Source organism: Eleutherodactylus coqui, chromosome 6, assembly GCF_035609145.1.
Source record: "Eleutherodactylus coqui strain aEleCoq1 chromosome 6, aEleCoq1.hap1, whole genome shotgun sequence".
Lineage (NCBI taxonomy): Eukaryota > Metazoa > Chordata > Amphibia > Anura > Eleutherodactylidae > Eleutherodactylus > Eleutherodactylus coqui.
The window spans coordinates 152976295-153048383 of record NC_089842.1 but is presented as its reverse complement, the minus strand read 5'-3'; the positions used below and the strand labels follow the sequence as shown (position 1 = coordinate 153048383).

General features: G+C 45.3%; 1 protein-coding gene across 1 annotated transcript; it reads left to right on the top strand.

Moving 5' to 3' along the window:
* Positions 1-24715: 24715 nt before the first annotated feature.
* LOC136631525 (prostaglandin D2 receptor-like) lies at positions 24716-70673 on the top strand. Its single transcript, XM_066605809.1, has 2 exons — positions 24716-25606; positions 69948-70673. Exons 1-2 carry the CDS (start codon positions 24809-24811, stop codon positions 70167-70169), a joined length of 1020 nt encoding a protein of 339 aa, XP_066461906.1. The 5' UTR covers positions 24716-24808; the 3' UTR covers positions 70170-70673.
* The last annotated feature ends 1416 nt before the right edge of the window (positions 70674-72089 follow it).

Below are 72089 nucleotides of genomic sequence, written 5' to 3'. Positions count from 1 at the left end.
GTTTGTTAAAAGATTGTTTCAAAACTAACATAGCAAAAACCAGCCTGATAAATGCAGGCACTGGGCCCGGTTTCATGTAAATATTAGTAATGTAACTATGGGGTCTCCAAAAACATGTATTTCAGAAATACTTTATTTAAAAGAAAAGAAACACTTTCTTTCCTCGATAAGAATATAAGTGTTAGCTGCCGTGTGGTTCAGGCCAACAGCTGCAAAGAGGGTCACACCAACACATCAAAATGCTTTATTTACCATCGTTTTTGCTATGATTTTCAGAATCAAAGCCAAACTACATCATTTCTGTAAATACTGCCATGGTGAGATACACAAAGGCTTAGTAGCATTTCTAATGTAGAAAGCCAGTGACTAAAAGGATTTGCGGTATTATTGTATCTTGACGCCACCGGAACTGATGGGTGTCCACCAGGGTAAGGCTGTTTGACAGCCAAGTGACGCCCCCTTTTCTGATTTGCTGGAGGGCTGGCTGCATGTCCCTGGCCTCACAGGTCCTCAGCACTGCAATTTGCAGATGTCCCCTCCCGAGGCAGCTGCTATTCTCTCCGTTATACCTTGCATGAGATGCGTCACCCATCCTCCTGCCCCCGCTGTCACTGTAGGCTTTTGGTGTGCCATTCTCCCCTGCACACCAAAGTTATTGATTCCGTCGTCCTGCCCCCACTCTCATTGTAGCCGTCAGTGCCTCGCCAGTGCTGTTCTCCCCACCACACCAAAGTACTTTTGAGGGTCCCATGATGCTGCCCCCGCTGTAACTCCAGCCGGCTACAGCTTCCATGTGCTGCGCCAGCCATGTTCCTGCCCCCGCTCTTAGCGGACGCCAATGCCATTCTCCATGCTGGAGCTGCCATGTGCTGTGGTGAGGCAAGCCTGCTCGTGCCCCTGCTGTCAGTGTAGCCGGCGCAGCCAGACACTGCTGCCCTTGTCCCCACTGGAGCTCACATGTGGTGTGCTTTGTCCAACCATGCTCCTGCCCCCGCTGTCAGTGTAGCCACCGCCGCCCTGCCAGCTGCGCTGTGACTGTGGGCGACGGCGACCTCCCATCTCCCCTTACCAGCTCCGCGAGGCACCGGATCATACTCTTTGCGCTGCCATGACCTGCAGGGGCAGCGTGCCCTGCAGCCAATCACAAAAAGGGGGCGTCACCTGGCTGTCAAACAGCCTTCCCCTGGTGGACACCCATTGGTTCTTGTAGCGTCAAGGTACAATAATACCACGATTTGCTATAAATTTAAAAACATTTTTGGAAGGAATTATATATTCTGTTCCCAAAACTGAAAATGATTTAGCTTTACCTTCGATCATAAGGTCCGAGATAAAAGATACCCTTCCTCTTCCAATCCCCAACACATAAATCTGGAATAAAGCATTCAAGGGATTCTAATTGAATTTTAACTGACACCTTTTTTGCAGCATGTAAATTCTTCTGAGAACAGAATCTCCAGGATTGGATTGAGGCTGTTATAGGGGCAGACAAATCCTGAAATTTAGGAAGCAGGTGTGGATTTGTTTTTTCATTGGCTAGAGTATAAGCTAGCAAAAGTGACTTTATGGATCTAATATTATTAAGTAGCATTCTATGGAGGGCCAGCTAGAGCTTAAAGAATTAGGTCCCAAATTTTTTAGTTGATTTAGGACATACGCATGATATGACCAGAGGTTTGGTCTGCCCATACCCCCTTGTTTACGATGTAGGTGTGTGATGGAGGATGGATAAAGGATAGCATAACCCAATCCCTAGATATGGAATGTTATTACATTGCCAATGGAAGGGGAACTCTCTCTGGATCAAATTTCTTAAGGAATCAGAAATGAGTATGCTAAGAATTTGGGATTTAATTGCATTAAAGAGGTTCTGTCAGCAAGAACAAAAAGGTCTATAGTCACCTGTACCTTACCAGGGTGTTCACCAGCAGCCTGCTGCTCTTCTCTTGTACCTCGTGCAGCCTTTCTATCGCTGTGCAGAAGCTGGCAGAGTTCCAGCTTCCGCCACTGCTTCGACCACTGCTGGACGGCAAGTACAAGTGACGCGTCACTGACGAGATGCCTTTTGATGTTATTTGAGCTTATTAGCTTGGCTGTCACCATAGCAAATAGTAATGGTGACAGTGGGCAACCCTGACAAGTTCCATTGCAGATTTGAAAAGGATTGGAGAGGACTCTATACACAAGAACTATGGCCGGAGGGGAACGGTATAGAACCTGAATTGCCTTAAATTTTGCCATACAGGCCAAATTTGTGTTACATTGCAACCGTAAAATCCCAATGAAGTCTGTCGAACGCCTTCTCCATGTCCAAGGCTAGGAATAGAACAGGCATTTGGGAGCTCTCAGCCTCTGATATGTTTTATCATTTTTCTAGTAGGATCTGAGGCCTGTGTTCCCTTCATAAATCCAATTTGATCATTGTGTGTGCTATCCAGAAGTCTTTGAGCTAGTAGTTTGGAATAGCTTTTAGCGTCACAATTGAGCAAGGAAATCCTTCTGAAGTGGGTGGGGAATCTAATGGTTACTGGCTTGGGGACAGTAACAAACGTAGCATGGAGCAAACTGCTGGGAAAACGCCCACAAGTGACAGCTCTTTTAAAAGTATTGGTTAAGTGATGGGCAAGAACGGAGTCAAAAAGGTTGTAATAATCATTGGTAAAGCCATCCGGACTTGGGGATTTGTGAGGTTTAATTATTTTCAGGACCTTAACGAGAGAAATAGGAGCATTTAGGATTTTAAGATGTGAAGAAGAGAGGGTTGGGAGGTTAATTTTTTTGAAAGAAGGTATTTATCGAAGGTATAGTAGGTTGAGAGATAGGGCAGTCATTTTTTTAGGTTGTAGAGCTTGGAGTAATAAGTGCCAAACTCGTTAGCAATATGTTGGGATGTGTGATTTTTGACCCCAGATCCATCTGACCTAATTATAAATGGAATTTTAGATTTAATCTGTTTTTGTTTGACAGAAGTAGCCATTAACTTTGAAGGTTTGTTAAGGGATGAGTAGTATGTTGTGTGTCATTTGTGTGAGAAGGTCGTTAATGCGTGCTTTGTTTGTGTTTTTCTTGTGTTGTGAGCTAATTATAATTAAGACCCCCTGTATAAATGCTTTGTGAGCATTCCAGACAGAAAATACATCTGTTTCTGGTATTGCATTGTGCAGAAAATATTCTCAGAGCTCTGATGTTATAGTTTTATTACAATGAGGGTTCTTCATAATGAAAAAAAAAACAAAAACACAGAAAGCGGCCATATACTCACTGATATACTGATACAAGAGGGCAGACATATACACCACTTATCCCTCAACATGCAGGCAGCCAGACTGCTAAACGGAGGAGCAAGTAACCCATGTGAAGGATACTGATGAACAACCACTCACAACCCCTCCTTATACCGAGGGGGGTGGCCTACAACCTATTAAGACCCATTTAGACAGGACAAATGCGGGCAAGCGATGCCTGACTCTTGTCCCCGCACATACTCGCTCCTGTGCTGCCCCCCCTGCTGGCCGCTCTGTGAGCGATCTAGGGATACTAGCTTCCATGCAACAGCACGGGAGCAAGTTAATGCAGGGACGAGAATCGGGCATTGTTTGCCCGACATTTGTCCTGTCTAAATGGACCTTTTGTGACACTATATTTGAATCCAGTGGATTGCCCTGCACCCCACAGGGGAATCACACTGGCATACATATTGGTGTATATGTCTGTCCTCTTGTATCAGTGAGTAGATGGCCACTTTCTGAGATTTTTTTAAACTTTTTGTCTGGTTTAGGTTTCTCTCTCTGCGATTTTTCTTCATAGTGCAGAACTATTTTTTTGCTCCCGGACCTTATATTATTCAGAGGTATATCTATGGATAGGTATAATAGGATAGGAAAGTGATGGGACATGTACTGATACCAATTTGTGATGAATTGACAGAGGGGACTGTCCACCTATTCTGCAAAAATAGATCTATGTGGGAAAAAGACTTATGACAAGAAGAGTAGAAGATATATTCTGTGGAGGGGGAAATTAGACATCTAAATGTGTCATAGGGAGCTTCTTTGTGTAATTATGAGGTGAGGGAGGGGGAAATTGTATTAGTATATCCGAACCAGAGTCCTGTCTGGGACTATATTGAAAACTCTGCATAAGTTGAGTTTACCTTTATGAAGTTTTATAAAAAATTTTTTAATGATTTTGTTTAAAAATCTAACCAACTAATCTAATTGCATCCTCTCTACCAGGGATCTCTTAAACGGGGGAATTCAAGCCTTTCACATGTAGGCCTCCCTCACACAGGTGTTTTTGTACAGCGTTTAGTGCTTTTTCAGCGCAGCGTTAAACGCTGTACAACGGTCCTATTCATTTCAGTGAGGCTGCGCACAAGCGTCAAAGCGCAGCGTTTCCAACAATGCATGTTCTATCTAGGGCCGTTTTCAGATGTGCGTCGCCCATTAAAATGAATAGGCAGCAGTTTCAGAGCTGCCAAAAATGAGGAACACCTTGGTACCGCGTTTTTGACAGCGCTAAACGCCCTAGCTACACTACCCGAGGGGAAAAAAATGAATACTCACCTTGCAGGTGCTATTGGGGTCCCCCCGGTGCTCTCCGGACCACCGTGCAGGCTGCCAGGCACTTGTCAAGTCGGCAGAGGATCTTTTCCTAGTGACGGGGATTGGAAATGAGTGACAGCCCGCTCAGCCAGTGACATCCAGCGCTGGATGTTCCAATCACAACCAACACTGGATGCTTCAATCAATGGCTGTAATTGGAGCATCCAGCGTTAACTGTGATTGGCTGAGCGGGCCGACTCAGCCAATCAGAGCAAACTCTTGCTGGTTGCAGGGATTTCCAAATCCTGTCACTTGCAAAACCTTCTCTGCCAGCTTGACAAGTGCCGGCAGCCTACACAGAGGTCCAGAGGGCGGTGCCGGGGCCCCCGACGGCACCTGCAAGGTGAGTATTGATTTTTTTGTTGTTGTTGTTCAGCATCTTTTGTTTCAATCATTTTTTATTAAACATTTTCAATAAACATTATAACAGTATTACACCATAATGATCTGCTCTTATTATTCAGTCGTAGTATGACAACGTTGAATCTCCATGAGATATTTTCGAACTTTTTGCAGATTACAATCTCTTCTTAAAAAATAAATAAATAAATAAAAAAGGGAAAGAAAAATTCAACAACATAACTAAGTAGTAGAAAACGATGTGTATCTTACTAGGGGGGATGGGGGGCGGAGGAGGGAGGCTGGGGTAGGGAGGTGGAGGGGAGGGGGTGGTCTTGTTTACAGGACTCCGTGCGCCCCTAAGGGTCCAGAATACCTGTGTATAACCAGTTCTCAAAGGGTTTCGATGCTCTCATGGCAATCCATGGGCTCCAGAGATTGTAGGACTTTATGCGGTCCCTCTCCTCTTCCGCTCCCTACACTTCATATCTCATAAGTGTATTCAGTTTCTCTGTCCACATGATCCCTGTGGGGGGGGGACCATGGAGCACCACAGACCAGGGACAGACATCCTAACCGCCAGGATAACCAGTCTCAATAGCTCTGACTTGATCCTTGTCATGGACCCTGGAAGCATTAGTAGGAGGGCCATTCTCGCTGAGATGGACACCGTCCATCTGGTCATATTGTTGTAGAGAAGTTCTACATTTTTCCATAATTCAGCTACCGGGGGGCATTCCCACCAGATTTGAAGGTTGTTCAGCATCTTTTGCTGCGTTTTCAGCTGTGCTGAAACCGGGCTGAATCTGCAGTAAACGCAGCATTGAAAAACGTTGCATTTCTGCTAATGCTTGTGTGAGACATAATTTTAAGAGACATAATAAATGACTAAAATATGCAAGGTAAAGCCGAACTTGGAGTAATACATGTCATGGTAAGACTTAAGAGACATGACTATTTGAACTTTTTGTGTTATAAGTTTGGTTGGAAAGCCCCATTTATAAGGGATCTTGGAATTGCGTAGGATGAACGTAGTATTGGCGAAGGCTTTCCTGGTTTTGACTGTTGCAGGCGAAAGGTTAGCAAACAGAGGAATTCCTGCATAGGGACTTGGCAGGTTGTTTGCTTAACAGGCTGTGAACATTAATGCTTCTTTAATGTGGAAGAAGTGTATTCTGGCTATGACGTCACGTGGTATATTATCAGTAATAAACCTTTGTTTCTGCAATCTGTAGGCCCTATCAATAGTGAATTCATCTGATGAGTTGGCAAGTAATCACATTTCCATCAGTTGGCTTAGATAGTCTTTTAATTCTGCTGTAGAGATTTTTGGGGGAATTCCTCTGAATTTTATGTTACTTTTTCTGCTTCAATCTCCACTTTGCAAGCCGCTGGGAGGAGTGCTGGAGGCCTCGGCAACAGCCTCGGTGTTGCGTTTGGAGTAGCGGGCAGAGAAAAACTCCATCAGCCTCTGGGGCTGCGACCTGATGGCTTTGCGACAAGTCATCCCCGGCCTTCCCTTTCAGGATCGCGGGTCAGGGTGAGTTTATAGCCTGCAGGTTCTCTGAAATATAGCTTCTTGTGGAGGGGAATGTAGAGAGCTCATATAAATGCCGCCATCCTGGTCCGCGCTCCTCAATGTCTCAGCTTTGAGAACTATCAGGCCTTTCTATTCATGGACAGCAAGCAGAGATCTTTAAAATTCTGAGGACATAAACTGAAAGTACACTAGAAATCTGCAAAACTTTTCAACATACAATAACATTCCTGGAATCCAACATACTCAAAACCACCAAAGTGCTGAATTTACAAATATGCTAGGCAATTAGACAATGTGGTGATAATTTATTTATCTATTGAATCCCCATGCATGAGCCTACATTAATTACTATGAAATAATCCCATTTTTCCATGCAAGCATTTCCTACTTCCTTAAAGGGGTACACCTATCTTGGGCTGTGATGCGAATATGAATATGTACAAGGTGGCCAGGAGTAAGAAACAGCCGAGTAGGGCTGTGCAACACTGTTTATGTAACTCCCATTCACTTCTAGCGGATTTACAGAAATAGTGTAGTAGCTCCCACCAATCCCTGGCCACCACATACAGTTGAACAAGGGATTGTCTGGCTCTTTTGTAGAGATTGGTGCATGGCCCAGGGCTGGGATCTGCATCTATCAGATTTGTACCCAGTTTGCGCTCTAGCAATTCAGTTTTCCTAGTATATTTTCTCATTTCTAGTGCTACATTGTTGTTTGTAATCCACTTATGTGTATGTGTGTTGGACAGGACTTCCTCTCCCACATTTCCTATGCTGTTTTGCATAGCACTGTTCGAGATCAGCTGCAAGGCAGCATCTGAATGCCAACCCTCCTGTTAGTAGCAGTGTCCCATATCTCTGCTACAAGAGAAGCTAAATGCCTAAGGACAGGTAGTGGATTACAAATGTTCTGGAAGGGAGACCCCTAGTGGCAGGCCCTTCAGACTTAATTTTTAAAAAAAATTTAAATGCAAATATTGCTCTGTCCTCCCTATGAGTGGAGCATAAGTAGACAGGCAGATAACCTTCCCTGCAACACAATGACGATGGAGCGATGTCCGCTTTCAACTTTATTGCAAGGTAGAGGTAAAACTGTGAAACAAAGAAATAATGCACTTAGCAACGTAACATAGCAGGATATAGAATACATTACATACATGTGAAAAGACAGGAAGCATGTAATATAGCCCTGGGAGAAGATAAGCGTGCACACGGATACTCTAGGATAAGCCATGCTTTCTGAATAACACACATAAGACTAGAAACTATAGAAAGGTGTAATAATGGAACAGGAAACATAATATACACAGGATTCTAAGAGTATGACATCAGATAGAAGTTCTGACATACTGACAATGCCACTGTGAGCCTGGATAACGAAAATTTCCAGAGGGTATCTAGAACAGTCCAGACATGAAGAGAATGTGTCAGAAAATGGCTACGGTGGGCTGAGCTGATGATGGGTAAAGGATACAACATCACACAGAGGACAAAATAGACTGAGGCTCAGAATATAAATGCCCACTAGATGGAGCTCTAACAGAAAGTCTAACTAGTAATGCCAGAAAAAACAATACCATATACATTATACAGTACAGACAATCTTACTGAACAAAGACTGCCGAAGGCACGACAAATATATTACAATATCGATGATACACACATAGGCTGTTAGATGGGTGCAAGTAGTCTGAAAAGTTTGTGTAGATTCATAAAAGTCTGTATGCAATGAGCTCCCCCTAGCGGCAGTAGTAGGTAGCCAGTTTTTTATCTTGTAACCTGATAGCGGTGTAAAAAAGAACAAAGATTTTGGAGCTCTGTATCAGACAAACAGACTTCAGATCTCAATAAAGATTATGGAATGAATCAGCACGTAAAAAGAAAATGACATACACAGACTATGTAACATAGCTGAAGTTCAATACTCTTTCCAGGAACCCATAACTAGTATTTAAAGTTTTGTGAAATGTGTGACTCCTTGGGGATGTAACATACTCATTCTATTTTTCATCCGTTTAACTACTGGCATGACAGATTTCCCTTTCAGGCCTCGGTCAGACGGGCGTTTTTTTGCGCGATTTGCGCATGTGATCTGCACATATATAGAACCATTGCTTCGCAATGGGATCGGTCACATGGCTGCTTTTTATGCGGATATGCGATAAATTATAGGACACAACGATTCGCAGAACGCGCCTATCTGCGTTCTGCGATTCCTTGTGTTCTATATATGCGCTCAATGGGGCCGGCGGCAGCAGCGCCGACCCCATTGAGAACATATACTATAAAGATCATTCTCCTCTGCCACAGCTGTAACAGCTGTGGCAGAGAAGAACGATGTTCGCCCATTAAATTCAATGGAGCCAGCAATACAGCCGGCTCCATTGAAAGCAATGGGCTGCCGGCGAGCACTGGATGAATTTTCGGGAAGGGCTTAAAAATATAAGCCCTTCCCTGAAAAGCATCCTGAAATGTGTAAAAAAAAATTATACTCACCTTTTCCCTGCAGCCGGAGTTCAGCCGCGGCCGGCCGGCAGTTCTCCTGAACTGCACTGTGTAGTATTCAGCAGGCGGGGATTTCATGAATTCATGAATGGGTGAGTGAGTGCTGCCTCTGATTGGCTGAGCGCAGGGACCAATCAGAGGCAGCCCATTCAGTAGGCTGCAGGTAAAAGTTGAGTATAATTTATTTATTTATTTTTTTACACATTTCAGGATGCTTTTCAGGGAAGGGCTTATATTTTTAAGCCCTTCCCAAAAATTCATCCAGCACTCGCCGGCAGCCCATTGCTTTCAATGGAGTCGGCTGTATTGCCAGCTCCATTGAATTCAATGGGCGAACAGCGGACAGCACTTCTTTGATCGGGCCCGTTTCGCTGAACACGCTGCTAGGTGTAGATTTTTCAGCGAATCATCGGCCCCGGTCACGCGATTTGCGGATGCGCATCCGTTATGCGATCCGCAAATCGCGCGAAAAAACACCCGTCTGACTGAGGCCTCATATAGCAGCCTGGAGAGAAGATGCTCTGGTAGATGTGCAAAGCTTAATATATTGATGAACAGTTTACTAAATGTGTCAGCTCTTTCCTGGTTTTACTGCTGTGTCAGTGTACTGTGTGCTAATCATGGGGTTTATTTACCTCTGTTCCTCAAATTAGCTTCCTATTCACTTGTAGCAGCAGATGAGCTGAGAAGATGAGTTACACTGGTGAATATGTTGTATGTATAAATGGCAAATTCGTAATATATTTTTCCAGCTGTTTCCAGCTCATTTGAAAGGCTGGCAAGTAAGAAACCTTTTACGCGGGATGGAATTGCGCTGGAGGCCGCAGCAAGATTCGCAACTGAGGAATTCCACACCAAAAATTTGCAGGTCTAACTGCGAACTTTGATGCAGAATTGCAGGCAGTTTTTAAGCTATTTTCAATTCCCCTACGGATTTTGGTGTGGGATTTACCTCGGCTTGCGGTGGGTCGTGCGTCCTATTCTGTACCCCTATGAAAGGTCCCTAATACTACATTTCTGCTGCCACCACTGCAGAGAAAACATGCATGGTAAAATATTGCAGTTTTCACATTTAGCCACCAGATGTCAGTATGGAAGAATTACTCCAGTGTGGTATACACAAAAAAGATCTCGTTTTACAGCCTGCCGTGAAACTAAATATTTATTTGCAGACTGTCTATGGCACTGCTTTTACACAAAAGAGAAGATTGTAGCTCAAACAGTGAGAGGACAGGTTGATCTGGGAAGCTTTGGTGATACTACTGCCCTCTCTAGGTATGGACATCAATGGCTATGCTGTAAAACACATCATGCTGTGCAGAATGCAGAGCAGATCCTTTCACTATAGTTCAGTACCACATTATAAAAGAAATTCATATTAAAAGGAGTTGTCAAGGGGTGAAATTTTTTTTTAAATGGGTCCAAATCTGAATCGGGGGCTGCAGCGGTCAAGTTCTGTTGTCCTGGCATTATGACTCCCAGCATCTGGGCAGTAACATGACTGCTACGGCTTACGATTGGCTGCAATATTCAGCTGATAGCCGCTCCAAAGCCAAGACTGGGAGGACCGCAGGACTGCAGCGCTGGATCAGCAGGGATGAGGACGTGTAAGGACCGTTGCATTCATTATTTTAACAGATTTGAATATTTTTTTAATTGTCTCACACCTCGACAACTCCTTTTAATTTTGTCTCTCTGTGCCTGCAGAGTGGGTAGCCTTTTCCTGGAGTGATGTAAGAAATGTGCTTTAAGCCAATAATTGTGCAAAAGTGGAAAACTGCAGCTGCACCCCCTCCTCCCATTGTCCTATGCGCTGTATTGCACTTCAGGAGGGGAAGGGGAAACTACAGGCTGTTGGACGTCAAGGGAGATGCTGCTTCCACATAACATATATTGCAACCTTTTTATATATTCACACTGTCAAAGAAGCACTCCTGCATTTTTTATTACTTAATCCCAATATGGTGCTGTTACTTACTATAACCACATCATGTTCATTTTCTAGTTCATCGTCCATATGACGATTCATTTCTTCCTTTCCCTTAGAGGAAGGGTTTCCTCTTGCATTCCTTACACATAGACGCCATGCTGCACCGCTATTGCTACAATTGGAAAGACACCCCGCAAAAAAGAACTTATAAGGAGGCAGGCTGGTAGACAGAAGGAGGTGGGTAATGCCAGGAGATAGGGATGCTTTGTGAATACAGGGTCAGCAGGAACCCTCTGGGGGTCACCGTTGGATCTCATGACTCATTAGACAGGACGTGTAGTGGCCCAGTACGGTATTATTGTATCTTGACGCCATCGGAAGCTAGGGGTTTGACAGGGCTTCCATGGAGGACACGCCCTGTCACACCCCTAGCTTCCGATTGGCTCAAGAGCTTAAGGTCCTAGAAGCTGGTACTGTGAATTTCGGCCTGAAGCGCCATGGCATGCGAGTGAGGCACGCTCCCACGCTCAGGTCCACCCCAGTTAGCGCAGCTACTCGCCTGTCCCCTAGCCTCGGCACTGTGCCCTCCCTGCTGTCCTCATGCTGGTGTCTGTGGCCGCTGGCTATCACTGACAGTCCCCCGCCGCTGTTGCCTCCCTGCTGGGCTACTGCAGTGTGTAGGGGGCGCCGGTCAGCGACTGTCCTGCGGCATAGTGCTCTCCCCGCAGTGGTCTGCCGCTGCCATCCGTCACTGTCTGTGACTGTCACCCCCTGCGCTGTGGCCTCCCTGCTGCAATGTAAAACTGACATAGGGGGAGGGGGGTGCGATTGTCTGACGCCACCGGGAAACATGTTTCATGCTCATGTGCCCTCCCTGCTGCCTACCCCACTCTGCTTGCAATGTATCAAGTTGTCTTGTCACGTGGTGTAATAATAATCATAATAATCTTTATTTGTATAGCACCATCTTATGGGTGAGAATATAAATAGAAGTGTCTGAGAGTGGGAAAGGAGTTCAGTTCAGTTTCCGAATCTTCTGGGTTCCTGAGAGAGAGTGCCAGCCATATGGGGGTACCTTCAACACTCATGTAGTGAAAAATACAGGAAGAAGAGCAGTTGCCTAAGAGTGTGTGACAGCAACCGTGGCTGAGTGAGTTCCCGAGAGAGCGTGAGCAAGGGAGAGGGTGCATACGACTGGGATTAGTGCAGCGGTGCTTGTAATTGTCTTTCCTACACGGCCGTCCTGGAGTCTGGGATCACCACATAGAAGTACACTCATTTGCTTTTCACATCCGGCCATCCTGAAGTCTGGGATCACCGGGTGGAGGTACTCTGTAAAGTTTTTGCCAGGTACGTTACCTCTGTCTGTGGCTCGATTAATTTACTGCCGAGGGTCATACTGGTGGGTAATGGAAAGGTGGTATTACACATCTGCTATCCCTGTTCTCCAGTTTATTGGGCATCCCTATCCTTGGGGTGTCCAGAAGAGGACCAGCGCTGCCCTTGCTGAGGCTATGTGCGTCCCTCTGGGAGGGAGTGTGGTAAATGCCACCGTGACAAGCTAGCATCTTGCCCTCCCAGCTCCTCAATGTACTGTGTCTGGGGTCACCCTATGGGAATCTGCAGAAGGAAACTTGGAATTTATGCTGGGAAAACAGAAAGACTGACGTAATACAAGGACCAGTATATGTAATGACACACTAGATATCAAATGATGAAAAAGTACCAGAGTTTCTTTAATTAAAGGGGCTGTGTGGTGCAGAGTGTTAAGGCAGCAGAAATGCAGTCCTAAGCTCTTGCTCACGACCTGAAAGTTGCAAGTTCAATACCAGTGTGGTTCAGGTAGCTGGATTCCATCTTTCCAGGCTAGGTAAAATGAGTACCCAGCTTGCTGGGGTAGGCAATGGCAAACCACCCTGCAAAGATGGTCTGCCAAGGAAACGTCACGATGTGACGTCATCCAAGAAGTCAGTCATGACTCGGTGCCCTCACCATGGGTCTTTACCTTACCTAATTAAGAAAAATCATACACCGTGTTAGGGAAGTAATTTATGCATCTGTAATAAGGATGGGTGTTCCAGCCTGACTGCAGGTATCCTAACTTGAAATACGAGTATCAGATTCTGGGAATACTGGGAAGTATTATAGATGCATAAATGTACTCTGATTTGTCAGTGGCCTCAAAGTTGAGAACTATGGATGGTCTATACTCAGGGTAATTCATCAATTGATGCATCAAGCTGACTGGAACCCCAACTGATCAGCTGCTTGCCAGGCCTGCATGCTTTTACAGACAGCTCAGTTCCCACTGCTGTGGCCAAGCTAGGTATTGCAGGCAAAGTTCCCATTCATTTCAATGCCTGCAATACCAAGCCTAGCTACTACAGTAAGAACAGAGCTGTCTGCTTCCTGCAAAATTCAGTTTTGTGCGCCGGCCTGATGAACAGCTGATTAGCAGTAGGCCTGAACAACAAACCCCGCCAATCTACTATTGATGACTTATCTTGAGGACAGGCCATGAATAGTTTACAACCAGACAACCCCTTTAATACAGGAGGGTCCTCTGTTAAAGATCCTCATCTCTTGGCTAGAGTGCAGAGGAGTTATAAAGGGCATTTCTCATTCTGGAGCACCTGTCCTGTGTTACACAGTCAATGTCATGATTTTAATGGACACTGTATAATGCTTAGTTCCCCCTGAGGTGGTGCCATAAGGAAACTGAACACTTACTGCCAGGTTTCCCTACAGAATACATCTGATCGGAGAGGTACTGGGACGGTGACACTTTGTTAAACAACGTATTGTGAAGGGAAATCTCCAACAAGAAGGGATTGTTCAAAGGGGAAAACCTTATAAGGAATGTATAGTATGATGCTCAACAGAGGCGTAACTTAAAGCTCCTGGGCCCCAATGCAAAATGTGTAGCAGGGCCCCTAATTATAATGTTTTATTAATAGTACTGGGCTACCTATATGGAGAAGAGAGGCCTTATGGGCCCCCTAAAGCTCCTGGGCCTGGGTGCAACTGCATCCCCTGCATCCTCTATAGTTACGACCCTGATGCTCAAGCCCCTAACCATGGCAGCTTCATATTGCTGTAGCTCCTAAACCTTGAGATGCAAGAAAAGGTAATATATTCATTATAAGGTTCAATAAAAACTCAGTTTTGTATATAGTAAAGTAATATTAACCAGACTTAGACCGTCTGGTCTGCATCTAATCATCCGCAACTGTCATCAAAGCTTCTAAAAATAGTGGCCAACTCTGAGTACATGATGGGAGTGCTAACTGGAGACAGACGATTAAGAGAAAAGTCATAAACTGTGGGGGTTCAGAATGGAGATAGCGAGGAGACCGACAATATATGTAACCACAAGACAAGGAAAAGAGCGGGCAGACAACATGACTGGTCAGAGTATGCCTCATACTAGGACTGAAATCGTATGCTAAATAAATCAACACTGTATATACTGGAAGAGAACCGCCAAGAAATGTATAAGGAACTATACATAATCCGAGAACTGATTAAATGGGTTCTCCACTTTGGACAATCCCTTTTTGTTAGAAGAGTCCCATAAAGAAAGCTAAACACCGCCAGGGTGAAATCTATAGAAGAGCCAGACAAAAAGCATACAGCGCCATCGCAGGGAAAATGAAGCAATATGTAGGTATGCTAGACTGCTCCAGATGGCCAGTAAATAGTTTGGCAAGTCTGAAATGTGAATCATAGAAATAATTTGCTGATCTTTATACATTAGGGGACTTGTGAATGTTGCAGCCAGCTCTGGACGGCTTACATCCTTGTCCATCTCTTTCCTACAGTCTAGGAAACTATATCACTCACAGCTAACCCTGATGTGTGGAGAAGATGGGCACAGCATTGTACAGTGGGGCATACTGCTTAAGCATCGAGCTCACTCATGTGGGCATAAAGTAAAGAGTAGATAGGCACTCAGTATTACAGTGTCTGGAGGTGGGTAGCAGAGCACCAATCTCCTGAGGCGTGAGCCCCTGTTGTCCCCCCCCCCACCCCCCCCCCTACAATTAGTTATTGCCTCCACAAGTCTGGGTCTAACATTTTCCAACACACTTGGGCTTCCTTCCATTCTGATATCTCTTACAGCACCAGCAGACTCCCGACAACTGACCCTTCGCCAGACTGTCCACATGCTCAGTGTACACTGCTTCAGACATACATCCCAATTTTTAAGAAATGAAAGAATGGACTTTTTTTAAAACCTTAAGCCCTGCCCTTTGTGTCCCCTCCAGTAATAGTGCTCCTTAGTGACCCCCTCAGAGTAATAATTTGCAATGTGAGTAAAAAGATGAATTTCTGGGTGATGCAGCTACTGGCAGCCCTATTAAAGGAGATGTCTCGAGGAAGCAGTTAAATTTTTTTTTTGCCCAGTCCCCCCCATTAAGTACACATTACTAAGCCCCCCTGTAAATGACATTTCTAGCTGGTTCGTACTTACCGTTCCAGCGTTTCAGCAACTTATAAAAGTTTCCTCAAGATGGCCGCCGGCTCTTTCCCCGTCGCTCGCTGCAGCCCGACGTGCGCGCTCCCGAGACGCCGCCAGCTGTGTCTCCATGGCAACCGGACGCATCGCAGCCGCCGACCAGACGCCCCGCAGCCGCCGACCAGACGCCCACCGCCAGGCAGCAGGTAACCGGCGCTAGCCCCCGGCTCCCCAGCGCTAGACCCTCAGCCCAGGTGAAGGCCCCGGAGCCCAGCGCTAGGTTCCGGAGCCCAGCGCTAGTTCCCCCGGCCTAGCGGCAGCCCCCCCCCCCGGCCTAGCGACAGCCCCCCCATCGCAGCGACAGCCCCCCCGGCCTAGCGGCAGCCCCCCCGCCTAGTGACAGCCCCCCCCATCGCAGCGACAGCCCCCCCGGCCTAGCGCTAGCTCCCCCATCACAGCGGCAGCCCGGCGCAGCGGCAGCCCCCCCCCGGCGCAGCGACAGCCCCCCCCGGCGCAGCCCGGCGCAGCGGCGGCGGCAGCAGCCCCCCCCCCCCGACAAATCACTTACCTGGGAGGCTTCTCGGGGCTGCTGGGCTGGGCTGGGCTTCTCCGCTGGGCAGCTCCAGTTTCTGCACCTTCCTCTAACAGAGGAAGGTACAGAATGGCCGCTGCAGCGCGCTCCCGAGCAGTGACAGCTCGTCTGCGCATGCGCAGAAGAGCTGTAGCGGGGAGCACACTGAAGCGGCTCGCGCTGAGCAGAAGACCGGACTGCGCAAGCGCGTCTAAAAAAGCAAGCTGCCAGCGAATTTAGACGGAACCATGGAGACGAGGACGCTAGCAACGGAGCAGGTAAGTGGAATAACTTCTGTATGGCTCATAATTAATGCACAATGTACATTACAAAGTGCATTAATATGGCCATACAGAAATGTATACCCCAACTTGGTTTCGCGAGACCACCCCTTTAAGGGTAACTTCATTTCCTACCACCTAAGTTCAATGCATTTGGAAAGTTTTCAGACCCTTTCACTTTTTTTGCATTTTGTTATGTTGTGGCCTTGTGTAAATTTAAAAAACTTCAAGTTTTAGCCCATCATTCTGCAGTCAGTAGCCCATAATGACAAGGCGAAAACAGAATGTTAGAAATCTTTCTATTTTTATTTTTTTTAAATGAAGTAAAGTGAAATGGCCTGGAGACTTTCCAAATGAATTGTAGATCTGCAGCAGCTTTCCACGAGCTGAATAAATCTCTATAAGGGGGCAGTATAACATTTACCCCCCCTTACAACCCACTTCTTTTGCAAACTTGAGCCATTACTTAGCAAACAGCAAATAAATTATTAGGGAATCTCTAGGACTAATTATGTACAGAGATAGTTGTAGCTGTTTCTACTGTGATAAAAGGATGGTTTTTGAGGTGCCAGTAAAATTAGCATGCAAGTGATTGAATATAGAAAGCGAAGAACAGGTCAGTCAAAATGACCCTAAGCAGGGGCAGACACAGAGTGGTGAGGGCCCCTGTGCAAAGAGTTTACCTGCGCCCCCCCCCCCCCAAAAAAAAAGGGTTGGAACCCACATCAAAATTCTGGAAATGTGCATCTCCTCTTCCTCATTGGGCATGAACTCACAAACACTACTGGCTCCATGTATAAGTTCAAGTAAGGATCCACTTTCTTGCTCATTCAAAATTAAAAGAAAGGCTGCTAGTGTGCCCTTATACATTTAGGCCGCCTGCAGATGAGCGGGTCGGATCCGGCGGTGAGGATTCTCGCTGCGGGATCCGACCCGAGCGCGTGCAAGCACCAGTGCGTACTCACCCGCGCCCCGCGACTCCGGCTCTTTCATGTGCCAGCTTGCCGGGCCGCCGGCGCATGCGCAGACCAGAGCCGGCGGCGGGTGAGTGACGTTTCTGTGCGGGGCTCTGCGAGATTTGTTTTCCGCGTAAGATTTCGCGCGGCCAAATCGCGGCCGTCTGCATAGGATTGCGTTTGTTAACGCAATCCTATGCAGGCTTCCAGCGGCGGAAATCCCGCCGCAGAATTTCCACTCATGTGCAGGCACCCATAGGCTTAGGAATAGTGTAACAAATAGCTAAGCACCGATATGTTATCCCAGACCAGACACTAAAATAATATCACATACCATATATACAAGGTGCAAATACTATTACCATTCATATTACCTTATTACACCATGATTACACATGACAGAATAATACCACCATACTGTTGCAGACAAAGTACACTATACAAAGACTAATATTACCCTCATTCAGTAACCATATGGGGGTAGCTCTACTGGAACACTGCAGACAGTAAGTGACTTACTGTTGGATTTGGAGTTATTCAATTTCCCCTTTCTTTTCCATCCAGATCACCATGATGACTTCTCCCAATCAAAGGTGGTATGACTGGCTGCACAGGTGGTATATCTGGCACCCTCAAGACAGCGGGCATGTTACCAAACAGTTATGGTGGTATTACACACAGATTATGTAGGTTAGTAGATGGTGGAAACACAAGAAGTGGTCTTAGAAGGATTGAGTTTGGGACAGAGAGTTGACATGGTGTTAGAGACAGCGGACAGAACATGTTAAATACAATTACTTTCAAATTTTACGTAAGAAGGTAAATAACAAGTTAACATTTGCTAATGTGCATCTGTAATTACAACAGGAAATTGCCATTTTTCAGCAAGACTAGAAATGTGAGGTAAGAGTCACAATGACCGAAAGTACAAAGATGAATCTAGGCAACAGAAGGCAATGCAAGGAGCCAAGACAGAAAGCCAAAAGGAAGAAAGAAGAGCAAATAGGAGATGGGAACAGATAAATAAATGCTCACACCCTAATTAAACAGTTTTGTTCAACTTTTGTGAACCTTTACCCATCTATCTAGGACTGTCATTCTATGTTATATTTATTTATTTCCCCTGTCTTGTAAGCGCTGTGGAATATGTTGGCGCTATATAAATAAAGATTATTATTATTATATATCGCTTAAATGACTTTTCTATATATGATAGACAGTTTTGTGACAGTCTGTATTTGCTGCCACTGCTTACTGTAGAGCTATGACATGTGACTAGTACAGTAAGTAAACCATGAAGGAAGAGGAAAAAAATATCTGGTAGCAAGGTAAGCTTTCCCTAGCGTAATTGACAGGCTAAGCTTGAATATTCCAAAAATCCTCTTTTATTGGTAAATACCCAACAAAAACAGTGCATTTTTTGGGGAAAGACCCTACAGCTCAGCTGGGGAGCACACTGTTGTATGCACCGCTACCAGATTTTTTTCCTCTGCCTTCATGGTTTACATATTAGCCCTCTGCCGAAGGGAGTGTCGGTTTAGTCTAAATTGGCAGTACTTCCGTGACAACCTCAGCATAGGCAACTCGGTTCCCATATGATTGTTCTCAGGGGCAGCTCCACCTTTTTCCTCTGGTCTTCCAAGTACTATATGTAGCCGGTAGTGGGAGTATACTGCCTGTCCTGCTTGTGTGACACTGTCATAGCGGGTCCTTGTGTAGTCACTACTCATACAGCTCCTATTCTGTTCAGTACCTCAGCCCTCAGTGGCCAGTGAGGCCATATGATGTCTGTATACTCTCCAGCCAGCTTCACAGACATGTAAGAGAATAGGAAGAAACCTTCTTTGTAAAAATTGTATTCCGTTGTTTATTTGTACAATTACATTGTGTGCGTATATATAGCGAGCGCCAATTTTATTGTGGGCGATTAATTGTGATTTGTTCTTTGTGTTTTACTCCGGATGACAGTGCCCTTGGGCACAACTTGCAGTTGTGAGTGGTGAGGTGCTAAATAATACACGGAGTCAAATATTTTGCTTAACTTGTGGTAAACACGGTATTATTATTTAATAAGGCCCCCGGCACACGGGCGGAAATTCCGCGCTGGGATTTCCCGCTGAATTTCCGCCCATGGAAGCTGCCATAGGTAGACGGACGCGATTTGTCTGTGCGAAATTATGCGCAGAAATCAAATCGCGGCTTGCTCTATTTCTGTGCGCAGAGGCCCGCACAGAAATGTCACTCCCCGGGCGCCGCCTCCGCTCTGCGCATGCGCTGGCTGGCCGGCAGCCGGCACATCAGAGAGCTGGAGCCGCGGAAGAGGGGAGCGCCACGCTGGTCCCTGCAGGGCCTCGGGCCAGGTCCCGCTGCGAGAATTCTTGCAGTGGGAACCAACCCGGCCGTCTGCAGGCGACCTTTAGCAGGGAGATGAGGCAATTGTCTTCCACACACTCAGTGAATAATAAATGATACACAAGTTGCAACAATGAAGACACCTGTGTCTAACACATTCATATCCTGGGAGCTTACTCTGCATTTCTTTTCTCCATACCTCTTCATATTTACATCTTTTATTGTTCCTCTACTCACTGTCAAAGCTGACTCTCCTTCTTTTATGGTTTTTCTCATTTTTCTCTTGTTTCTCCTTGTTCCTCTGCTTTCTCTCTTTCTTCTCTTGTCTCTCTCTTTGTCTCCTGCTTCTCTTTGTTCTTCTCTCTCTGTCACTGCTGCTCTCTCTTGTCTGGTGCTTCCCTTCTCCTCACTGGCAGTTCTCTCCCTGGCGCTTCTCCTTCAGGCTATTCTCTCCTTGGCACTACTCTTTTTTAACTACTCTGCCTCCTACAACCCTTGTCCGGCTATATATTGCCTCTGTCACCTGACCAGTATGTCTACAGCCAATCACAACCTATCTGGTTGCTAGGCTACCTGCCTCATCTGAGTCTCTAAGCATTTTTTCTAACCTGTGCAGCTGAATAAATTGACTAACTAGTTGCTGTGCAAAATGACTCTAATTAAACCCCCAAGGGCGGGTTATTATATTACCAGTTCCAACAGCTAAACAGCGCTATGTAGTGCTATTTTTTAGGCCACTACACATAATTCTCTTGTGAAGCAGTGGCATTATAAATCATGTGAAGAGCATGGCCTTTAATCAGAGGAACACGAAATTTGGAAGGGCAAAATGGGCACGTACGTGATGATACCCATCACGGTACCCATGTGTCACTGGGACATATATACAAAAGGGTCCAGTTACTGCGTAAACAGAAAAGTGAGGTGCAGAAGTAAATGAGTGAAGCGGTTGTTGTGGAGTTCGAAAGCATGCATGTTAGGTTGTGCTCATTGGACTTGTAATACTATGGGTTTCCAGGAGCACACCTTCAGGGCTCAGTCACACGGGCGTTTTGACACCCAATTTTTTTCACACATAACTGATGCGTTCAAAAAGTCACGTGACCTAAGCGGGCGTCACGGCGGAAAAAACGCTGCTAGCAGCGTTTATCCGCTCAAAAGGGCTTGGTCACGCGGGCGTTTCCCGCTATCCCCTGCTGCAGTTGTGACAGCTGTGGCAGAGGATTTCTTCATCTTCGCGGGGAGTCCCATTGTCACTGGATACTTTGACAGCATTGTCACAGTGTCCAGTGACAATGGAACTCCCCGCGGAGTCCCATTGAATTTATGAATGGGTGAGTGGTGCCACTGATTGACTGAGCGCAGGGACCAATCAGAGGCAGCTCTCAGCTGTCATTCAATAGCTGAGAGCTGCCTCTGATTGGTCACAGTGCTCAGCCAATCAGAGGCAGCCCATTCAGCAGGTGGGGATTTTAAATCCCTGCCTGCTGAATGCTACTCAGAGCAGTACAGGAGAAGAGCCGTCTGGACACGGCTGAGCCCCGTCAGCTGCAGAGAGGTGAGTATAGATTTTTTTTTTTACACATTTTTGGATTGATTTTCAGGGAAGCCTTTCCCAAAAATCACTGCAGCACTTTCAGCAGCCCAATTCAATAGGTGAACATCGAGCTCCTCTGCCACAGCTGTCACAGCTGTGGCAGAGGAGAGCGATCTTCAGTATATGTTCTCAATTGGGTCGGCGCTGCTGCCGCCGGCCCCATTGAGTGCAAGGTGAAACCCCTGGATGCGAAAGCGGAAAAACAATGCCCGTGTGACTGAGCCCTCACAGGTGAGGGATAATTGTGCTGGCTGGGTATAGTGTTCTCTAGCCAGCCAATTGCCGCTGGTCTGCTGCACATAAGCTTCTCCGATTGAAGGGATGCTGGTTATTTTACACATTCTGTTCTATTCCCACTCAGAGCTAGTTGTTATACATGTTAGTCTGAAGTGTCTCTCTCACCTTACCTAAGTACCCCTGTAGTCCCCATATGCATCTTATGTGGACCCCCTCTCCCTTCCTCTTTGACAGGTGCGGCCTCCAGACGTCTGATGTCACGTATGAGGAATCCTGACACAGTTACCTTTTTGTCAGCACGGTGACTGACTCTCTTTTCCCTTGGTGTGAGGACACTTAGACTAGCTATGGTTTACTAGCTTTATGCAGGTAAGTTCTGAGTGAGGTTACTGTTCTGTGTGGTGTGCATTACTTGGTGTGTTGGTGTGAACAGCGACGTGTTTTGTATGTATATGCAGATGGATAGACATGTGGTGTATGAACAGTCGTGTTCTGTGTGTATATACAGTGTCATGTCCTGTGTTTGGTGCATCACTTCAGGCTCCTTATTAGGGCACCTTCCCCCGCTTTTAGGCAAGTGTGCCCCACTTTCCTTGATTAGTAAGGGAGAGGTGTCCTATGTCTGCCTGGAGTGGTCTAATGTGTACTTGCAGATACTGTGAGAGTGTTTGCGGTTTTATTAGGACATCATCTTGCATCCGTGCTGAGGTGCGGTGCTTCAGTGCACTGCATGGATCTAACAATGGGAGCAGGAGCTACTAAAGAGTGAAGTAGTCTGGATGAGTATAGCAGGGAATGCCAGAGTAGACGCCTATGAGTTGTCAATAAAAAGTGGACAGAATAACAAAAGTACAACAATCTAAGCAATATAGTTATTAGAAAGGCGAATTACCCTCCTCCTGTTACGTCATTCACACTCACGAACTGGCGAAACTCCGGCGTAACTTGGAAAGAGCAGACATAAGTAAGAAACAAACATAAATGAAGACTAATAAATGCTTAAAACACTCACTTGGATACCTGCACACATAGCCAGATGGAATAACTATAGAATGTACGAGGTATTAGTTTGTATTTTGGCCAAGATACTTAAGTCTGCGAGCCCACTTCAAGGGTCCTCGTTTGTTGTCTTGCGGGTACCTACTCTAATGAGACAACTTCCACATAAAACCTTCTTGCACACGGGGCGATCCTCCCAACAGAGACGGCCCCGCACTGGAACCTAGGGACCTACCTAGACCTAGATGACAAATGAAACACAGCAGGACTGAACACAGCTCACACTAACGTGCCACGAATTTGCATACAACACAGAACACCATGCCATGACACTTTTCACACAGAGGAAAGCTCAGCAGCCTCTAGTAGAGGAGCTGGTATATATGAGAAGCAGACCTGGGGGATTGCCTGGCTGAAGAAAAATCCACACTCAGCCAACTCAATCAACCCCTACCTGTGAGGCTGCGCTGCTGCAAACCTATGTAGAACAACAGATCCCAGCAAGCACACCTAAGATCTCTATATATAGGCCATAAGACCAAAGTTTTAAAAGACCTGTTGTAATTCAGATCCAGTGACTATTAAAGGGGTTTCCAGAAGAAAAACTATTGGTGATCTGTCCTCAGGATAGGTGACTAAAAACAGGTCAGGGGAGATCCGCTCCTTGGACCCCTTGCTGATCAACTAATGAGAAGCTGCTATTGACGGCTGCAACTGTAAACACGCCATCCATATCAGAGTGGCCTCGTTTGGTCTTAAAGCTCTCTTCTATTGAAGTGACTAGGAGAGGGTTGCAATATCAAACTGCATTTTGACAGTTATGGCTGTCCATAGCAACGTCTGGTCAGCTGATCAGCGGTGGTCCTGATCCCTGTCAATCCTAAGGGTGTGTGAAGCTGAGGCTAAATCACCCATAATTTTCTCCTGGAAAGAACTATTGTGTATAAAACCCAAGAAATTGCTTTCCTCGTGCAACACACTTAATATTGATTGAGATGACATTTGGCCTTGCTACAGACAGAATAACGCCTGCTATGTTCCATCGATGGCTTCAGAGTGCAACAGAAAGGCTACCTACACATGACAAACTCAGCCCAATATCACGCTTGCCAACGTGCATTTTCATACTGATGCGAGGCGTTTTTCTGGCAAAAACGCCTCTCATCATTTCTGTGAAGTAGCGATCCTCCAGCGTGGACTTCAGGCACGTTAGAGGATTGGCAAGCGTTTCCCATGCATCGCATCACACTCATTTGCACCCCAATGTGATTTACTGTCCCACTGAAAATAATAAGCAATGCTTTCCAAGGAACGCAACTAGATAGGACATGCCACGATTTTTTCCTGCACTCGTGTAGATGACCCCATTTAAAAGAATGAGCTTCATATTTGCGTACGATTTATGAGTCTCACAACGCACATCTCGCACGAGATTCTCAGCTCTGTGAAACCGGCATAAGGAATTTGGACTCCCCTTAATATTAGATATCTACCGAATATTGATCTTACAGAGAAACCATTCCGTTAATATCTGGGCATATATTATTTCCTGTTGCTTACGGAGTGCCAACATATGTCACAGTGCTGTACAAACATCATCATCACTTATTTTGGTCCCTGTCACCATTGGGAAATAATTCCTTATCTCAAAACACACACACACTAGGGTCAATAAACATATGAGAAGGAAAAAGGGAAACTCAATGGAAATTGAACCAAACACAGAGAGAACATGCAAGCTCCACGGTCAGATTGGAACCCTTGGCTGGAAGTATTAACCACTGAGCTACACTGCTGACGCTGATATGTTGGGACATTCTTACCTATGCAGGCTTACATTAAATAAAACCCATATCAAATCACAAGCAGGAGGCAGGCAGGCGAGCAATGATTTGATATTGGTATGAATCAGACAGTAATATACATGTTATTTAGTGCACTGAGCTCCACTTGTTCATCTCAAGCTGCTTCAACTATAACAACATTAGCCAGTATGAAGAGATAACACAGCTAATGACCACTATCCATCTTAAAACTCCAGAGTTCCTTTTATAGTATAACATAATGCTTCCTTAACTACATTATCTGTTTAAAACCCATCAGCATAGCCATCGCATCCTATCAGTATGATCTGCAACATAATGATACTTTATTACAGTTTTCAGAGTGCTCAATGAAACACATCTGGTTAGATTTAAAACACTTCCTCTTTGTAAACTCTACTTAGTTGGATTCAGTCCAGTGACAGCAGAATAGGATACGCCTTCGTTATTTTACATGTCAATTGCTACTCTCCACCTCTTTTAGATATCCTGGGAGCTGAACCACACTTAAAGAAAAGCAGGTTTCACGCAGATGAGTAATTCAGATCTTACGGACTTTAACTTCTGCCTTATTCTGGCTTTTGGACAACTTTTAGCTTCATACTGAGTCTTCACATGGATCTGTACCCTTGCTCTAATAACCGTGCCATCCAAGGGAATTATTCGGTGATACCCAGCACTTTGCTATTTTCTGCCGGTCTACTAGGAAATATAATAGCCATCTTCATCTTATGGCAACACAAGTTACGCTCAAGAAAAAAAACTTCTGTGTTTTATATTTTGGTTACTGGTCTGACAGTGACCAATCTTATGGGAAAATGTTTGGTGAGTCCCATGGTGTCTGCTGCTTATGCCAAAAACCAAACCTTGGTGGAGATGGCTGAGGATCGGACTCTATGTAATGTCTTCAGCTTTTTCATGATTTTCTTTGGCTTGGCTCCAATGCTTATTCTTCTGGCCATGGCTTTGGATTGTTGGATTGCTTTGGCAAATCCATTCTTTTACCATACACATATCACGAAAAAATTTGCAATGCTGGTTCCGGTGATTGTATATATCTTCAGCGCTGCCTTCTGTTCGATGCCATTCTTCGGCATTGGGAAATTTGAACAGTATTGTCCAGGGACCTGGTGCTTTTTACAATTGACTGTGGAGGGCTCACAACCATCAGTACTTGCATACTCTTTACTGTATGGTACATTGATGGGACTATTAGTTTTAGCCATCATCATCTGCAACTTGGGTACCATGAAACTCCTTTACCAGATGTACCAAATTCAAAACCAGAGGAATTCCATCAAAACGGCACCCAAGATGGAACTTGCTAAGCAGTCTGGCATGGAAGCACTAGATCATCTAATCCTCTTGGCAGTCATGACAATCCTTTTTTCGGTTTGCTCTCTACCTTTAACTGTACGTATTTACTGCTGCCAAATGTATGTGCAAATTGTTGCGTAAGTTTCTGCTTCAGTTTCTGCAAAATACTGATTGTGATATTGATGTGGTTTCCCAACCCAGAGTTCAGTTTACATTTTATGTTGCAAAAGAGTATAGCGCTGGTGGTCTCCTATTTAGAGGACTGGCCGTTTGGTTCCTTCCAGGCTCTAGGATGTGGGTACAACATCTGCACATCCTATAGTTAAACCACTGGGGGCTGTCTGTATTGTAGAAGGACATTCTGTAAAGTGTCTGTATAAGTGGCTCATTCATAGTCAGAACCCCAAAGACCCCAATTGAAGAACCAAAAGTTAATTAAACCCGAAGTTTATTTTAAAACTAACAATTCAATCTGAATGCAATCTACTTAAAACTCCCATCCATAGATGATGCTTACTTGGGACTCACTCATTCTGCATATCATATACTCCCAATCTGAGGTGAAGAACTAGGCAAAACAACTTCTAGAGACAAATGGTACCGCCAAGCCCTGAAGATACATTCATCAGAAGTTGGTTGGTTTGCTAGGAGGTTCCTGATAGAAGAAACATTCCAGATCATTCAGCTAAGTATTGGGGTAAGATAGAAAAGTCATCATGTATGCATACTACGGTATGATACCCTCTCCACCAGCTATCACATGACATTTATTATATTGGTGCCCTCTAGTGGTAGTTTCTCAGGGACTAAGAACAAATGCATCAGCAACCTCTGTACCCTGAAGTAATGTATTTGATAAGAAGCTGTCTAAGACTAAGCAATTACTGGGGTTAATGCCAAAAATTCAATGTAACAAGTTAACAGCATTTCTGGGTCAATATCATTCAAGTTTATGCCTTTTTCTTTATTCTGCACTTTGTATATGTCCACAACTATATAACATCTATTTTTATTGCTATGGAACATACAATTAAGCTACTCTACAACAAAAGAACATGTAAAAGCCAACTCAATAGTGCAAACCTACAGATGGAAATCACATTAGGTGGGGAATGATAGGGCATTTCAATCAAACAACTTGTCCAAGATTAGAAAATGGTCTTTCCCATTAATAGCTCTGCATTTGTTAGGAGGGTTTGTCCAAAGTCAGAAAAACACCTTGTCCGTGGGTTGTATCTGGTACCTGCAGCTCAGCCACGAGGATGAGCTATGATTTTAGGATAGACTCTACTGCTGGCCTCAGGCATAATGTACTATCTGTGTAGCTCTGCAGTATAGGTACTCATTGGGCACAATACAGTAATTTTTAATAAGGTTATGAAGATAACACGAACCTTTTGCACAGTGGCGAGGGTGGGGGGTCTTATCAATGCCTCTGTGCTAGTATTTTCCTGAAAACAAACTTGCAAAGTTTGGTGCACACCGTATTTGCACCAAAATTTGCAGCTTTTTTTCATTTTTCATCTCTCTCAACACTTTAAAATTGGGCAAAACCCAGCAAAAGTGATGGGGCTTTCACAACCTAATTTACTATAATTTATACCAGAAACTGGTATGAGTGAGATCCCATTCAGACAAATACGAATGAGAATAGGACATGCAGCAATGTTTTTCACACTAACCATCAGCCCGTGTGAAAACTTGCCCAGGTGTATAGGCTCTTAGGCTACAATGGGCTGCCCGCTAAATGCACAGACAGTACATGGACATCAATATGTCCTATAGAGCAAATGTACTCCATGTTATGGCTGACCGAGATTCAATTTTCTAGCACACATACAGCAAAAAACTTCATAGAGAGGGGAATTGAATGTGGGGAACTTTATTCCAATGCACTTCATATTTAGACTGGGGGAATTTACTATGACTGGCATTTCATTTGCCAACGGGTACTTCACATGTTGTGGAATTGGTGTGGAATTTCTGCAGCAGAAATTCTGCACCGAAAACTGTGCCAAAACCTGTGTCATTGGTGTATAACTTAGAGCGGCCGCACAAGAACATAAGCACAAAAACGCTCACTCCTACGCAACATATTTGCACAGTGAAGGATTATCTTTTGCGCCCGTGCCTGCGCAGATACAGCACTGTTCGGTTCCGTCCAGAGATGGAACTGTTCGGCTGCGAGGATTTCCCTCTCCTCTTCCCCAAATCGAGCAGAAAAGCAAAATCCCCAATGCAGGTGTGAAACCATCCTAATCTGGGTATCCGCTGTAAATAATTATTTATGTATGCTCAGCTGGTATAAGTTATACATCTCCTGTATATAGTGACATGGAGTATGCTGGTGTATCCTAGGTATCTTCTGTATATAATTATATGTACAGCTGGTATAAATTATACATCTCGTATATAGTGATATCGAGCATGCTGGTATAACCTGGGTATCTCCTGCATATAATTATATATGTACAGGGTATACCAGCACGGTCCATATCACTATATACAGGAGATGTATAACTCATACCAGCTGTACATATATAATTATATGCAGGAGATACCCAGATTATACCAGCATGCTCCATATCACTATATACAGGGATATGTACATTCCCCTGTATATAGTGATATAGAGCATGCTGGTGTAACCTGGATATCTCCTGTATAAAATTATATATGTACAGCTGGTATAAGTTATGCATCTCCCTGTATATAGTGATATGGAGCATGCTGGTGTAACCTGGATATCTCCTGTATATAATTATGTATGTACAGCTCGTATACCATATACCAGCTATACATATATGATTGTATACAATAAATAACTGGTTGCAAGACATGGTCCACACCTGTCCTCCACTATCAGACACTGTCAGTGCACCCCTGACCGGGACCAATCACGTGGTTGGCAGTGCACTGATAGACTGCAATTGTGACCAGTCACAACTGCAGTCTCTCAGTGGAAGGGAGGTCTGCGCAGCAGTGGAGTCTGCAGCATGTAATTGGCTACTGGCTGTCTCAGGTAATGGCCTGCTTTCTCTAAGAGCCATCCACAGCTGGCCCGTGGGCTGCGGTCGTTATACAGTGTATGGCGAGGGCCAGTGGGCCGCTGTTCATTAGGGGGCCGGGTCACAACTGTGATCCCTGCAACCCCTTACGATGCGCTGGTGGTGAGGGGAGCAGGCATGGAAACATGTTTTTACTGGAGTGACCTTTTAAGCATTTAAGCATGATAATGGAATTCTAAGGACTGTCCGTGTAATACAAGGACTTCTTGGGTCCTTCAGCATGAGATATAGGGTAGTTTCCCATCTGTATTGGAGCCTTTAGTTGGAGGCTCTGCCGCAGATCCAGCTCAAATACCGTCGCAAAAGCCAGACAGCTGAGCGGAAATCGAATGGACCCCATTGTATTTAATGGGGTCCAAGCGTCGTTGTTCGTTCCGTCGTAAGGCTAAGTCATTTGGCCGCAGGGAGCGGAAAAGTGTGAAATCCCCTTACTCTCTGTAGTTGTTCTCAGTTCTGGCTAGTATATGAAAGTTGTGAATAGAGTAAAAGTTATTGATTAGAGATGAGCGAGCACCAAAATGCTCGGGTGCTCGTTACTCGGGACGAAATTATCGCGATGCTCGAGGGTTCGTTTCGAGTAACGAACCCCATTGAAGTCAATGGGCGACCGGAGCATTTTTGTATTTCGCCGATGCTCACTAAGGTTTTCATGTGTGAAAATCTGGGCAATTCAAGAAAGTGATGGGAACGACACAGCAACGGATAGGGCAGGCGAGGGGCTACATGTTGGGCTGCATCTCAAGTTCACAGGTCCCACTATTAAGCCACAATACCGGCAAGAGTGGGGCCCCCCCTCCCAACAACTTTTACTTCTGAAAAGCCCTCATTAGCATGGCATACCTTAGCTAAGCACCACACTACCTCCAACAAAGCACAATCACTGCCTGGATGACACTCCACTGCCACTTCTCCTGGGTTACATGCTGCCCCCCCCCCTCCGCACGACAGTGTCCACAGCGTACACCAAATTGTCCCTGCCCAGCCTTCAGCTGCCCTCATGCCACGCCACCCTCATGTCTATTTATAAGTGCGTCTGCCAGAGGAAAAACAGGCACACACTGCAGAGGGTTGGCATGGCTAGGCAGCGACCCCCCCCATAAAAGGGGCGGGCCGATAGTCCACAATGCTGTACAGAAGCAATGAGAAATCCAATCCTGTGCCACCTCCATCTGGAGCTGCACACGTGGGCATAGCAATGGGGAACCTATGTGCCACACACTATTCATTCTGTCAAGGTGTCTGCATGCCCCAGTCAGACCGCAGTTTTTTATAAATAGTCACAGCCAGGTCCAACTCCGCAATGGGAATTCCGTGTGCACCCACAGCATGGGTGGCTCCCTGGAACCCACCGGCGGTACATAAAAATATCCCATTGCATTGCCCATCACAGCTGAGGTAATGTCGTGCTTAATACAGGTGGGCTTCGGCCCACACTGCATGCCCCAGTCTGACTGGGGTTCTTTGCAAGTGGACAGATGTAGGTTAAACTCCGTGTGCACCTACAGCATGGGTGGCTCCCTGGAACCCACCGGTGGTACATAAAAATATCCCATTGCATTGCCCATCACAGCTGAGGTAATGTCGTGGTTAATGCAGGTGGGCTTCGGCCCACACTGCATGCCCCAGTCAGACTGGGGTTCTTTACAAGTGGACAGATGTAGTAACAACTCCCTGTGGACCCACCGCATGGGTGGGTGCCAGGAAGCCACCGGCGGTACATAAATATATCCCATTGCAGTGCCCTACTCAGCAGAGCTAACGTCAGATACAATACAGGTGGGCTTCGGCCCACACTGCATGCCCCAGTCAGACTGGGGTTCTTTACAAGTGGACAGATGTAGGTTCAACTCCGTGTGCACCTACAGCATAGGTGGCTCCCTGGAACCCACCGGTGGTACATAAATAAATCCCATTGCATTGCCCATCACAGCTGAGGTAATGTCGTGGTTAATGCAGGTGGGCTTCGGCCCACACTGCATGCCCCAGTCAAACTGGGGTTCTTTACAAGTGGACAGATGTAGTAACAACTCCCTGTGGACCCACAGCATGGGTGGCTCCCTGGAACCCACTGGTGGTACATAAATAAATCCCATTGCATTGCCCATCACAGCTGAGGTAATGTCGTGGTTAATGCAGGTGGGCTTCGGCCCACACTGCATGCCCCAGTCAGACTGGGGTTCTTTACAAGTGGACAGATGCAGTTACAACTCCGTGTGGACCCACAGCATGGGTGGCTCCCTGGAACCCACCGGCGGTACATAGATATATCCCATTGCAGTGCCCTACTCAGCAGAGCTAACGTCAGATACAATACAGGTGGGCTTCGGCCCACACTGCATGCCCCAGTCAGACTGGTAATATGTACCTTAACAGTAACCTCGTTGGTGGTAATGTGGTGGTGACTGCGGACCTAGTAGCGCGGTTTTATGTAGTTGGTTTTCGGAATGTGGCCAGGATTAAGTGGGTCGTGGCGGGGGGATGGTGGTGGTGCTCTCTTGTTGTGTCGTTAAAGGTGAAATTCTTGGACTGCCACCAGACGGACCAATGCAAAGGTATTTGCCAAGAATGTTTTCATTGTTGGAGGAGGAGGGGGATGTTTTGGAGGCACTATGTGTCCTCTCCACGTGTCCGTGGTTATATGCACCTTAACAGTAACAGCGTTGGTGGGAAATAGCCTCGCCGCCATCATGTCTTTGTGAAGCCTCTGTTTCCACACCCCAGTGACATACCATTAGCAGCGGTATAGGCAGAGCCCAGAATTATTAACATTTCAGCGGTAGCATTAGGGACAGGCCCCACTAACATATCACTAGCAGCAGTATAGGGGGAGCGCAGTCTTAGTTCCATTTCAGTAATAGTAGCACTCAAGACAGGCCCCAGTAACATTCCCATTGCAGCAGTTTAGGGAGATAACAGTCTCTTTCACATTTCAGTAGCTGCAGTATAGACAAGGCCCCAGTTACATTTATGTAGCTAAAGTGTAGGCCAACCCCACACACCTTTCTGTACCATGAGTGCAGGCGAAGAACATAGAAATTACTATGATTACACTGTAGGTGAGGGCCCCAAAAAATTGGTGTACCAACAGTACTAATGTACCTCAGAAAAAATTGGCCATGCCCAACCAAGATGGCAGGTGAAACCCATTAATCGCTTTGGTTAATGTGGCTTAAGTGGTAACTAGGCCTGGAGGCAGCCCAGTTTAACGAAAAATTGGTTCAAGTTAAAGTTTCAACGCTTTTAAGAGCATTGAAACGTATAAAAATTGTTTAGAAAAATTATATGAGTGAGCCTTGTGGCCCTAAGAAAAATTGCCCGTTCGGCGTGATTACGTGAGGTTTCAGGAGGAGGAGCAGGAGGAGGAGGAGGAATATTATACACAGATTGATGAAGCAGAAATGTCCCCGTTTTGGATGGTGATAGAGAACGATGCTTCCATCCGCGGGTGCAGCCTACGTATTGCTTAGGTATCGCTGCTGTCCGCTGGTGGAGAAGAGAAGTCTGGGGAAATCCAGGCTTTGTTCATCTTGATGAGTGTCAGCCTGTCGGCACTGTCGGTTGACAGGCGTGTACGCTTATCTGTGATGATTCCCCCAGCCGCACTCAACACCCTCTCTGACAAGACGCTAGCCGCAGGACAAGCAAGCACCTCCAGGGCATACAGCGCGAGTTCAGGCCACATGTCCAGCTTCGACACCCAGTAGTTGTAGGTGGCAGAGGCGTCACGGAGGACGGTCGTGCGATCAGCTACGTACTCCCTCACCATCCTTTTACAGTGCTCCCGCTGACTCAGCCTTGACTGGGGAGCGGTGACACAGTCTTGGTGGGGAGCCATAAAGCTGTCCAGGGCCTTAAAGAGTGTTGCACTGCCTGTGCTGTACATGCTGCTCGATCTCCGCACCTCCCCTGCTACCTGGCCCTCGGAACTGCGCCTTCTGCCACTAGCGTTGTCGGATGGGAATTTTACCATCAGCTTGTCCGCCAGGGTGCTGTGGTATAGCAACACTCTCGAACCCCTTTCCTCTTCGGGAATGAGAGTGGAAAGGTTCTCCTTATACCGTGGGTCAAGCAGTGTGTACACCCAGTAATCCGTAGTGGCCAGAATGCGTGCAACGCGAGGGTCACGAGAAAGGCATCCTAACATGAAGTCAGCCATGTGTGCCAGGGTACCTATACGCAACACATGGCTGTCTTCACTAGGAAGATCACTTTCAGGATCCTCCTCCTCCTCCTCAGGCCATACACGCTGAAAGGATGACAGGCAAGCAGCATGGGTACCGTCAGCAGTGGGCCAAGCTGTCTCTTCCCCCTCCTCCTCATCCTCCTCATGCTCCTCCTCCTCCTCAATGCGCTGAGATATAGACAGGAGGGTGCTCTGACAATCCAGCGACATACTGTCTTCCCCCGCCTCCGTTTCCGAGCGCAAAGCATCTACCTTTATGCTTTGCAGGGAACTTCTCAAGAGGCATAGCAGAGGAATGGTGACGCTAATGATTGCAGCATCGCCGCTCACCACCTGGGTAGACTCCTCAAACTTTCCAAGGACCTGGCAGATGTCTGCCAACCAGGCCCACTCTTCTGAAAATAATTGAGGAGGCTGACTCCCACTGCGCCGCCCATGTTGGAGTTGGTATTCCACTATAGCTCTACGCTGCTCATAGAGCCTGGCCAACATGTGGAGCGTAGAGTTCCACCGTGTGGGCACGTCGCACAGCAGTCGGTGCACTGGCAGATTAAACCGATGTTGCAGGGTGCGCAGGGTGGCAGCATCCGTGTGGGACTTGCGGAAATGTGCGCAGAGCCGGCGCACCTTTACAAGCAGGTCTGACAAGCGTGGGTAGCTTTTCAGAAAGCGCTGAACCACCAAATTAAAGACGTGGGCCAGGCATGGCACGTGCGTGAGGCTGCCGAGCTGCAGAGCCGCCACCAGGTTACGGCCGTTGTCACACACGACCATGCCCGGTTGGAGGCTCAGCGGCGCAAGCCAACGGTCGGTCTGCTCTGTTAGACCCCGCAGCAGTTCGTGGGCCGTGTGCCTCTTATCTCCTAAGCTGAGTAGTTTCAGCACGGCCTGCTGACGCTTGCCCACCGCTGTGCTGCCACGCCGCGCGACACCGACTGCTGGCGACGTCCTGCTGCTGCTGACACATCCAGATTGCGAGACAGAGGTTGCGGAGGAGGAGGAGGGTGCTTTAGTGGAGGAAGCATACACCGCCGAAGATACCACCACCGAGCTGGGGCCCGCAATTCTGGGGGTGGGTAGGACGTGAGCGGTCCCAGGCTCTGACTCTGTCCCAGCCTCCACTAAATTCACCCAATGTGCCGTCAGGGAGATGTAGTGGCCCTGCCCGCCTGTGCTTGTCCACGTGTCCGTTGTTAAGTGGACCTTGGCAGTAACCGCGTTGGTGAGGGCGCGCACAATGTTGCGGGAGACGTGGTTGTGCAGGGCTGGGATGGCACATCGGGAAAAGTAGTGGCGACTGGGAACTGAGTAGCGCGGGGCCGCCGCCGCCATCATACTTTTGAAGGACTCCGTTTCCACAACCCTATACGGCAGCATCTCAAGGCTGATAAATTTGGCTATGTGGACGGTTAACGCTTGAGCGTGCGGGTGCGTGGCGGCGTACTTGCGCTTGCGCTCAAACACTTGCGCTAGCGACGGCTGGACGGTGCGGTGCGAGACATTGCTGGATGGGGCCGAGGACAGCGGAGGTGAGGGTGTGGGTGCAGGCCAGGAGACGGTAGTGCCTGTGTCCTGAGAGGGGGGTTGGATCTCAGTGGCAGGTTGCGGCACAGGGGGAGAGGCAGCGGTGCAAACCGGAGGCGGTGAACGGCCTTCGTCCCACCTTGTGGGGTGCTTGGCCATCATATGTCTGCGCATGCTGGTGGTGGTGAGGCTGTTGGTGGTGGCTCCCCAGCTGATCTTGGCGCGACAAAGGTTGCACACCACTGTTCGTCGGTCATCAGGCGTCTCTGTGAAAAACTGCCAGACCTTAGAGCACCTCGGCCTCTGCAGGGTGGCATGGCGCGAGGGTGCGCTTTGGTAAACAGTTAGTGGATTATTCGGTCTGGCCCTGCCTCTACCCCTGGACACCGCACTGCCTCTTCCAACCTGCTCTGCTGCTGCCCTTGCCTCCCCCTCTGAAGACCTGTCCTGAGTAGGCGTTGCAAACCAGGTGGGGTCAGTCACCTCATCGTCCTGCTGCTCTTCCTCAGAATCCTCTGTGCGTTCCTCCCTCGGACTTACTGCCCTTACTACTACCTCACCGATAGACAACTGTGTCTCATCGTCATCGTCCTCCTCACCCACTGAAAGGTCTTGAGACAGTTGCCGGAAGTCCCCAGCCTCATCCCCCGGACCCCGGGAACTTTCCAATGGTTGGGCATCAGTGACGATAAACTCCTCTGGTGGGAGAGGAACCACTGCTGCCCAATCTGAGCAGGGGCCCGAGAACAGTTCCTGGGAGTCTTCCCGCTCCTGAGCATGTGTCATTGTAGTGGAGTGAGGAGGCTGGGAGGAAGGAGGAGCAGCAGACAGAGGATTCGGATTTGCAGCACTGGACGGCGCAGAACTGTGGGTGGATGATAGGTTGCTCGAAGCACTTTCTGCCATCCACGACAGGACCTGCTCACACTGCTCATTTTCTAATAAAGGTCTCCCGCGTGGACCCATTAATTGTGCGATGAATGTGGGGACGCCAGAAACGTGCCTCTCTCCTAATCGCGCAGCAGTCGGCTGCGATACACCTGGATCAGGAGCTCGGCCTGTGCCCACACCCTCACTTGGGCCTACGTGTCCTCGGCCGCGTCCACGTCCTCTAGGCCTACCCCTACCCCTCAGCATGCTGTATTACCAGTGATTTGATTTCCCAGCCAGGAAATAAATTGGCGCAAGCCTGCTGTTAAACTTAGCTGGCTGCGTATGATTTTTGTTTAAGTTCTCCACCCAGCACACACGTACCCAGAACGCTGAGGACTGTCAGAGGCAGGCCAAATAGAATTTTTGCCCTTTTTTTTTTTAAAGGAAAGGCCCACTGACTATATTCAATCAATAATAAATGTGTTGTGGCCCTGCTGTGTGTCACAGAACTGCAGTGTTGCACTGTTATTAACTGCAGCAGAGCGGTGATTTCCCAGCCAGGAAATAAATTGGCGCAAGCCTGCAGGCCAAATAGAATTTTTGCCCTTTTTTTTAAAGGAAAGGCCCACTGCCTAGATTCAATCAATAATAAATGTGTTGTGGCCCTGCAGTGTGTCACAGAACTGCAGTGTTGCACTGTTATTAACTGCAGCAGAGCGGTGATTTCCCAGCCAGGATATAAATTGGCGCAAGCCTGAAGGCCAAATAGAATTTTTGCCCTTTTTTTTAAAAAGAAAAGGCCCACTGCGTATATTCAATCAATAATAAATGTGTTGTGGCCCTGCTGTGTGTCACAGAACTGCAGTGTTGCACTGTTATTAACTGCAGCACAGCGGTGATTTCCCAGCCAGGAAATAAATTGGCGCAAGCCTGCTGTTAAACTTAGCTGGCTGCGTATGATTTTTTTTTTTACGTTCTCCACCCAGCACACACGTACCCAGAACGCTGAGGACTGTCAGAGGCAGGCCAAATAGAATTGTTGCCCTTTTTTTTTAAAGGAAAGGCCCACTGACTATATTCAATCAATAATAAATGTGTTGTGGCCCTGCTGTGTGTCACAGAACTGCAGTGTTGCACTGTTATTAACTGCAGCAGAGCGGTGATTTCCCAGCCAGGAAATAAATTGGCTCAAGCCTGCTGTTAAACTTAGCTGGCTGCGTATGATTTTTTTTACGTTCTCCACCCAGCACACACGTACCCAGAACGCTGAGGACTGTCAGAGGCAGGCCAAATAGAATTTTTGCCCTTTTTTTTTAAAGGAAAGGCCCACTGACTATATTCAATCAATAATAAATGTGTTGTGGCCCTGCTGTGTGTCACAGAACTGCAGTGTTGCACTGTTATTAACTGCAGCAGAGCGGTGATTTTCCAGCCAGGAAATAAATTGGCGCAAGCCTGCAGGCCAAATAGAATTTTTGCCCTTTTTTTTTAAAGGAAAGGCCCACTGACTATATTCAATCAATTAATAAATGTGTTGTGTGGCCCTGCTGTGTGTCACAGAACTGCAGTGTTGCACTGTTATTAACTGCAGCAGAGCGGTGATTTCCCAGCCAGGAAATAAATTGGCGCAAGCCTGCTGTTAAACTTAGCTGGCTGCGTATGATTTTTTTTACGTTCTCCACCCAGCACACACGTACCCAGAACGCTGAGGACAGTCACAGGCAGGCCAAATAGAATTTTTGCCCTTTTTTTTTAAAGGAAAGGCCCACTGCCTATATTCAATCAATAAAATATGTCTTCTGGCCCTGCCTACACAATTCTGTCCCTGGAGTATTACTGCAGGGCGCAATGCTCTGCACGGACGATTTTGAAAAAAAAAAAAAGTGCAACACTGCTAACAGCAGCCTCCACAGTACTGCACACGGTTAGATGTGGCCCTAAGAAGGACTGTTGGGGTTCTTGAAGCCTACACTAACTCCTAACACTTTCCCTGCCTAACCACCACTTCTGTCCCTGTAGTATTACTGCAGGGCGCAATGCTCTGCACGGCCGATTTGGAAAAAAAAAAATGTGCACCACTGCAAAAGGCAGCCTCCACAGTACTGCACATGGTTAGATGTGGCCCTAAGAAGGACCGTTGGGGTTCTTGAAGCCTACACTAACTCCTAACACTCTCCCTACAGCAGCTCCAACACGATACCACTGTCCCTGATCTCTGTCACAACGCATCTGAGGCGAGCCGCAGGAGGGGCCGACTTTTATACTCGGGTGACACCTGATCTCCCCAGCCACTCACAGCAGGGGGGTGGTATAGGGCTGGAACATCACAGGGGGAAGTTGTAATTGGCCAGAAAAGCACGCTAACGTCTCAGAGATGAAAGTGAAAGTAACCCGAACATCGCGTGGTGCTCGTTAAGAGTAACGAGCATCCCGAACACCCTAATATTCGCCCGAGCATCAAGCTCGGACGAGTACGTTCGCTCATCTCTATTATTGATACATTTCAACTAAAATTCCATAGTAAGGGTGGTGTCACACGTGCGCTCGGGGTTCAAGAAAAGAGAATCCATGCTGCCGAAGGGCTCAGGACAAAACCGAACAGTGCCAAATGGACTCCATTGACTATAATGGGGTCCGTTCGGTCTTCACTCAGCTGCCTGGCTTTAAGACAGAACCTTTTTCTTCCAGTATTTTGGTTCCAATGCAGATGTGATGGCATTTCAAACTGGCTTTCCTAAACCATACAAACCTTTCCACAAAGAAAACTCTAAAAATGTGATGTGTACACAGCAAAACCACTATCCAATACCTCCGGAATGGACAGCTACCCAGCCATTGCTTTTTGCTGTCTTATCCACTATGGATTAGAGGGGTACAGCGCCCATCAGATAGTAGATTGTAGTTTATGAACCCGGTAACCTTCTAAAAACTGTAAACATACTGGAAAGTAACTACATGTAAGCACAGATAAAGATAAAGTGAAAGAGAGGAGGCAGAGTGACTATATCTTGTCATTCTAGCCTCAAGTCTCGATTCTTATAGGTTCTATGTAGGTGTTAAATATCATGATTTTTTTCTTTGTAATCTCGATCTCTTTTGCGTCACTCACTGCCTGGAATTTCTTTACACGTTTCAGATAATCCTCCACTCTCTTTACCAGTCCAAATAGATTTATTTTTAGCCTTACAATAACAGTATCTAATAATTTAGCTAGATCTACGCATATTAGCTATGTTTAGCAATAATCATATTATTTCTGTTAAAGACAAATATTTTGACCTGAGGTCTTATGAGTATTTTTTGCATGCGGTTGAATTGTTTTTGTTTTTTTAATAAGAGCGATCCTTATCCATGGGGTGTTTCTGGTTTTGCAACTGAGGCCCAGGTCCAGCTTTTGAGACTAATGTTGAGCAATTATTTAAAATCCAGACTTATTGTGAATCTGGACTCCCAATAGGCACTTCCATTAAAATCAATACAAGTTTAATTGGGTTCTCTAATTTGGTCTCGCGAACGATTTTTGAACAGTGGAGGTGGTGGCGGTGAGGCCCCAGGTTCAAATCTCCATCAAGGTCAGATTCAAGCCTAGAACTCCAGCACCACAAGGCAGCAGCGCTAAGCCAACACATCTGTCCTTCCTGCTCCAAGCAGAGAGCCAATATTTAGATTGGTGGGGCTCTGATGGCTAGGAACCCCACAAATCTCGAGAACAGGGTCTCGTAGTGAGGAGGATATCAAATGCAGTTGTGCATGTGCAGTGCTGCTTCATTCATTTTTAAGTAGACAGCCAGAGATTGCGGAGTACAATGTGAATGGGGAAATGGGACCCCCACAATCTTTCAGCCTTTACCTATCTAGTGGATGGGTGATAATTTAAAAAAAAGGCTCAGTCTCCAGAATACCCCTTAAATACAGAAAGTGAATTTGATGATTCTGCTACCTATGAACAGGTAGATTTGTACAGAGTTCCAGACTCGTATCGGAGTTTTGATTTATGTACATATTAATCACTAGAGATGAGCGAACGTACTCGTAATGAGTACTTACGCACCCGAGTACCGCCATTTTCGAGTACTTCAGTACTCGCGCGTAAAGATTCGGGGGGCGCCGGGGGGCGGGGAGAGGCGCGGCGGTGCGGGGGGTAGCAGCGGGGAACAGGGGGGAGCCCTCTCTCTCTCCCTCTCCCCCCCACTCCCCGCTGCAACCCCCCGCGCCGCCACGGCGCCCCCCAAATTTTTTTGCCCGAGTACGGAAGTACTCGAAAATCGCGGTATTCGGGCGAAAAAGGGGCGGGGCCGAGCACGTTCGCTCATCTCTATTAATCACATTTAAAGGGGGTTTGACCAGGACTGGAAAAAAAGACACATCTGTCTTTGGGCTGTGCTTGGTATTGCAGTCTAGCTCTATTCATTTGAATAAAGATGAGATGCAATACCAGATGCTGCCCATGAACTGGCATAGCGCTGTTTATGGAAAAGCAGATCCTATTTTTTTTCTAGCCCTCTACAAACCACTTTCTCACACACTCTCATGTGCAGTCTTGCTGGATGTTCTATTTGTTTAAATTTCCTATGCTGTGACTTCGCAGCTGCACTTATATACACTGCCCATGCGCAATGTAATTCCATATAGGCGGCATTGACCAACATGGCCTCCAAGCCAATGCCTGCCGACACCAACACGGCTCCAAAGCCAATGCCTGCCAACGCCAATATGGCTCCCAAGCCAATGCCTGACGACGCCAACATGGCTCCCAAGCCAATGCCTGCCGACACCAACATGGCTCCCAAGCCAGTGCCTGCCGACGCCAACATGGTTTCCAAGCCAATGCCTGCCGATGCCAACATGGCTCCCAAGCCAATGCCTGCCGACGCCAACACTGGTTGTCTATTTGAGCAATTAAAGGGGTTGTCCCGCGGCAGCAAGTGGGGTTATACACTTCTGTATGGCCATATTAATGCACTTTGTAATATACATCGTGCATTAAATATGAGCCATACAGAAGTTATTCACTTACCTGTTCCGTTGCTAGCGTCCCCGTCGCCATGGTGCCGTCTAATTTTAGCGTCTAATCTCCCGATTAGACGCGCTTGCGCAGAAGGGTCTTCTCCCTTCTCTTGGGTCTCGGCACGAGCGGCGTCATCGCGTAGCTCCGCCCCGTCACGTGTGCCGATTCCAGCCAATCAGGAGGCTGGAATCGGCAATGGACCGCACAGAGCCCACGGTGCATCGTGGGTGAAGATCCCGGTGGCCATCTTGGCTGCAAAGAAGAAAGAAGCTGCAGAGACGGGATTCGGGTAAGTAAAATTATAATTTTTTTTTTATCACGTCCCTTGGGTTTGTCCCGCGCTGAACGGGGGGGGTCTATGAAAAAAAAAAAAAGCCGTTTCGGCGCGGGACAACCCCTTTAAAGCAGAAATCTCAACCTAATTGTTTTGATTATTCAATTATTTTTGGAGCGTTGTGCTGAGCCACCAGTGGGTTGTTTTTGTACTTCTCCATTCACTCACGCTCACTCTGGTCGGCAGCAGCTCTTGAATTTCTTGCTTAATTCAAACGTCCACGGCCCTTGCCTCTTTTCTGGGCCATTCTTCCCAAACAGGTTTTGCTCCACACCCTTTTTTCTATTCTGCATCTAACAGATAAAGGTTCTGCATTATAAAATGTACTTTTTGTTTTTAATCCATTGCATTCAAGCTGTCTTCATGTCATACTGTTACTTGCAGCACTAGATACACAGTAACCCCTTAATGTCCTCTGATGGATATATCCATCGTGGGTCGCAAGAGAGGTATAAAGTAGGCTCGGAAGCCAAGCTTGCTTCATACTTAGTGGCTATTAGCTGTTCTAACAGCTGATAATTGCCGTTTAACTGCTTAAAGGGGTTTTCCCATGGCTTACAATTGCTTCGCAACCAGGGAGTGTTTACAGCTCATACTACCCTAGGCACTCAACTTGAATAGGCCCCTATTAGGTCCGGTTTATACCTGCGTTCAGGGGTTCCGTTTTCATGCTCTGTTATGGGAGATGGAAAGGGGAATCCCCTGGCCAAATTCCTCCTATGATGCAGCCGAATGGACCCCACTGCCTATAATGGGGTCAGTGCTGTTTCCATTCAGGTGTCCGTCATTTTAAGGGATGAAAAGTCCATCATGTGGGACTTTCCTTGGGCATTTTTGGAACCTTTAAATGGAAGCTCTGAATGCAGATGTGGGCTTTAAAAGAACAATTACACTTGGCAGTTTTCATCATGACTTCCTCCCTTTTGAGTTAACAGAGGAGAAGGTCAATGATAAAACTGACTCCATAACTGAGTCACACCTCCATACAGACGCTGACTCAATTCTTTTTTCTCCTCTTCCTTGGAACCAAAAAAATGATAATTTTGATGGAATTGTGAACATAGTATCTCTCACAAATCTAGTAAACTGCAATACTGTAATTTATAAGTAAATATCACATGAATGCAGGCGTGTACTGTACACATATATTGTATTTCAGCCACACTTCAGTAGCGGTGAGCGATTCCAACAACCTCATTGGTTGTTGGGTACACACCCCCCTTTGGAGATGTGCATGAGTGCTACCTCACGAAGTCCCGCGGCCCGTTAAATAAGCGCTAGCAGGCCCGTAGGAGGGTCGGTAACTTGTACTCTGTTGGCCGATGTTAGAACCCCTTGCACGTTGCTGTTCTCTGTTGTGAGATCAGCACAGCAACTCCCAGTCACTTAATGTACTCAGCCGTGGTGTGACCCCCGACTGTCCGCACCGCTCCACCCTTCAATAATCAGCGTGGGAGAAGTATATCCTGATCGGCAGATCTGCTACATCCCGTGTGTCTTATTATAGATGGCTGGATCGGTGCGGACAGTCGGTGGTCAGACCCGGGCTGAGTAGATTAAGTGACCAGGAGTGCTGTGCTGATCTCACAAGAGGGAATACCAGCCGGCAGGGGGTGAGAACAGCGGACAACACAGTAGAACTGTAACGCTGGCAGGCGCTGCAGGGTGCCGCCGAAACACTCCTACAGGGCTGCTAGCGGTCATGTCATGGGCCACGTTGGGTAGCACGTGTGCACGGGCCGTGGGGCTCGTGAACTAGCACTCGTGCACATCTCCAAAGGGGGGTGTGTACCCAACAATCAATGAGGTTGCTGGAATCGCTCACCGCTACTGAAGTGCGGCTGAAATACAATATATGCGTACTGTACATATATCTATTCTATCTTTATCCATTTAGTCAGGGCTGACTCTCGGACACTTAATGGATTAGCGCTCTCCGCGCGGTTCTATTCTGTACTGCTTCTTTCAGTTCATTCTTTTTCATGCTGCTGTCGGCTTTGATAGTACAAAGCTAGTACGTTCTTTGGCGTCCAGGGCTTCTTTTGCCGATGACCACTGCAAGCATTATGAATGTTTTTGATGAATTAACTAGCATTATGTGGCTGAAGTATTAGAGTCTCTGTTTCATAACTTTGCCCTGCAATGAAAACTTTGGTTTGATGTGGTGTTGGACTGTTTTGTTTGATCTTAGCGGTCCAATGAATTTATAGGAGTTTCCTCCAGAACCAAAGTTCGAGGCATCTGGTCCATTTCTTCAGTATCCAACTTTCGCAGCCATAAGTTGTAATTGGATAGATGATTGTGTTGATTATCCGGCATATCGTTGCAATGCTTATGTCTTTGTTTTTCGATCTGAGGAAGAATTCTTGAATTTCTTCAATTTCTTCATTGTTGATTAATTTTCCTGTAACATTCCCACTGTTGTCATGATCTTAGGAAATTGATGCAGATTTTCTGCAGCGTAAAATCCACATCAATTCAGCTACATGTGAACATACCCTGACACTCATATATATTTATACACAGTACACATATATACATTATGTACATATGCTTATGCCATAATACTCATTACATACACACATACACATCACCCATTGTTTTCAATGGGACTGTAAAACACATTGTACAGCGTGTGATGTGTATGCGAGTGCGATGCAAGGTTTCCCATTGGAAACCATGGGAAATACTTGCTGATCCTCCATCACATCCATGGGTACCTCGCTTATTCAAGAGAGCGATATTGGACCAAGTTTCTTGGTCTGATATCACGCTCTCCTATGTGTAGGAAGCCTTAGGCCTCATGCCTCATGTCCAGAGGCGGATTTGCGTGGGCCACCCACGCGGAAGATCTGCTAATCAAGCCGACCTTTAGGTCCGGAAAACAAATTCCAGCATGCTCCATTTTGCTGCGGATCCCGCACGAACGGCTTCCATTATAGTCAATGAAAGCCACAGATACCGAGTCAAGGCAGGAGTTCAAAAAAAAGAAAAATATTCTGCGCGGCAGCCAGACGGCGCTTCCACACACATCTGCAGTGAAAAAGAAAGAAGATGCTGATGGGACGCAGGAGACCCGCACAGGTAAATATGTGTCTATGACCACGGGCAGGGTGGGATTCCACTGCCTTAGGCTGAGTTCACACTAGTGTTTTTCGTTTCCATCTAGCTGATCCGTTGTGGGAGCCGCTGAATGGAAAGAAATGAAATATGGAAATGGATTGCTTTCAATGGTAGAAAATGGAAAGCTATGTTGATAAAATTGAAATGTTGCAATCTATATTGGTTCAAGTTTTTGAACTGGAAAGGAAGTGCAGCCGTCTGTGCTTTTGCTTCAGTTTAAAAAACGAAATGGCAACGGAAAACTAACAAATAAATTGAAACTAGAGAAACGAAAGCGTTTTCTTTCCATTTAGCTGCACCCATGACGGAACAGCCCGATAGAAGCAAACGCTGGTGTGAATAGATAGGACCATTACTTATAATTCAGTCTATTTGTCCCACTTTTGGAATGAAAGTAAACTGAAGACTTTCCATTTGCTTTCCCTTTTTAAAAAAGGAAAATATTCAAATAAATGTTTATTTCTGTTTTATTTCCATCTCTCTGCTCCAAAAACAGAACAGTGAGATGGAATTGTAACCTACAGCCCTGATGGAAGTGTGAAAGCATTTAGAGAATGCGCCAATAGTACGGATTTTTGATGAACTTTTTGGCACTGAAATTGATGCAGATTTTGGAGCAGATTTTCTACAGTGTAAAATCCTCATCAACTCAGCTACATATAAGCATACCCAGGCACACATATATACATTAAAGGGGTTGTCCCGCGCTGAAACGGGTTTTTTTTTTTCAACCCCCCCCCCCCGTTCGGCGCGAGACAACCCCGATGCAGGGGTTAAAAAAGAACACCGGACAGCGCTTACCTGAATCCCCGCGCTCCGGTGACTTCTTACTTACCGGTTGAAGATGGCCGCCGGGATCTTCTTCCTCGGTGGACCGCAGGGCTTCTGTGCGGTCCATTGCCGATTCCAGCCTCCTGATTGGCTGGAATCGGCACGTGACGGGGCGGAGCTACATGGAGCTACACGGAGCCCCATTGAGAAAAGAAGAAGACCCGGACTGCGCAAGCGCGTCTAATTTGCCCATTAGACGCCGAAAATTAGACGGCCTCCATGGAAACGAGGACGCTAGCAACGGAGCAGGTAAGTGAAAAACTTCTTATAACTTCTGTATGGCTCATAATTAATGCACAATGTACATTACAAAGTGCATTAATATGGCCATACAGAAGTGTATAGACCCACTTGCTGCCGCGGGACAACCCCTTTAAGTACACATGCTTATGCCATTATATCATTACATACACACATGTTCTGCACATATATATCATACACATCGCACACATGTACACAATATGCATATATGTACAATAATTACACTCATTTTGCACACAAGCAGAAATAAAAAGCAAAGACAAAAATAATGTACATTTTCATTCAATAAGACACAAGCCTCTGATATTTGTGCCCAGAAACCAGCAGCTCAAAAGTTACCCATGCAGCTTGCCCCCCACCTCCCTTCCCACAGTGACAAACCCAACATGACACTTAATTCTTTATACTTACTGTGTGTGACGCACTTAGTGGCAAATATGGTTCTGTGCGCAACCACTATGTCCTTCCTGGTTATTGCTGATCAGGACATGTGACTGTGGCAGCCAATCACTGGCTACAGAATCTCACTGCTGTGTCCAGTGATTGGCTGTAGCAGTCACATGTCCTGATCAGCAACACCCAGGAAGGACAAAGTGGTTGTGAAGTAATTTTAAGTCATGGAAAAACCCCTTTAAGTGTTGCAGTGAATGCTCACCTGATATTAAGCAGCTGGCCAGAGGAGGGCCCCCTATGGCATCCTATTTGGCCTTACACAACAACAGCTTGTCAATGGGTTGCATATTGTGCAAATGATGAGATAATCGCAAGTCCAAGTATCCTGTGGGAACTTCCAAAAAGTAAAATAAAAGTTTAAGAAAAATATTCTATTAGATAAACTGTTCCAAAAGCCCCGGTTTCCCAGTTTTCATTTTTAAAAAATTAAAACAATGAAAAAAATAACGTAAATCGATAGCACCACATCCGTAAAAGTCAGAAATATGAAAATCTTGTGTAATTTATCGCTCACAGTGAATGCTACAAGAGAAAATATGCAATCTTAGAATTGAATTTTACTTTGTCATCCAGCCCCTCAAGAAAATTGAATAAAAGATCATCAAAACATCGTATATACTCTATATTAATACTAGAGATGAGCGAGCGTACTCATCCGAGCTTGATGCTCGTTCGCGTATTAGGGTACTCGAGATGCTCGTTACTCGAGACAAGCACCACGCGGTACTCGAGTCAATACCATTTCCTTCCCTGAAAGTTTTGCGCCATTTCCTGGCCAATAGACATGCAGGGAAGACATTACAACTTCCTCCTGTGACGTTCCAGCCCTATCCCACCCCCCTGCAGTGAGTGGCTGGTGAGATCAAGTGACCGCCCAGCATATAAAGTGGGCCCGTCCGCGGCTCGCCTCAGACACACGCTGGTAGAGATTAGGGAAGGTGCTGTTGCTCATTCAGGGATAGTGTTAGCATCTACAAGAACCCCAACGGTCCTTCTTAGGGCCACATCTGACCTAGTGCATTACTGTTATGGCTGCTGGTAGCAGTTTTGCAATTTTTTTTTTTATATCAGGCGTGCAGGCTATAGCGTTCTCAGGCTGCAGTCTGTACTACATAGTATAGGGAGAGTGGTGGTGAGGCAGGGACACTGGTAGTGTGGAATCCTGTCTACAAGAACCCCAACGGTCCTTCTTAGGGCCACATCTGACCTAGTGCATTACTGTTGTGGCTGCTGGTAGCAGTTTTGCCCTTTTTTCTTTTTTTTTTTACATCGGACGTGCAGGCTATAGCGTTCTCATGCTGCAGTCTGTACTACATAGTATAGGGAGAATGGTGGTGAGGCAGGGACAGTGGTAGTGTGGAATCCTGTCTACAAGAACCCCAACGGTCCTTCTTAGGGCTACCTGTGACCGTGTGCATTTAACTGCGTGGCTGCTGGGAGTTGTAGTACCTCACTATTGCACAGCTAGGCCTGCTTGCAGCCTTCCGTATAATTTATTTCTGGCTGCAGTTTGCGTAACATAAGCGCTGTCTGCCTCCAACTGCATGCCAATAATTCAAAAAATTTTTACCCCGCTCTGTGTCTGCCGTCAACTGCACGCACAGCGTACAGCGACAGCCCCCGATAGAGGGAAAGTCAGATACACGCTATATATCCTGCATTGCATTTCCAAAAAATTTTTTTTTTTAAATCCTTCTTACGGCTACCTGTGACCCTGTGCATTTCACTGCGTGGCTGCTGTCAGCCACCAACTGCGTGCCAATAATTCCCCAAATTTTTTACACCGCTCAGTGTCTGCCCTATTCGTAATCCACCATGCTGAGGGGTAGAGGTAGGGCTAGAGGACATGGATGCGGGCGAGGACGCAGAGTTTCAAGTGAGAGTGTGGGCATAGGCTGAGTTCCTGGTCCAGGTGAATCACAGCCGGCTGCTGCGGGATTAGGAGAGAGGAAAGTTTCTGGGGTCCCCAACTTCATATGACAATTTTTGGGTCCACGTTGTAGACCTTTATTACAAAATGAGCAGTGTGAACAGGTCCTATCGTGGATGGCAGAAAGTGCATCCAGCAATCTATCGACCACCCAGTCTTCTACGCCGTCCACTACTGCAACTCTGAATCCTCTTGCTGCTGCTCCTCCTTCCTCCCAGCCTCCTCACTCCATGAAAATGACACATTCTGATGAGCAGGCAGACTCCCAGGAACTGTTATCAGGCCCCTGCCCTGATTGGGAAAAAATGGTTCCTCTCCCACCTGAGGAGTTTTTTTGTAACCGATGCCCAACCTTTGGAAAGTCTCAGGGTCCGGGTAATGAGGCTGGGGACTTCCGGCAACTGTCTCAAGAGCTTTCAGTGGGTGAGGAGGTTGATGATGATGATGAGACACAGTTGTCTATCAGTGAGGCTGTAGTAAGGGCAGTAAGTCCGAGGGAGGAGCGCACAGAGGATTCGGAGGAAGAGCCACTGGACGATGAGGTGACTGACCCCACCTGGTTTGCTAAGCCTACTGAGGACAGGTCTTCAGAGGGGGAGGCAAGTGCAGCAGCAGGGCAGGTTGGAAGAGGCAGTGCGGTGGCCAGGGGTAGAGGCAGGGCCAGACCGAATAATCCACCAACTGTTTCCCAAAGCGCCCCCTCGCGTCATGCCACCCTGCAGAGGCCGAGGTGCTCAAAGCTGTGGCAGTTTTTCACTGAGAGTGCAGACGACCGACGAACTGTGGTGTGCAAGGTTTTTCGTGCCAAGATCAGCCGGGGAGCCACCACCACCAGCCTCACCACCACCAGCATGCGCAGGCATATGATGGCCAAGCACCCCACAAGGTGGGACGAAGGCTGTTCACTGCCTCCGGTTTGCACCACTGCCTCTCCCCCTGTGCCCCAACCTGCCACTGAGATCCAACCCCCCTCTCAGGACACAGGCACGACCATCTCCCGGCCTGCACCCACACCCTCACCTCCGCTGTCCTCGGCCCCATCCAGCAATGTCTCTCAGCGCAGCGTCCAGCTGTCGCTAGCACAAGCGTTGGAGCGAAAGTGCAAATACGCCACCACGCACCCGCACGCTCCAGCTTTAAACGTGCACATTGCCAAATTGATCAGCCTGGAGATGCTGCTGTACAGGCTTGTGGAAACGGAGGCTTTCAAAAACATGATCGCGGCGACCCCGCACTACTCGGTTCCCAGTCGCCATTATTTTTCACGGTGTGCTGTCCCAGCCCTGCACAACCACGTCTCCCGCAACATTGTACGCGCCCTCACCAACGCGGTTACTGCCAAGGTCCACTTAACAACGGACACGTGGACAAGCATAGGCGAGCAGGGCCACTATATCTCCCTGACGGCACATTGGATGAATTTAGTGGAGGCTGGGACGGAGTCAGAGCCTGGGACCGCTCACGTCCTACCCACCCCCGGAATAGCGGGCCCCAGCTCGGTGCTGGTATCTGCGGCGGTGTATGCCACCTCCACTAAACCTCCCCCCCCCCCTCCTCCTCCTACGCAACCTCTACCTCGCAATTAAGATGTGTCAGCAGCACGTCGCCAGCAGTTGGTGTCGTACGGAACGGCAGCACAACGGTGGGCAAGCGTCAGCAGGCCGTGCTGAAACTAATCAGCTTAGGAGAGAAGAGGCACACAGCCCATGAACTGTTGCAGGGTCTGACAGAGCAGACCGACTGCTGGCTTTCGCCACTGAGCCTCCAACTGGGCATGGTCGTGTGTGACAACGGCCGCAACCTGGTGGCGGCTCTGCAGCTTGGTAGCCTCACGCACGTGCCATGCCTGGCCCACGTCTTTACTTTGGTGGTTCAGCGGTTTCTGAAAAACTACCCACACTTGTCAGACTTCCTTCCGCAAATCCAACACAGACGCTGCCACCCTGCGGACCCTGCAACATTGGTTTAATCTGCCAGTGCACTGACTGCTGTGCGACATGCCCACACGGTGGAACTCTACGCTCCACATGTTGGCCAGGCTGTATGAGCAATGTAGAGCTATAGTGGAATACCAACTCCAACATGGGTGACGCAGTGGGAGTCAGCCTCCTTAATTCTTTACAGAGGAGTGGGCATGGATGGCAGATATCTGCCAGGTCCTTGGAAACTTTGAGGAGTCTATCCAGATGGTGAGCGGCGATGCTGCAATCATTAGCATCACCATTCCTCTACTATGCTTGTTGAGAAGTTCCCTGCAAAGCATAAAGGCTGACGCTTTGCGGTCGGAACAGGAGACGGGGGAAGACAGTATGTCGCTGGATAGTCTGAGCACCCTCATGTCTATATCTCAGTGTGTTTTGGAGGAGGAGGAGGGGGAGGAGCCTGAGGAGGAGGAGGGGGGAAGAGACAGCTGGGCTCACTGCAAAGGGTACCCATGCTGCTTGCCTGTCATCCTTTCAGCGTGTATGGCCTGTGGAGGAGGAGGATCCTGAAAGTGATCTTCCTATTGAGGACAGTGATGTGTTGCGTACAGGTACCCTGGCACACATGGCTGACTTCATGTTAGGATGCCTTTCTCATGACCCTCGCATTAGACGCATTCTGGCCACTACGGATTACTGGGTGTACACACTGCTCAACCCACGGTATAAGGAGAACCTTTCCACTCTCATTCCCGAAGAGGAAAGGGGTTCGAGAGTGATGCAATACCACAGGGCCCTGGTGGACAAACTGATGGTAAACTTCCCATCTGACAGCGCTAGTGGCAGAAGGCGCAGTTCTGAGGGCCAAGTAGCAGGGGAGGCGCGGAGATCAGGCAGCATGTTCAGCGCAGGCAGGGGGACACTCTCCAAGGCCTTTGCCAGCTTTATGGCTCCCCAGCAAGACTGTGTCACCACTCCCCAGTCAAGGCTGAGTCGGAGGGAGCACTGTAAAAAGATGATGAGGGAGTACGTAACCGATCGTACCACCATCCTCCTTGACGCCTCTGCTCTGTACAACTACTGGGTGTCAAAGCTGGACACGTGGCACGAACTGGTGCTGTATGCCCTGGAGGTGCTTGCTTGCCCTGCCGCTAGCGTCTTGTCAGAGAGAGTGTTTAGTGCAGCTGGGGGAATCATCACGGATAAGCGTACCCGCCTGTCAACTGCCAGTGCCAACATGCTTACACTCATAAACATGAACAAAGCCTGGATTTCCCCAGACTTCTCTTCTCTACCAGCGGAGAGCAGCGTTACCTAAAGATTCTTTTCGCTGCAACCGTGGATGCAAGCATTGTTCTCTATCACCGGAAAAAAAGGGACATTTACCTTTGTCAATCTGTGTATGATAGTAGTCCTCCTCCTCCTGCTCCTCCTCCAGAAACATCATGTCATCACGCTGAACTGCCAATTTTTCTGCGGCCCAAAATGCTCATATAACTATTTTTAAACAATATTTCTACGTTTCTAACTAAAGCATTGAAACTTCAACATGAACCAATTTTTTTAACAGGGCTGCCTCCAGGCTCTGTTACAAATTAAGCCACAGTGAGCTAAAATATTAATGGGTTTCACCTGCCCTCTCGGTTGAGCAATTTTTCTGGGGTACATTTGTACTGTTGGTACACTAATTTTTTGGGCCCTCGCCTACACTGTAATCCAAGTAATTTTTGTGGCCTTCGCCTACACTCATCGTACACCAATGTGTCAGGGGTTGGCCTACACTCTTGCTACAGAAATGTAACTCGGGTCTGCTTGCCTATACTTCTGCCACAGTAATGCTACAGGGGTCTGCCTATACTTTTGCAACAGAAATGTTACTTTGGTCTGCCTATACTTCTGCTCCTGAAATGTTACTGTGGTCTGTCTATACTGTTACTACTGAAATGTTACTAATACTTGGATCTGCCTATACTGCTGCTACGAAATGTTACTGGGGTCTGTCTATACTGTTACTACTGAAATGTTACTAATACTGGGCTCTGCCTATACTGCTGCTACTGAAATGTTACTGGGCTCTGCCTATACTGCTGCAACTGAAATGTTACTGGGGTCTGACTAGGGCATGCAGTGTGGGCCGAAGCCAACCTGAATTTTATCTCACGTTACCTCAGCTATCCGGGGCACTGCAATGGGATTTATTAATGTACCGTAGGTGGCTTCCTGGGACCCACCCATGCTGTGAGTCCACACAGACTTCCCATAGCGCAGTTGTACCTGCCCGGCACTATGAAAACAACCCAGACTGACTAGGGCATGCAGTGTGGGCCGAAGCCAACCTGTACTTTATCTCATGTTAGTTCAGCTATCCGGGGGCACTGCAATGGGATTTATTTATGTACCATCGGTGGGTTCCAGGTAGCCACCCATGCTGTGGGTGCACACAGACTTCCCATAGCGGAGTTGTACCTGTCTGTGACTATGAAAAAAGACCAGACTGACTAGGGCATGCAGTGTGGGCCAAAGCCAACCTGTATTTTATCTCACGTTACCTCAGCTATCCGGGGCACTGCATTGGGACAAACAAGAGGAGTGATGCAGCGCTAATGAGACGTTCACAGCTACGCTAGCATTGGAGTCCGCTCTAGGCCCGCGATTGCTGAGGGTTTGTGCAGAGGCCTATGTCCTGGGCGCAGTGAAAGTCCGCTTCCTGCCTACAATTGCTGAAGTTGTTGGCCAAGCCCTATGTCCCAGGGGAACTGCAACTGCGCCAGGTTTGGGCTGTGCAACTTTTTTCTGGCTAATCCAGTAACTGATTTACTGATTTACTGAGCCCGTCGCAGATGAACTAGCATCGAAGTCCGCTTCATGCCCGCGTTTGCTGAGGGTGTGGGCTGAGGCCTATGTACCGGGGGAAGGGCAAGTACACCAGGTTGGGGCTGTGGAGCTTTTTCCTGCTAATCCAGTCATTGGAGCGGTGAAAGGAAAGCTAACTGATTTAATGAGCCCGTCGCAGATGAACTAGCATCGAAGTCCGCTTCATGCCTACGATTGCTGAAGCTGTGGGCCGAGGCCTATGTCGTTGGCGCAGTGCAAGTCTGCCATGTGTGGCCGCTCTGATTTATTTATTGTTCATGTCTTCGGTTGCCTAGGATCCACCTATGCTGTTGGTGCACACTTATTTCCCATCGCGGTGTTTCACCTGTCTGGGACAAGGACACTGACTGACTTGGGTAGGGGGCAGAGTGCAGATGGCTTTCCCCTTGCGGTGTTGATTGAGCTATGCGACACCTAGACAGAATGAATACTGTGTGGGCACATGGATTCCCCATAGCTATGTAACTCATGCCCACGTTTGCAGCTCCTGACGGAGGTGGCACAGGATTGGAATGAAGATCGAACGTCAATTCCTCATTGATTCTCTACAGCATTGTGGGCTATCGCCCCGCCCCTTTTAGAGATTGTCGCTACCTGGCCCTGCCAACCCTCTGCAGTGTGTGCCTCTGGTTCCTCCTAATGGCAGACGCACTTATAAACAGACATGAGGGTGGTGTGGCTATGCAGCCAGCGTGTGGCATGAGGGCAGCTGAAGGCTGCGCAGGGTCACTTTTGTGTGCGCTGCGGATCAGGGTCGTGCGGGGGAGTTGGGCAGCATGTAACCCAGGGGAAGAGGCAGCGGTGTGTCCGGCAGGCAGTGATTGTGCTTCGTTGGAGGTAGTGTGGTGCTTAGCTAAGGTATGCATTGCTAATGAGGGTTTGTCCGATGTAAAAATTGTTAGGGGGGGGGGGCTCACTCTTGCCGCTATTGTGGCTTAACAGTGGGACCTGGGAGCCTGAGATGCAGCCCAGCATGTTGCCCCTCACCTGCCCAATCCGTTTCTGTGTCACTTCCATCGCTTTCTTTGGTTTTCCAGATTTTCACAAACGAAAACCTTAGCGGAGCACTGGTCATATACAAAAATGCTCGAGTCACCCATTGACTTCAATGGGGTTCGTTACTGGAAACGTACTCTAGAGCATCGCGGAAAGTTCGACTTGAGCAACGAGCACCCGAGCATTTTGGTGCTCGCTCATCTCTAATTGATACCAATAAAAATTACAGGTTGCCCTGCATAAATCAAGCTCTATAAGAGCCCCATCAGTAGAAAAATAAAATGCTTGGGGAGTCAAAATGGGACAACAAAAAGCCAGTTTTTTTTATATTTTGTAAGTGTAGTAAAACATAAAAACTATATACACTTGGTATTGGCGTAATTCTACTGACCCACAAAATAAATTTAACATCTCATTTTAACCACACCGTAAACACCATAAAAGCAAGACACTGCCCCGCTCCCCCCCCCCCCAAAAAAATGGCACAATTTACATTATATACTACATTAAATAATACCATTAAAGAATATTATTAGTCCTGAAAAAAGCAAGCCCTTATATGGCTCAGTCTAGGAAAAAATGAAAGTGTTATAGCTCTTGGCATGCAGGGATAAAAAAACAAGAACAATAAAAAGTGGTTAGTCACTAAAAGATAAAAAGTGCAAAAAGAGTATTTAAAAATACGTCTGCACAGATTATGTGGAATTGAAATTCTATACAAGAAATCCAGAGAAACCACATCTGAGATTTTGAGCCCGTTCTATTTGCCCCATATTGTGGGCGTTCACCACTGCTTTCATGACATTTGAACCTTTGTGGCTGAAGTTGTATGGTGGGTCTATTCGTTAGAGCTCAGAACAGGAGAATAAGTGGCAACCTCTGGATATAATGACTGATACATCGATTACCAGGTCATTATAGGCCGCTTACATAACGTTATATTCTTTAATAAGGTAAATATACATTCTCATGGTTAATGATGGAAATGTTTCCACTATTATCTTTTTTGGATATGGAATCCATCTGTTTCCCAGTATGGACAGATTTGACAGATATGGTCATATGGGTGACTGTGACAGCCCTTTACATTTCAGAACAATAGCATGTTATTTACGCTTCTATACTAACATAGCAAAGCTGTAAACTGTAAAGTGCATTGTTAATTAAATAGACAGCACTGCTGGAAGGCATCCATCAACCACCCGGTAGTTGGCACGGCATTTTCCTAATTTTCTTAATGCATTCTAAACAATATTCAGGTATCAGATTACTAAAAATTCCCTTATTAGGGATAGGTGACGGAAGAGACATGTTCAGGACATTTTGGACTCCAGGCCCCTTTCAAAGCCATCTATAATATGCCTTCTTAGTTGTCAACTACGCTAAAATGCAGATTTAGCAAGACAGTCCGGTCACATAGAAGGTATATTGTTCTATGTATATAGTATAACAATTGTATTATAGTCATTTCCCACGGTCGGTCATGTTGGGAGGTGTAGTGGTCTATGTATAGTATAATAGAATGGTATTATAGTCATGTCCAGTGGTGGGTCATGTTGGGGAGTGTAGTGCTCTATGTATATAGTATAATAGAATTGTATTATAGTCATGTCCAGTGGTCGGTCATGTTGGGAGGTGTAGTGGTCTATGTATAGTATAATAGAATGGTATTATAGTCATGTCCAGTGGTCGGTCATGTTGGGAGGTGTAGTGGTCTATGTATAGTATAATAGAATGGTATTATGGTCATGTCCAGTGGTGGGTCATGTTGGGGAGTGTAGTGCTCTATGTATAGTATAATAGAATGGTATTATAGTCATGTCCAGTAGTCGGTCATGTTGGGAGGTGTAGTGCTCTATGTGTAGTATAATAGAATTGTATTATAGTCATGTCCAGTGGTCGGTCATGTTGGGGGGCGTAGTGCTCTATCTGTAGTATAATAGAATTGTATTATAGTCATGTCCAGTGGTCGGTCATGTTGGGAGGTGTAGTGCTCTATGTGTAGTATAATAGAATTGCATTATGGTCATGTCCAGTGGTTGGTCATGTTGGGGGTGTAGTGCTCTATGTGTAGTATAATAGAATTGTATTATGGTCATGTCCAGTGGTCGGTCATGTTGGGAGGTGTAGTGCTCTATGTATATAGTATAATAGAATTGCATTATGGTCATGTCCAGTGGTCGGTCATGTTGGGAGGTGTAGTGTTCTATGTATAGTATAATAGAATTGTGTTATAGTCATGTACAGTGGTCAGTCATGTTGGGAGGTGTAGTGCTCTATGTACAGTATAATAGAATTGTATTATGGTCATGTCCAGTGCTCGGTCATGTTGGGGGGTGTAGTGTTCTATGTATAGTATAATAGAATTGTGTTATAGTCATGTCCAGTGGTCGGTCATGTTGGGAGGTGTAGTGCTCTATGTATAGTATAATAGAATTGTATTATAGTCATGTCCAGTGGTCAGTCATGTTGGGAGGTGTAGTGCTCTATGTATAGTATAATAGAATTGTATTATGGTCATGTCCAGTGGTCGGTCATGTTGGGAGGTGTAGTGTTCTATGTATAGTATAATAGAATTGTGTTATAGTCATGTCCAGTGGTCGGTCATGTTGGGAGGTGCAGTGCTCAATGCATATAGTATAATAGAATTGTATTATGGTCATGTCCAGTGGTTGGTCATGTTGGACGGTGTAGTGCTCTATGTATAGTATAATAGAATTGTATTATGGTCATGTCCAATGGTCGGTCATGTTGGGGGGCGTAGTGCTCTATGTGTAGTATAATAGAATTGTATTATAGTCATGTCCAGTGGTCGGTCATGTCGGAAGGTGTAGTGCTCTATGTGTAGTATAATAGAATTGTATTATGGTCATGTCCAGTGGTCGGTCATGTTTAGAGGTGTAGTGCTCTATGTGTAGTATAATAGAATTGCATTATGGTCATGTCCAGTGGTTGGTCATGTTGGGGGTGTAGTGCTCTATGTGTAGTATAATAGAATTGTATTATGGTCATGTCCAGTGGTCGGTCATGTTGGGAGGTGTAGTGCTCTATGTATATAGTATAATAGAATTGCATTATGGTCATGTCCAGTGGTCGGTCATGTTGGGAGGTGTAGTGCTCTATGTATAGTATAATAGAATTGTATTATAGTCATGTCCAGTGGTCAGTCATGTTGGGAGGTGTAGTGCTCTATGTATAGTATAATAGAATTGTATTATGGTCATGTCCAGTGGTCGGTCATGTTGGGAGGTGTAGTGTTCTATGTATAGTATAATAGAATTGTGTTATAGTCATGTCCAGTGGTCGGTCATGTTGGGAGGTGCAGTGTTCTATGTATATAGTATGATAGAATTGTATTATCGTCATGTTCAGTGGTCGGTCATGTTGGGAGGTGTAGTGATCTATGTATAGTATAATAGAATTTTATTATAGTCATGTGCAGTGATCGGTCATGTTGGGAGGTGTAGTGCTCTATGTACAGTATAATAGAATTGTATTATAGTCATGTCCAGTGGTCGGTCATGTTGGGAGGTGTAGTGCTCTATGTATAGTATAATAGAATTGTATTATAGTCATGTCCAGTGGTCGGTCATGTTGGGAGGTGTAGTGCTCTATGTATAGTATAATAGAATTGTATTTTAGCCATGTCCTGTGGTCGGTCATGTTGGTTGGTGTAGTGTTCTCTGTATAGTATAATAGAATTGTATTATAGTCATGTTCATTGGTCAGTCATGTTGGGAGGTGTAGTGTTCTATGTATAGCATTATAGACTTGTATTATAGTCATGTGTAGTGGTCGGTCATGTTGGGAGGTGTAGTGTTCTATGTATAGTATAATAGAATTGTATTATAGTCATGTCCAGTGGTCGGTCATGTTGGGAGGTGTAGTGCTCTATGTATGGTATAATAGAATTGTATTATGGTCATGTCCAGTGGTCGGTCATGTTGGTAGCTGTAGTGTTCTATGTATATAGTATAATAGAATTGTATTATGGTCATGTCCAGTGATCGGTCATGTTGGGAGGTGTAGTGCTCTATGTATAGTATAATAGAATTGTATTATGGTCATGTCCAATGGTCAGTCATGCTGGGGCTTGTAGTGTTCTATGTATAGTATAATAGAATAGTTATATAGTCATGTCCAGTGGTCGGTCATGTTGGTTGGTGTAGTGGTCTATGTATGGTATAATAGAATTGTATTACAGTCATATCCAGTGATCGGTCATGTTGGGAGGCGTAGTGTTCTATGTATAGTATGATCGAATTGTATTATAGTCATGTTCAGTGGTCGGTCATGTTGGGAGGTGTAGTGTTCTATGTATATAGTATAATAGAATTGTATTATAGTCATGTCCAGTGGTCGGTCATGTTGGGAGGTGTCGTGCTCTATGTATAGTATAACAGAATTGTATTATAGTCATGTCCAGTGGTCAGTCATGTTGGGAGGTGTACTGTTCTATGTATAGCATTATAGACTTGTATTATAGTCATGTGCAGTGGTCGTTCAAGTTGGGGGGTGTAATGTTCAATGTATAGCATTATAGACTTATATTATAGTCATGTCCAGTGGTCGGTCATGTTGGGAGGTGTATTGCTCTATGTATAGTATAATAGAATTGTATAATAGTCATGTCTAGTGGTCGATCATGTTGGGAGGTGTAGTATCCTATGTATATTATAATTAAATTGTATTATAGTCTTGTCCAGTGGTCAGTCATGTTGGGAGGTGTAGTGCTCTATGTATAATACAACAGAATTGTATTATTGTCTAGTGCAGTAGTCGGTCAGGTTGGGAGGTGTAGTGGTCTATGTATAGTATAATAGAATTGTATTATAGTCATGTCCAGTGGTCAGTCATGTTGGGGAGTGTAGTGTGCAATCTATAGTATAACACAATTGCATTATAGTCATGTCCAGTGGTCAGTCATGTTGGGAGGTGTAGTGTTCTATGTATAGTATAATAGAATTCTACTATAGTCATATCCAGTGATTGGTCATCTTGGTTAGTATAGTGCTCTATGTATACAGTATAATAGAATTGTATTATAGTCATGTCCAGTGGTCGGTCATGTTGGGAGGTGTGGTGCTCTATGTATAGTATAACAGAATTGTATTATGGTCATGTCCAGTGGTCGGTCATGGTTAGAGGTGTAGTGTTCTATGTATAGTATAGTAGAATTGTATTATGGTCATGTCCAATGGTCAGTCATGTTGGGAGGTGTAGTGCTCTATGTATAGTATAATAGAATTGTATTATAGTCTTGTCCAGTGGTCGGTCATGTTGGGAGGTGTGGTGCTCTATGTATAGTATAACAGAATTGTATTATGGTCATGTCCAGTGGTCAGTCATGTTGGGGGGTGTAGTGTTCTATGTATAGTATAATAGAATTGTATTATGGTCATGTCCAGTAGTCGGTCATGGTTAGAGGTGTAGTGTTCTATGTATAGTATAGTAGAATTGTATTATGGTCATGTCCAATGGTCAGTCATGTTGGGAGGTGTAGTGCTCTATGTATATAATATAATAGATTTGTATTATAGTCATGTCCAGTGGTCGGTCATGTTGGGAGCTGTAGTGTTCTTTGTATAGTATAATAGAATTGTATTATAATCATGTCCAGTGGCCGGTCATGTTGGGGGTGTAGTGCTCTATGTATATAGTATAACAATTGTATTATAGTTATGTCCAGTGGTCGGTCATGTTGGGAGGTGTAGTGTTCTATATACATAGTATAACAGAATTGTATTATTGTCATATTCAGTGGTCAGTCATGTTGGGAGGTGTAGTGTTCTATGTATAGTATAATAGAATTGCATTATAGTCATGTCCAGTGGTCATTCATGTTGGGAGGTGTAGTGTTCTCTGTATAGTATAATAGAATTGTCTTATGGTCATGTCCAGTGGTCGGTCATGTTGGGAGGTGTAGTGCTCTATGTATATAGTATAATAGAATTGTGTTATAGTCATGTCCAGTGGTCAGTCATGCTGGAAGGTGTAGTGTTCTCTGTATAGTATAATAGAATTGTATTATGGTCATGTCCAGTGGTCGGTCATGTTGGGAGGTGTAGTGCTCTATGTATATAGTATAATAGAATTGTGTTATAGTCATGTCCAGTGGTCGGTCATGTTGGGCGGTGTAGTGCTCTTTGTATAGTATAATAGAATTGTATTATGGTCATGTCCAGTGGTCGGTCATGTTGGGAGGTGTAGTGTTATATATATATAGTATAATAGAATAGTTTTTATGATCACATTGAGTGTTCAGCTCATGCCGAGTGTTGTACAATTTGGGAATACATCATTTAACCATCGCAGGAAATGCCAAGAAGCTGAATGTGTTGTGAGGTAAATTTGCATAGCTGCCAGTAAATCAGAAAACCATAAAAGCTTTGAGATAATGTATCTTGAGAAAGTTAATGCTACTGTGAATTACCTGGAACACTGAAAACTATTTACATCTGCCAGCACTATTGATCCGCTAGATGCCAAACTACCTGACCTCAGACTAATCTGCCAAGAACATCCACTCAGCTAATGCATCTTATTATAAGTGATGTTTACACTTCTAAATGAGATTGTTGACTTATAGGGAAGACTTTATTTGTGCATGCTATGGTAAACAATGCTGTTAACAAGAACGGAAAGAACGGTAATATTTATTTTTTTCATTAGTTTTTTAATAAAGAATTTTGAACAAACATTGCATACTTGATTTATTATTATGGAAGATATATCTCTCCTGAATTTACAATTTATACCCAAGCAATACACATCAATAGGTAATACATATCATTGTATATTTCTTTCTAGGTTTTAACTTGTTAAACTTTTAAACTTTCTTTTCTTAATTAACCATTTGCTTTACTTTATCTTCTTTTAAACAATTCTTATGGATTTGGTTTGATAAGGATAAGGGAATTTGAGGTTGGTTGAGATTTAGGAGGGGTGGGGGAGGGGGAAGGGGTAGGGTTTATCTTAAAAACATAGTAACAGTTATATTTAGGTTTTTTAATATACTGGGTTTTTACTAGGCATCTACATTAATGGTTGTATGAATTGAAAGGTCAATGATCTAGAAGACAACATAAGAATCAGAAAAAGCTGGGGTTGTAAATGGGGTTCTCTTCTCAAATAAGACCCGTCAAAAGGACCCTTATTCCGTAAATAATGCCCGGTATACAGAGCAAAAGAAGAGTTCACATTATCCCAGGGTGATAATTCACATTATCCTTCAGGGACAGACAAGAAAGCAGCAGCTTGGTGTCATGAGAAACTAATAGTTACTCGAAGACCTAGACTTCCTATTTCTGGTCAGTTTCCACTAGTTGCTTTCAACCACAGGCGGCGAACCCAGTGCACATCATTGTCCAAGTTGATTACTAGAAAGGGTGCAGAGCAAACAGACGCATCTAGGACCAGGTATCTGATCAGGCTCAAAGGCCCATCTGCCACAAAGGACACCAATGATATAAATAACACATGGTTTATGGCGCCCTGTTACAGATTTTGCATTGGGGGCGAGGAGCTTCAAGGTACTCTTCTGTGCTGCTGTTGTTTTGCTCTGAATACAGGACATAGTGTCCTCCCAACATGGCTCGACCATTGGCAGGTTCTCTTTAAGATGTCTTTTTGGACATGTGATTTTTGTAACACACAGATGTCCTATAATAGAGGGCATGACCAACTTCGTCCTTCCTTTCTGTTCTTGACAACCCATTTTACAACTGAGGGCCCTGAAAGATGTCACCTGTAAAAGTTCATGCATACTGACGTGCTAAAGGGATATTTTATACTTTTAGGTGTATCTTTATTCAGCTTTTGATATTCACATTTATTGAGCACAATCCAATTAATAGGCTAATAATTGTGTGGGGTTTGAAGGTGGCAATATACTGCAGGGGTTTAATGTGGCTCCATAGGAATCACATGTTGGAGCCCACCCATTCCATCCATGGCTTTCCATAACATAAGACGCTTTGGTTACAGGGCGCATACGGCGATGTTTTGGTTGGCATCGGTTTTGGATTATTTTCTTTATATTTTATTCTGTAAATTTGTTTTACTTATATATGTAATTATTTTTTTATTATCCATGTCCCCCATGATGTCACATAAGACCTCTGGGGGACATTCACATGTTTTTTTTTATTTGACATTTTTCCACTGTAGCTGGGGCATCCATAGGAGCCCCAGTTACAGGGAAAACATCCCCAGTAGTGACAATAATCACTGGCAGAGCTGATCAGGATATGCTAAGACCCTGCAGCTCTGCTGTAGCAGGGAATCCCGATGGTCACGTGACCGCTAGCTCGCATAGTGGAAGAAACACTTCCACTTTCACTTGTTAGTACATAGCGCTCATTGAGCGCCATGTACTCTGATAAGGAGAAGACAAAAGGGGTTCAAAACAACTCCTGCCTACTCCTTTAGACAACCCGACCTGCTTCTGATTGATTGCAGAAGCAGGGGCTTTAATCCCCCGCCGTATTTTTATTATCGTCTGGAATTAAAACACAGGACCAAGCGCCGTGAATTTACAGTGCTTGGTCCTTAATGGGTTAAAAGGGAAAGCCACTGTGATGTAATGTGTGATAAATGTTTCACCTAACATATGCATACTCACAATAATACAATATTTTGCATGGAAGGGGGTATCCTCCACCATTTTACATATTCAATCTTAATCAGAAGTAATGCTGATGGAGGCATTATCGCAAGAAAATGCTCTAGGATTTGCTGTCTTTGACTGGTAGCCATTTTTTCCTGCCCAATATAGGGGGTGAAATGCTATAGATACTAACCACCCTGATCTCTGCAAGTGTCACAATCCACTGTAGTCACCTCTAGTGACTGGTATTGTTGATAAGCGATCACTAATCTCACAAATGTCCCAATTTTTGTGAGATTTTTCTAGAAATGTTTTTGTGAACATTCTTGGGTAGATCTTGAGAGTTGGGAGGTATACAAATTGCCCAAACTCATTAAGATGTTGACTAGAATGTTCATTATGGATTACAAAAAAAAAAACCCAATGGCTCAGTCACACAGGCATTTATACGTGCGTCTGTCAGTTGCGTTTGCATTCCGCACCTATATAGAATCAATGCTTTTCAACGACAGCGGTCACATGTGCGAATTTTACATGCACACAAACGCATGTGGCGAAAATTATAGGACACAACGATTCGCAGAACACAGCTATCTTTTGTGATTTTTATTTTGTGACCACGCCGCACTGTACTCCGGTCATGGAGCATGCCGAAAAAGTTCCAGCCGCTCAAAGATTCATGTGCATTTTGATGCGCACTGCGAATATACTCAGATCAGACGGGCGTTTTACTGATGCAGATAAACACTGCTAGGTGCAGATTTTCACCGTGACGCCCGCTTCAGTCATGCGATTTTTTTTAAACGCATCAGTTATGCGCAGAACAATTTGTGCGACAAAACGCTCATGTGACTGAGCCCTAAGGAAAAATTACAGAGTCGTCACTGGCCAAATGTTAAAGGCTTCCTACACTGTTAACAACTAGGATAGCGTGTACTTTTCTAGTATACAGCTGTTACGATTTTATCTTTATGTACCATTGTGGAATTTACAATGCAATGTTCCCTTATAACAAATGACCCCTTTGCAAATGACCCTTATTTTTAAAGTTAGAGCAGTTCTTTCCTTAATAGGTTAAAGGGCTACTCCAGACTTTCCCTTTTGTCATTTGTTAGGGAATGCATCTAACTCTTTAATAAGCATTTGGTGCTATTTATTATTATGAGACCCCTTTAAATGTTAACAAATAGCTAGCTAGTTCTATACTAATGTTATGGATTGTTGTCCTGTTCCTCAATTTTGTAGCTTGTAGAGTTGGTTGCAATTTGTGTGGACTGGCTCCTTTTACCTTTTAACCGTATTGCCAAGATGGGATTTAGTTCCCTTTTTCCCCAATAGCTGTATTTTTCCCCACTATTTGTAATTTTCCATTATGGATTTTCCATTCCATCTTTCCATTAAATATGTGCTATACTATAATTGTAGGCATACTCTTTACTTTACCTGCTGAGCGTCTCCTTTTTTTTCAGAAATGTAATTATCCCCTTTCCTCTATATGAGTTAACATGGATTTGAAATATAATAATTCTGCATCTATTTATGTATCAGCGTTATAGGTGATGAGATGAATGAATTTTCGATATTCTCCTTTGAACATGTATTCTATCAGTACTGGTGTCTGCATCTAGCAGCTTTCATCTGTTCGCCTAGTCAGATGCAGCGACGGCTCTGCTCTGCTTGTGCAGTGCCTTATCATTCCAGTCATGCTTTCAGGGATGGCCTGGATGCTTCTGCTAATGCGCGGTCCTTTCTGGATACTTCACTCACTCGCCCCGGAGCTGCATTTGTGTGTAGGCAGCAGGGTTTTTCTCAACGAGTTTTAACCGCTGGGCATTCGCTGGACTGTATGGTTAATTGGGATTGGCCGTTTGGTGGCACTTATGTGGAGCTTTGAAATGGAACCTCCAGTTGGAGTACTAAGCTGATCTCTTCATTCACCACCAATCCACCATCAGGACTAGTGGTACTTTTTATTATTTTTTGACTCTAGTATCTGATAGGATCTTTGGTCTGTTTTCAGAAATGCTTTCATGGGTAGCCTAAGGTTTCTCCTACATAACATTCATTGTTCTATCTTGGTCAGCCTGTGTTTAATGATAAGAATAACAGTTTATTACCTGCTTCTATTGTTCTTTTATTAGTTTTTTTCATATCTGCATGATGGTATTTGATTACTACATCAGAAAGGGATTATTCTTCTTCTAACCTTATTACATGAGCTACCCCCTTATTTCTATCTGTAAAGGGGTGAAATTACATAAATTTATTGTTTCGTCCCTTTTTTGGGGGGGAGGGGGGGACCTTATACCTGACTAATCGTCATGCTTTAGGATTTATATGGTTGAAGTAACCATTGGACTTTGGCCCTTTCTATATTTGACCACTTTTTATATATGATTATTAAAAGTTAAGTTTTAGAGGGACCTCTCAGTGATTTCAAGTTTGCTACTGGGTTCTTTGCTGCCTTTCTGGGAACTCTATTGGCACATTGACACTTGTTTTACTGTTTCCCTGAAGATAACATTTGCAGAGAATCTCTCCAGTTATGTTCTTTTAACCCACTCAGAGCCAGGTCAGGAGAATGCTAACCACATAAAAATAATCATTTTAAGCCCACTTACTGTAAATTTGTTGTGAAAGCTTTTCTGACCACAGAAAGGCCTGCTTGGAAAGTACAAAGTGACTTCACCCTGGCATGTGGTTTAAAGCTGCAACAAATGTGGAAATCAAAAATTGAAAAAAAAAAAAAGTTTAAATACAAAACATTCTGCAGGGCGGCTGTCAGTGCGCATGACTCAGACAAAGCACAGTTATTGGAATTTTATTTTTGTGACTATAAAATTGAATTGTTGACTACAGAGATAATTTCCAGACAAAGTTTGGTTCCTCAAGCTGATGTGTCAGACAAGTGTGATATTACTTGCTATTTGTTGGGTTCGTTCTTTCATTTCCAATGCCAACTCATGAGAAATACTGAAAATCTAGTCGACTGTGTTGGATCTTACCAGCTCCTTTGTAAGTCTGTAGTATGCTCCAATAGCTCCTCAGCATCAATTTACAGCAAATAAAAGGGCTCATTATCTTCTAGGCAAGGGTGTAGCTATAGGGATATACAAAAGTAGAAATCAAACTTAAGCCCTGGTGCTTTTGTGGACCCAAAGACCCCTCTACCACCTTTTTCAAGCCAGTATACAAATTTCAGCATATAATAAACATATTTATATAATAAAAAATAAAAAGTAATAACTTACAAATGTGTCTGCGACTGCTATGTGGTTCCTGCACTGGCTTGAAAAAGTTGCTTTACAGCACCGAAACACGTTGCCTGAATAAAGGAATACTTCACCCTCGATCCCGGCTCACCACGCGGATTTGCATCATTTAGACACTGCAAGGAGGGGGCTTCTGCCAATCACACCCCTCTCCTTCCAAGTAAGTGTCCTATAACGATTTACTTACTGACACTATACCGATTCTCTCTGCATAGTTCTTCACTAACACTGAAAGAGCGCAGGATGTTTTTTCTGATAGGGGTTGTCTGAGTTATCCTCAGGATAAGTCATCAATAGCTAAATCAGCTGGGGTCCACAGCTCAGGACACCGGACGATCAGCTAATTGGGTGCCCAATGTCAGTATAATAACTCACAAGGGCACAAAGTGGAAGCAGTTAGCTCCGAGCCCCAGTGTTGGTAATCGTAGGTACAGCTGTCATTAAAATCAATGATTGCCAGGCCTGAAAATACCGGCACTGACCACTACATAGGAGTCAGAGTTAACTGCTTCCCCTTTGTACCCATGTGGTTTGTGACGTTGACAGCGGGCACCTGATCATGTGATCTGTCAGGATCCCAAGCAGTGGACCCCAGCCAAACAACTATTGATGACCTATCCTGATGACCTCCTATAAGTACTGTGAAGCTTCTGTGAGATTACCACCCAATATTGCACTTATAAACATTTATTAACAGTCTTATAAGTTGGTACTTATGGATATGCTATAGCCACAATTTGGAGTACAACTGCAAATTGTGTCTCCCGCTCTGAAGAATCCAGTACAACCATATACTGAATTAAACAGTGGATTCACTTCAGCTGACACCATGTAACACCACATTTCTCCTGAAGGGGACACTGTGCAGAAATTGTGCAGCTGTCATCACAGGAAGTCTCTGCTCTCAGGCGATCAGCTGATTGCCAATGGGTCCTCAGTTACAGGGGTTGTCTTTTTTTATTTGCAGAAAGACTTTGCTGTGGCTCTAATTCCGTCACTTTAAAAATCCAAATGAAAATATGTGCAGAACCCTGCATCTCTGAAGATACCCAAGCCAACATAAGGGGAGGTTATCCAGTACAAACAAAGAAGTACACAGAAATTCGAGAGAAAATCGTTCACAAGCAGAAACAGATATGAAAGAAGATTCAAAACAGATTTATTGGTTTTGGCAAGACCCCCTCAAGACTTAATTATATCAATCACAGATAGGGAGTGATAGCCCTGATCAACTGTCTGCACCCTGTCGTTTTGTGTTACTTCACCTTGCTCTCACCTTTAATAGAGTAACTCAAAACCCTTACGTTGAAAAATTCCTGTTTTACAAAACATGACATCGCATCCTGTTCCAACATTTCTGGTGTATAACGTTATTCTTGTATTCAATTCTGTTTTCCTTGGAACAGTGCATCCGTGTGACTTGTTGGCAGCTGTACATCCATTCTTCTTCTTTCTAGACCATGAATTATATAGTACAGTGCTGGGTTAAATAATCTTTCCATTTCAGTTGACAGTAGAAAACTCACAGTGTCCAGGAGTATTACTGAACTTCATGATTAACAGCAAAGCTATTGTAAAAGTTATCTGTCAACAACATGTTTTTATCTTTCCCTAAATGGCTCTCTGGTCCACCAGTTGGGAAGCCTATTGGATTTTTTTCACCAATTGATTGGCCAATATGTCTCAAGCCATTTTCTTTGAATAATGTTCACCAACTTTCACACTAACCCCCATCCACAGATGGACCTACTGCCTTCAGTTTTCTAGAGCATCTTGTAACGTAATCTGAAGTGCTGTTCACTTGGGATCATCCATCTCTTTTTGCTAGAAGTGTGCCCACTGTAAAATGATCACATTTTATGTTGCTGGACACCCTGACGATCGGTTGTATTCTGTAGGGGAACACTAAGCAAGTGTTCAGTTATCGTATAGCGCCACCACAGGATAACTGAAGCTTTACACATGAAGTATTGAAAACAATGGGCTATATGTAATGCTTGGGCATTCTGGATCCTCCGGAGGAAGAGATTCTGTTTGTACCCATTTCCACTAGAGCAACTAGATAAGAATCCTAAGTATGGGAACTTATCCATTAACTCAATTCACTAAACAGGCAGAATGGTGGCTCAGTGATTAGAGTGGTTTCCTTGCAGCACTAGGGTGCTGGGTTCAAATCCATCCAAACACAATATCCGCATGGAGTTCGTATGTGCTGCTTGTGTGGATTTTCTCCAACACTCTAAAAACATACTGATTTGTGAATTTAAATGGTCAACCCCCAATGGTCAACCCCAATGGGGAGTTAAGCGATAACAGTTAGGGCTCAGTCACACGGGCATTTTTTCCTGCGATTTTTTTTTTGTGCGCAAAACTGATGCGCACAAAAAATTGCATGACCAAAGCCCGCATCACGGCTGAAAAAAACGCTGCTAGCAGGGCAGCTCTCAGCTATTGAATGACAGCTGAGAGTTGCCTCTGATTGGCTGAGGGCTGTGACCAATCAGAGGCAGCCCATTCAGCAGGTGGGGATTTTAAATCCCCGCCTGCTGAATACTACAGAAAGCAGTTCAAGAACAACAATTTGCGCAGAAAACAGTTACATGCGTTCTGCGAATCGTTGTGTCATATAATTCTCAGCACATCCGCATAAAAAACGGCCGTGTGACCGATCCCTTTGCAAAGCATTGGATATATATATCTGCAGATCGCAAGCGCATCTGCAAATCACGTGAAAAAACGCCCAGGTGACTGAGCCCTTACTTTAAAATGCTATGGATATGTTTGATCTATATAAATGGGTAAGTTAAATTAACGACTTTTTTAAACCAGGCAGCCCTATATGGATATGTCCACCAAAGACACATTTTGCTGTAGCGGAAAATCATTGGATAATCTATTACAAAATCCATATGTGTTATGTATGATTTATTGTGAATTTTGCTGTGGATTTGCCACAGCTTTCAGCCTGTTCATTGAAAGCGGTGATATCATTGTGAAAATTTGCAGCATTATTTAACATGGTACGGGTTTAAAATCTGTACCACAGGTAAATTATGCTGTGGATTTTTTATGTGCGCAAAATATTTTCTAAAATCCCATGCACTTTGTTGGGACTGAAATAGGATGTGGATTTTCCGCACACAAATCTGTGATAAATAATCTGCAGTGTATTTGCAATGTGTGAACATACCCTTAGGGTGAATTCAGACATGGCAGATATTTGGCAGATATTTATGTGACTGGAAATAATGAGTTGTCTTCAGCCTTATCTTAGTACTACATATGTACAGCATAGCTGGGTGAAAACCATGATTACTACTCACCATCAAATAGTCACTTGCCTTTCTCAGTTTCTTGAATTACGATTCTCACTAGTCATGCAACAGTATGGAAACTTGGGCTATAAGTTGGAAGATTGACCATTGTAGAACCAATCCAGTTGACTTTACCAGTGGGAATAGTAAAACCTAAGAAACAGTAAGGGCAAAACCACACTGCCAAAGGCGCAACTACGTTGCTGCTACAGAGTGAAGTTGCGCCTAAGGCCTTAGTCAGACGGGCGTTTTTTCGCGCGATTTGCGGATCGCATGACGGATGCGCATCCGCAAATCGCGTGACCGGTGTGCGCAAGTCGCCCGCAAATCGCCCGAAAATCTGCTCCTAGCCGCGTTTCATTAGAAACGGGCCGGAGCTGTCCAGCACATTGCATTCAATGGAGACGGCAATAGAGCCGGCTCCATTTAAAGCAATGCGCTGCGGGCGAGCCCGGGATGAATTGTCGGGAAGGGCTTAAATATATAAGCCCTTTCCTGCAATTCATCCTAAAATGTGTAAAAATAAAAAATATAGATGTACTCACCTTCTCCCGGCAGCCGGAGCTCCGCGCGGCCGTCCTGCAGTGGGTGTGAAGGGGGTGTGAGTCAGACCTGCCCCCTGATTGGCTCAGCGCTGAGCCAATCAGAGGCATGTCTCACTCACACCCATTCATGAATTCATGAATGGATGTGAGTCAGACCTGCCCCTGATTGGCTCAGCGCTGAGAGGCAGCAGTCACTCACCCATTCATGAATTCATGAATGGGTGTGTGAGTGAAACCTGCCTCTGATTGGTCAGGGCTGTGACCAATCAGAGGCAGATCATTCAGCAGGCGGGGATTTTAAAGCCCCGCCGGCTGAATAGTGCCGAGAAGCAGTTCAGGAGAACTGACAGCGGCCGCGGCTGGACTCCGGCTGCAGCAGAAAGGTGAGTATACAATTTTTTTTTATTTTAACACATTTTAGGATGAATTGCAGGGAAGGGCTTATATATTTAAGCCCTTCCCGACAATTCACCCCGCGCACGCTGGCAGCCCATTGCTTTCAATGGAGCGGCTGTATTGCCGGCTCCATTGAATTCAATGGGCAAACATCGTTCTTCTCTGCCACAGCTGTTACAGCTGTGGCAGAGAAGAATGATTTGTCTTCTATATGTTCTCAATGGGGTCGGCGCTGCTGCCGCCGGCCCCATTGAGCGCATATAGAGAAGAGAACAGGAAACGATTTTTTGTTCTATAATTTATCGGACGAGCGCATAAAAAGCGCTCATGTGTCCGATACCATTGCAAAGCAATGGTTTTAAAAAATCGCCAGACGCATGCGCATGCGCAAATCGCAGCTAAAAACGCCCGTCTGACTAAGGCCTAAATGAGGAAAATTTCTTCTCCTTCTCCGGCTTTTCAAACACTGCGCCAGAGTGCAGGAATTGAAAAAAAACGTGGGGAAATAGGTGCTGCCCAATCTTGCCTGTACAATGTATTCACTACGTGTAGGGAAGATAGGGCATGTGAATACTACGGCTGAGAAATCCCAATGATGAGAACAAAACCACTAAAATCCTATTGAAATCAGTGGCTTTGTTTTGTCCCGTTATACCGACGTGATTATCATGGTAGTATAAGGGGAGAAAAATACGCTCATGTGGTTTTTCCGCTTAAATGGATATTCATGGAGCTATGAGGATAATAAAATATATATTTTTTTTTTATCTAGAGAACTATGTGACTTGATTGTAGAGACACAAACTTTATGCATTACTACATTATAATTTTGGGAAAAAATAATTCCTTTAAGATAAAAAAAGAAATGCTTCCAGTAGTCGACAGATTATCCCATTAACAGTCTTCATTTTCTCTTCTCTAGCTTCGAGTCTACATTGGAGCCATCACAGGAAAAAATGATCAATACGCTGACCTCATAGTCCTGAGGTTTCTCTCGATGAACTCAATAGTAGATCCATGGCTTTTTATCATCTGTAGGACATCAAGATTTCACACCCATCTACACAGATTTTGCAGTAGGATTCACTCTACAAGCTTCACCCAGAGCCACCTTATTGATGAGAGTATTAAAAGTGAATTATAATCTCAAGAGCTGACTGTTATTTCTTGCAGTAGCTAAGATTTTGGAAGTTGACTATAAAAGGGAGCAGGAGCTCTTCCGCACAGAAGTTGCCCTTATTAGTACATTTACAATGTATAAGTCTACTGAGAAGCAATGAAGGTTGGCAAAATATTACGAGCAGGGCACAGACATTCTTGATGTATGAGAAACACTGTGAACAAGTGTCTAAGAAGCTCCATCTGGTCAAGTTATGGAAGTCGATAGAAGACATAAGGAATTAGAAAAAGGAGAATGATCAGCTGTGAAAAATAGGCAAACATGTGAATTTTAGTTATAAAGAAAGTTTACATATTTGTTAGTGCAAGTGCAGTCCCACTGAATTCAATACTGAGCTGTTAAATCCCTTCTTCTATAGCACCACTGCTCCTGTGGTCCCCAACAGTTTTCTTTCTACTACAAGGATGATGTGCCTCTATAGTCACATGACTGCTGCAGCCAATCACTGGCCTCAGCAGTGTAGGTCAGGAGACAACTGAGGCCAATGATTGGCTACAGCAGTCAGGTGGGTATGTAGGCATCTTATTGTTGCAGTAAACAAAGACTGAAACAAAGATTCACCATGGGAGAGGTGTCGCTGAACTGGCAGGGAATTTAACAGATGAGTATGGGTTTCTTTTTCTATTTTAAATCACATTTTCTCCCTTTGGTCAATTTTTTTTCTAATCTCAGAAAACCATTTTAAAGGAAAAGCTAAGTCAGTCTGCACGGGAACAAACGTTCCTTGAGTGGGGGGTAGCTTTTGAGCTGCGCGGGCGCAGGGGACTCATGGCTAGCCATTGCTTGATTTTCTTTACTAGTTCTTTTCCTTTCATTTTAGAAAGGCAACACTAGACGTGTAAAAGAGAACAGTGACCTGTTTTGATAGAAGTAGATAGTAGATGTTATCTCTACAGGATAGAGAGCATTTTTTAGTTTTTTTGTTATACTACAGAAGTAATATAAAGTGTCCCTGTCACTAGGATAAATTGTTTCAGTTGCATTATCAACAAACAATCGATAACAATTTCCAATCCTATGATCACAAGTTTCTGCCAGGTGATAGGTGCCCTGAAGCAGGCAAATCATATGTATTAATTAGCATGCAACTTGTAGCCACTGGTCCTCAGATCACAGGGCTCCACAAGGCACCCATCATCTATTCTGTGAGGGTCTCTGAAAGATGTCCATAGTTGAATCAAATTCCAGACAAATAACAGTGGTCAATTGGAGCCGTGCTGCAAGGTAATTATTAACCCTTTCCAATCCAATTTGTATCCTGGTTTTCCTAGGGGGCTTACTCTTTTTTTGCTGTTATTCAACAGCGCTATCTGCTGTCTAAAGCCAGTACTGCATGAGGTGACACGTTGGATAGGCTCTAACAGCAGAGAGGCTGGTAATATACAGTAAGAGAACCCTGACGGACGTCTTCCAACATCGGAGCTGTACAGTCTTAAATCATAATGTCTTAAGACGTCAGACAGTGGATTGGAAAGGGTTAAGGGCTTGTTTATATTGTAAGGTCAGTGTTCCTTTTCAGATAGACATCTTTTGTCAAAAGCAGGAAGGGAATCCTTTGGGAATGTTGGTTCCTCTTCCTTATGCTAAAATCCAATCTTGAAAGGAAATTCAAATTTCAGATACAACCATGAAAATGGGCCCTAAGGAAGTTTAGTGCTTTGTCAACAACCTTGATAATACAGAGAAACTATATCTCATATACTGTATGGTAACTAAAATGCATGCATACAATTAAATATGTCAGGATGACTATGTTACTCAATGTCATGCTTATTTATGTCCAAGGACAATATAGAAACCATAAAAATGTCAATTATGTTGTGTTTTTCTATTTTATACATTTTTGAGGGAATATTTACCCAACCTAACGGACTCCAAACAAGT

Bases quoted from the DNA above. Each gene is read 5' to 3' on its own strand.
- LOC136631525 (XM_066605809.1), top strand. From the start codon at position 24,809: ATGGATCTGTACCCTTGCTCTAATAACCGTGCCATCCAAGGGAATTAT. The intron at 25,607-69,947 runs GTACGTATTTAC...TCTCTTCTCTAG, and splicing joins TTTGCTCTCTACCTTTAACT to CTTCGAGTCTACATTGGAGC.